Source organism: Colius striatus, chromosome 2 (genome assembly GCF_028858725.1).
Source record: "Colius striatus isolate bColStr4 chromosome 2, bColStr4.1.hap1, whole genome shotgun sequence".
Lineage (NCBI taxonomy): Eukaryota > Metazoa > Chordata > Aves > Coliiformes > Coliidae > Colius > Colius striatus.
In genome coordinates this window covers 86434096-86505178 of record NC_084760.1, presented here as the reverse complement: position 1 = coordinate 86505178, position 71083 = coordinate 86434096, and the positions used below count along the sequence as shown (strand labels likewise).

General features: G+C 40.3%; 3 protein-coding genes and 1 long non-coding RNA gene across 9 annotated transcripts in view; 1 reads left to right on the top strand and 3 right to left on the bottom strand.

Annotated features, from left to right (window-relative positions):
* PRPH2 (peripherin 2) overlaps positions 1 to 1233 on the bottom strand; it is a 10205-nt gene extending 8972 nt beyond the window's left edge. The window contains exon 1 of the mRNA XM_010202700.2: positions 653 to 1233. Within this exon, the coding sequence (XP_010201002.2) occupies positions 653 to 1233 (581 nt within the window). The remainder of the gene's footprint in view (positions 1 to 652) is intronic.
* A 10910-nt stretch (positions 1234 to 12143) lies between these two features.
* TBCC (tubulin folding cofactor C) lies at positions 12144 to 13564 on the bottom strand. Its single transcript, XM_010198399.2, has one exon. The coding sequence runs from the start codon at positions 13305 to 13307 to the stop codon at positions 12255 to 12257; it is 1053 nt and encodes a 350-aa protein (XP_010196701.2). The 5' UTR covers positions 13308 to 13564; the 3' UTR covers positions 12144 to 12254.
* BICRAL (BICRA like chromatin remodeling complex associated protein) lies at positions 13435 to 62954 on the top strand. Of its 5 annotated transcripts, none has more exons than XM_061991351.1 (12): positions 13435 to 13495; positions 42281 to 42329; positions 45151 to 45199; positions 45285 to 45353; positions 49467 to 51164; positions 52914 to 53013; positions 54270 to 54367; positions 56133 to 56194; positions 56318 to 56463; positions 56618 to 56712; positions 58212 to 58314; positions 59093 to 62954. In XM_061991351.1, exons 2-12 carry the CDS (start codon positions 42286 to 42288, stop codon positions 59890 to 59892), a joined length of 3264 nt encoding a protein of 1087 aa, XP_061847335.1. In that variant the 5' UTR covers positions 13435 to 13495; positions 42281 to 42285; the 3' UTR covers positions 59893 to 62954. The 5 variants fall into 5 exon arrangements, with proteins under 5 accessions (XP_061847335.1, XP_061847333.1, XP_061847337.1 ...); XM_061991349.1 differs by lacking the exon at positions 13435 to 13495 and adding an exon at positions 13516 to 14150; XM_061991353.1 differs by lacking the exon at positions 13435 to 13495 and adding an exon at positions 14160 to 14334.
* On the bottom strand, positions 18396 to 24067 carry LOC133625011 (uncharacterized). Of its 2 annotated transcripts, XR_009818306.1 has the most exons (3): positions 23765 to 24067; positions 19303 to 19378; positions 18396 to 18892 (listed from the first exon to the last, which is right to left on the bottom strand). It is a non-coding gene; the product is annotated as an uncharacterized LOC133625011 (long non-coding RNA). The 2 variants fall into 2 exon arrangements; XR_009818305.1 differs by having other exon boundaries at positions 18396 to 19378.
* Positions 62955 to 71083: the final 8129 nt, after the last annotated feature.

Here is a 71083-nt window from a genome sequence, read left to right as displayed (position 1 = left end):
ATGGAGGAGAAATCTTAACATGCATTTGGCTACATGAGGTGCTGTATAAAGCTAGAAAAGCCAACGGGTGTTGACGCTTAGTATTGTCACAGTGCTGAACCAATCTGCTGGATGAATAAAAAAGTAAAATTCTAACTCTTAATGACTTAAAACACACTCGTTATTGGTAAAACGTTACTGTTCCTATTCATTTCCATGAAGCTGATTAACTGCTGGTCTCTAAAGAGGAGTGTTACAATGATATATATCCAGGGAGAACTTTTTTTAGGCACTTAAGTCACATTGAAATCTGCTTTAGGAATAGTGAACTTCCAATACTTTCCTCCTCATTTTGGGAGTAGTTGTGTGTGGCTCAACTTCATGGGTTTACAAACAGGTAGAAGGCAGTAAAAACCATTATTTTAAGTCTGTTTTATTGCACTGAATAAGAATGAGAATTGTATTTTAGTGCTTTGTGTTTTATGTGCTGTGTAATTTGTCAGGGGAGGAAGCAATCTAGCTGATTGCTTGGGATGCTTATTAAGCAGGAGCAGAGAAAAAACGCGTTTTATTCAAAACCCCCTTCCGGTCAGTGCCTGCTGGAATGTACATTTCAACATAATGCTGATCAAGTAATGACACTATGAGATACAAACCCCACTAAGTTACTTACTCTTTCACTTCTTTGGAGCTGAAGTCCAGGTATCTGTTGCTGATCCACTGGATTTCAAACCAATCTTTGAAGCCGTTGTTCCCACAGCATTTGAACTCAATTTGAAGCATGTCGATGGTCTTCTTCATGAAGCATCTTCCAGGAGTGTCTGTGTCCCGGTAGAACTTCATGCCGTTCTTGAGCCCGTGGGCCAGTGTGCTGTCCAGAGAGCCCCGCATGAGAAAGCAAATCAGAGCAGTGAAGAAAATGAGTATGTTAAAGAAGAAGCATAGTGCCAGGTAAGGTTTCAGCAAAGGCTTCCACTTGGCAAATTTAGCGGGATCCAGAGAATCGTAACAGATTTTGCCAGCTAAACCATTGAAGGCGCAGGATAATATACCCATCAATATCAAAGAATTGGGCACAAAGTGGCTTTCAGAATTGTCCATCACTTCGCTTCGCTTCCGGAGTTCAATTTTGAGGAACAACCCCATGCTAAAAACAAGGATTCCAGCAAACACTGAAAACCAGTTCATGAGCCATAGTCCCTGCGCTAGCTTTACCCTTTTCTTCTGGTTGAATTTGACTTTCATCAGTGCCATCTTCGTAATGTGAGACGCTGGGCGATTTTACAGCCTGGACCCCTCTTCTCGGCGTAAGTGACTTGAGGAAGAACCATTCAGGCGTTGGAAGAGACCCCGAATGGCACAGCGGGAAGCGAGCCACTGTGTGGTCCTTCCATCTTGAGCTCCCCCAGGGAGGATTCAAGCAAGTAAAATATTCAAAGATCCCAATTAACAGTTTCACATTAGTGAGAATAATGGGCAATTAGCACCTACAACTATTTCTGGTGGTTCCTTCCAAGCAAAGGAGAAACAGTCTCAAGGTTCCAAATGGTTTGATCTGGATCTGCAAGACGTCATTCTAATACCTTTAATCATTTGATCCAATTTGGAGAAATGTCTGTCAACAGATGAGTGGAAATAATCCCTCATTTTACTATTTAGTAGATTTGTGCTTTCTTATGATAGGCTGCTGGGCAGAATATGAAAACCCAGAGATATAAAAAGATCTTTGTTGACAGAAGAATGTGGATCCTTTGAGGAAAAAGGAAGAAGGCTCTGAGACTAAAAAAAGCCTGCTTAAATAGAAAAATATACTTCCCCTACATGATCTTGATTTATTCATATCTACAGCCAAACCCACTTTTCTAGTCCTTATCCTTCTGTGTTGACCTGAGATGACGTCCCGTGGCTTATGAGTTCTGGAAGCAGATAAGTGTGTAGTTTACAGCAACCTAAAAACCCTAAGCTGGGAATTTTCTATTTAAGTCCAGGGCTTGTACCATCTCTGGGCCTTGGCAGGAAGAAAGGAGAAAGGAAAAGTTCAGAGAAACTCAATAAACAAACCTTGTGCTGAAATCTAGAGATGCTTTTATAAAAAGTAAGCTGACGTGAGCAGCTTACTGGATAATCACCAGGCCAGGGACAGGAGCAGGGCTACCCAAGGAGGCCTCAGAGATGACACCAGGGAGGAATTTGACCCAGCAGCTGAGGGGGATCTTCAAGCCGTTGTCACTCGGCAGTGCAAGGGAAGCACCCCTGGGGTCCTTGGGGTCTGTCCAGCTCCACTTTTGCACTGTAGCCGGCAGGAAAGGAGGGATGCAACCCCCTCCTTCAGCCGTGATCTTCCTCCTTAAGCCCACAGCCATTTCAGACAAGCATGGGTGCTCAGCTTTTGCTTTTTCCAGTGCTTTAGGAGTTGCGCTTGCTTTGAAATATCACCTCGTTTCCCTCCTCACCTTGCAGAGGTGAGGAGCTACTGGGAAAGTCCTGTGCTGGCTCACCACACACTGCAGCAATACAGAATTAGCCTCGGGTAACCTCAAGCAATGCAAAATTAACCTGCAGGTGTGTGAAGGCGTGGGTAATAACATTGCAAGTAAGAAAGGAGCAGCCCAAAGAGAGGGATTGGGAGGCTCTGCCCTGATCTGAGCTGCCTGCATGCCCTGGGGGCATCCTCTAGTGGCTGCCAGCAGTGTGGCTACCAGTCCTACCAGGAAGGTGAAGAGACCTGCCCAGGACTGAGGCAAGTGAGAATAATAATAATACATTAAAAAAAACCCCAGAAACAATAACAAGCAAAGAACTGAAAAATAGCATGTTGGTGGTCTGCTGCTGTGTGGTACTATGAACGCTACTCAGTAACTGAGTAGCATCCTGGAGTGCTGGAGGTCCCTTCAGTAATAACTGTCAAGATGCTGCTTTTTTGTGTGCTAATAGAAGGTTTTTGCCATGGACCTTTTCTGGCCCACCTGGGCACTCTGGCAGTGACCTGGCAATTGGGATTTTCCTAAAGCAGGCCTAGCCCTTCACATAGATGCTGCTGCCCTTGCAGGGGAAGGCTGAGCGTGTGAGAGGAAAGCAATCATCCATCAGGGGCTGTTGTCTCTGCTTGCCATGAAGTGGATGAAAAGTGACGCCTCTTGAAAGAGCCGGTTAAACACTTTTTGTGCAATAAGGCATAGCACTGAAATAAGTATCTGTCCTGGCTTCTTGGCAAGATCCTGTAACTATGCAGTGAACCTTACTATGTTCCACTGAGTCCTCCAGGGCTCAGCTAGGAGATACAAGATAGTTTAGAGGATGTATTTGTCTGACAGTCTGGAGTTAATTCTAAGTAAATGAACTTGAGGCTATTTCCTTTCTTGACAGTGATGACAGAGAGGAAACTCTAGTTAAAGTGAAGAACTTTCTATCAGGTCTGTAGATTATGAGGATATTAAGTGTCCACAATAAGTCTGATGCAGCAAAAGCATGTCTTTGTATAAACTAGGGTGTTTGCTGTTAATTGGGGGGGGGGGGGGGGGGGGCGGGGAAGTGAAACAGAACATGTAGCATATGCTTCAGGGCTCATTGGTCCCTCCAGATTTACTCTTCTCCTTAAACAGAGGTAAAAGGAGGGGTTGTAATAAATAACTTCTATAGTTCATTTTTTTTCTGGGAGATGCTCAGTCATTCACTGATGGTCAGGAAGGGACACTCAGGTACTAGTTAGACCTTTAAGGCTTCAGATGGTACCTTTAAAGTCATCACAGAGAGCATTCAGCACAACCAAAACCACACAGATTTTGAAATCTGCAGTTTATTTAAGTAGCTTCAACAGCTCAACACCAGCTGTGGACTTAAAATTGCAAAAACTACCGACCTATTCAGTTAATTCACCATGCTTGGAAACTTTAAAGGGGACTCCTGACAATAAATCATATGCTATACTCTGACATTTCCTTCAGAAGATGAAGTTAACAGTTTTAAAAGTGGGGAGTTAATGCTTCCTACTTATCCCAGACACAGAGCTGACGAGCCCTGTGCAACCTTTGGCGCAAACCCATCAATCAGCTGAGGGCTGTCTCAAGCAGAGCAACTTCAGGAAGATGAAGGTTTTGATGCAACACCAAGAAATATTTTGGGGTGTGAACAGTAAAAAAAGAAGAAAATTGGTTGTGCCTGGCATCAGCTTTGATTACAAATCTTTACCGTGACTGGGGTTTGCCTTTAATCGGGCAGACTTACTACTGCTTTCCACTTCAAGCAGGAAATACTGAAACTGCAGCACAGCAGACAAAAGCTAATTGCTGCAAGGATGTTTGAGTTAATGGTCTCCCCAGAGGCTGCCTATTAAACTCAAATGTATAATTCATATGTAATTTTGGAGGCAAAAAAAAAAGGTAGAATGAAATATTCAAAGGATTATTGATCTGCTAGAACTCAGCATGAAGGTGTTCAAAGTAGTGATAAAAAACCTTCTATGGATAACAGTACAATATTGATACCTTTCCCAAAAAATATGCCTGGTAACCTAAATATAAGCCACACTTGCCAGTTAATGCTATAAAGGAGAAAAAAGTTGATTTTAAGGCAAGGGATTCAATCTGGTGTTTGCTATAGTCTGCTGCCAGTGCTGAACCAACTGTGCACCTCCTTCCATCTTTAGGGGTACAAGATATGAAAGGCAAATTCCATGTATATAGGTATATTGTAGGTATCTAAACTATAGAAATGCTCTTAATTGGTAAAAATTATTAAAATTCCCGTCCCAATCTGTTTCTCACACTGCTCTGTGACACAAAATACGTGGCTTTCTTGGGTTCTTTTTTCTGTTCTTGCCTTAGAAGTGGTTAGATTTTGTTGCAAGGTTGAAGATGTCTGATTTTACCAATGCACGAAGTTGTCGTACAGAGGGGTTTGTTTATGCACTGTAATTTATGGTTTGGCTTACCTTTGTAACTGCGTGGTGTGCACAGGGACACTCCAGAGGAACAATGTGATGAAATGGCTGCACAATCTTGTTGTGTTAATAACAGGTAGAGAAAAGACTGGATTTATGACTTTTTTCCCCCCTCCTCCTCTGTACGTAAGTAACTCGGTAGGCTGCTGTTTTTGTGGCATGTGAGGTGACTGCAGATCCTAAGGCTGGAAACAGAGGCCAGTTGCTAAATTCATTGTTGGGGCCATTGCATGCCCTGGGAAGGGCAATTTGACCCACCGGGCCCTGTGGCTCCTGAAACCTCAGCAATAGTTTAGAGTGGTTTTGCTCTGGGTAGTTCCCAACATTTTGGTTATCCTTATCCATAGTTTGGTGTTCCTATGTTCAGAAAACACAGTTTTTCTTTGACCCCCAGGATGCTCTTTATCAATATTTACTTATATTATTGTGATACCTAGGGTATAGTGCTCACTGCTGAACAAATGAGAGTTCTAAATCAATGTTTGTACTTACAGAGAGGGGAAAGAAATATATTGAGAATTGAAAGAAGCTTGTAAAAGGCTCACAATAGTAATTATTGATGGAACACATCTCAGCAGAACAGATGGAACTTCAAGGAAGTTGGATAAATCAGATCACAACGTGAATGGAAATGCTGAAATTCCATCAGTTGCACAGATGTTGCTTATCTTGTTATTTGTATTTTTCCTTGTACGTGGTGAAATGGGCTTTTCAGTACAGCACTGGGTGAGCTCTCTTGTGCAATTCAGTGGCCGAGTATTAAAAAGGCCACAGTCAAGAGAAGTGGGGAGAGCCTGATAGAAAGTCGAAGTTAAGGGTGCAGAACTGGGGAGCTAAAGGATAATGCTTAAAGGAGGTAAAAAAATGTACCTGTCTGCATACAGTTTTCAAATCCAACAAGTGTGCCCTCAGATCTCACTCTTTTACGCTAGAAGAAATCCACTTGGAAAGTAAGAAGTAGAATGTAAATGAAGGGGAGAAGTAGGAGGATTCTATATATTCCCAAAAACTCTTCCACTAAAGAATTCCCAAATATTTAGCAACACTTGAAGCAATTTCAAGCAAAGCCACTGAGATTGACCCTTGTTTACATATAACTATTGCCTAAATAAGAAGAAACTTAAAAAAAAAATTAAAAAGAAAAGAAGAAATTAAAATCTAAGCCTTAAAAAATATAATGTATAAAAATGTGTAAGAAATTGTCTTACTCATTTCTTGCCTGTTTTTTTCACACAATAATTTTGCTAGAACACACAATGGAATCACTTTGAATGAAACAGAGCTGGGTAAAAAAGGGAAAGCAAATTACTTCATTTTTTTTTTTCTGGTATTCATAGAAACAGGTGTAGAGAGAGGGGAAATGCCTGGATGCCAGTGGGAACCAAGGGGATCAACCCCTCTTAGGATGGAACCTTCAGGTGAAATAGTGGCCCCACTGGAAGCAGAAGCAAAGCTTCCAGCTGCTTTGGTCCACGCTACCTCTCACAGTCTCAAACAAATGCCAACGTTCAAAGCTTTCTGTAGTGTTGAAGAATTGTCTAAGTTTTCTTCCACAGGCTTGTTATTGTGTATTCTTGCATAAAACACAAGACATATATGAGCTTTAAAAAGTTGAGTTGCAGTGCTGTGGTGAACTGGCTTTAAAGATGTAGGTGAGGCTGTCAGCTGGAAGAGGGCTGTCCAACCAGTCTGTCTTTCAAAAATGTTTAAACTGGGAATTGCACTGTTTTTATTAACTTTTTATTAACTTTCTGCCAGTTATCCCTCTAGTCAGGGCCAATTTGTACTTAGTTTGTGGTATTGATATCCTAATAATGCCCTCACAACTACGTCCCTGGCACATGTTTGTTTTTCAGCCCCTTCTGATGCCTACCATAATTAATTTCTTTAGGGTATGTGTCCTTAAAGAAGTTCCTTGATTATTCTGGTGGCAATGAATGCAAACCAGAGCTGGAGTTGCTGTGAAAATTTTGCTTCAGTCTAGTGTTAACGCAGGTTGTGTGAATCTAGCCATCTCCTGAGTCACGCTGGCAAACTGCTGCAGAGAGAGGCAAAGCAATGCTGGTGGTGTTCCCAACTGATTGGGGAATTGCCATCCTTGAACACACTCATTCAATGGGCTCCTTTGAACAGTTTTCTCCCTTGCATCGTAGTTTTAATCCTCCATCTTGCTACTAAGCAAGCTAGCTTGAAACCAGTTTGTTTTCACAGCAGTTCTGAGTGTAGCATGAATGTGAGTCTGATGTAACCTGTTACTAACCCAGCCATGAAACCTGCTCAGCACACAGGCTTGCAGAAAGCCTCCTGAACAAAGTATGTCTTCCTCCCTAGGTCTCCAGGAAGGGGATTTTTGCAAGCTCTCCCTAACAGGTTAGACAGAAAGCAATCCTGGCTGCTGGCCTGGGAGAAGCTGACAGGCATTTTCTTTGTGTCAGCATTGCTTATGTCTCTGAGGGAAGAAACCCAGAGCGTGTTGCCCTCCTTTCTGCAAGCTGCGATTAGCAGAGACAAGCGTCTCTGACGAGGCTGGCCTTGCAAGTCTCCTTGACCCAGGAGAACCGAGACAGCCTGGCACATCTCCCCAAACCAAATTGGCTGCTGCACAAACTCTGCTCAGCCTTCTCTCTGAATATTTCTTAGTTGCAAGCTTCAGAAGGGGAATTCAGGAACGTGGCCACTCGCTGCTGGCCGCTTACGCGTCATGACACAGTCCTTACTCTTTGAAGGACGCTTGCTTCAGTGTGATGTATGAGACACTCCATCATCAGTTCATTTAAGGACAAGATAGCACAAGATTCCTCACTTGTTGAAACCAGACAATCTCAGTAAAACTATTTCATCGTTTCCAGACTTATGTTTTTGACCTCTTACTCAAGACAACCCTATAGTCTCGACCTGCCAAAGTACCCACAACATCTGATTTCTGAAATACTCATGTGTCAATGTAAAAACATTTATTTTTCCATTTAAGAAAACAGATGCTGAGAAATGCTAAGAAATTAAAGAACTAGGTGATAAATACAGACTACATACATCTAACTACCCCGTAAAACATTTAGATAGGCTTACTCCTAACCATGCCTCGAATACTTCTGTAAAAATGTAATGAGTATATAATTCTCAATACTTCCAAGTTATGTCTTTCCACTAGATTTGACTGGAAAATGGATTCTCAAATGAGTAACTGTACTTCTGGGACATTGGCTCATATTCTCTCACTCTCATGGCATTTGACTTTTTTCCTGCCTACAAGTGCTTGCAGAATATTGGGAGTTACAGCACAGGTGAGTAACAGATGGGCTGCCTGCTCTGCTGGTGTCAGGAGAAAGTGGTTTGGGACACACGGATGACAGCCTACTAGTGTGTATACAAATGAGACATCCTTTTCCATATTTTTAAAAATTAAATAAATATTACAGTGTTGCTAAAACTACTAGTTAGGTAGGAATGCTTAGGTGTTTTTCTTTCTTCCAGACCTGAAAAAGTTGCATTTTCTCTACGGCTAGAGACTATGAATATACTAGCAAACCTTTTCTAGGTCATAACTTTGTATTGGTTTTGCCTTGGCCAGGTTTTGGCAATGGGGGGTCTACCGGGGGAGGCTTCTTTAAACAAAGAATTGCCAGAAGCTTCCCCTGTAGCTGATAGGGCTAATGCCAGTCAAATCTAAGATGGACACCACAGCTGACCAAGGCCTGGCCAATTAGGGACTGAGGTAATGCCTCTGTGATTCATGTATTTGAGAAAGGGAAGAACTTGCTGTGCAGTTGCTAAACTGCATCATCAACAGAGAGTGAGACTGTGAGAACAATATCTCTGCAGACACCAAGGCCAGTAGAGAAGGAGAGGGAGGAGGTACTTAGGCCCTGGAAGAAAGACTCCCCTGTGACCTGTGGTGGAGTCCCTGGTGAGACAGCTGTGCCCCTGCAGTCCATGGAGGCCATGGGGGAGCAGAGATCCACTCACAGCCTGTGGAGGACCCCACGCCACAGCGGGTGGATGCCTGAAGGAGGCTGTGACTCTGTGGGAAGCCCACCCTGGAGCAAGTTCCTGGCAGGACCTGGGAGTCTGTGGGGAGAGAAGCCTATGCTAGAGCAGGTTTGCTGTCAGGACTTGTGATCCTGTGAGGGACTCAGGCTGGAGCAGTCGGTACCTGAAGGACTGTTCTGCCAGTGGATGACCCATGTTGGGGCAGGGTGTGAGGAGCTGCTCCCCATGGGAGGCCCCATGCTGGAGCAGTTCGTGAGGAACTGCAGCCCATGGGAAGGACTCATGCTGGAGAAGTTCATGAAGGACTGTCTCCTGTGGGGAGGGATCCCACACTGTAGCAGTGGGAAGTGTCAGGAGACCTCTTCCTGGGAAGAAGCAGCAGCAAAGTCCATCTGTAACAAACTGACCTTAACTCCCATCCCCCATTCTGTGCTGCTGGGGAAGGAAGTAAGGAGAAGGAAGGAAGGAGGAGGAAGGGGAGGAGATGTTTTAAGATTCAGTTTTATTTCTCATTTCCCTGCTCTGTTCTGATTGTTCATTAATAAATCAAACTTTTTCTCCCCAAGTTGAATCTGTTTTGCCTGCAATGCCAGTTGCTGGGCGATCTCTCTGTCATTACCTCATCTCATGAACCTCTGGTTATATTTCTCTCTCCCCTGTTTAGGAGGGGGAGGTGATAGAATGACTTGGTGGTCACCTGGCACCCAGCCAGGGCTAAACCACCACAAACTCGTGCTATATTAACATAACATACTTCTGTTACAAAGTAGTTTTGTATTTCTCCTAGTACAATTCTACATTAGGAAACTAACCTTAAAAAAAGGTGCATGGAAACATGTGCAGCCCTGTGAGTGTATATACATGAAGGTACATATTTAGAACTGTAAATTTTTCAGACTGGCTATTCTCAAAACTGAATTTTCTTGTTGCATGTGAAGTTAGACACCAAGGTTGTTACCTGTCACTTACTACAAAGGTAATAGTAAATCTTTAAGGGAAAGTAACGGTCTGGAATGTGTTTAGAAGCCTCCTATGAAGCCATGTTCCTGGAGAGTATCACCTAATAATTTTGGTTTGACAAAAGTTTTTGGAGGAAAGAAAACATTAGGAATTGTGATACCAATAACTGACCTCTGAAAGATGTAACCAAGGAAGTATTTTCAGACTGAAACTGAGTCTAAATTGCCTTGTTTTGCTTCATCCTCTGCTTATCCAGGCAATACCGCAAGCTACAGACTGACAGCTAATACAGAAATGCACTTACAGGCCAGTGTGAAGTCAATCAAGTGTGCTCCAATCTAGCAGTAGTCTCATTTCCAGACTTGCGAGTGCCCACCAACACACTAAGTAAACGTGAATTTTTATAGTTTTTGGTTAGCTGAACAATGGCATTTCTGAAGTACTTATAGGCGGAAAATTCTGCAGTTCCAGCACCAGATGATGCCAAAGGGACTGATTTGTCACCACCAGGATATGTGGGGAAAAAAAGATTAACTACAAAATCAGGTTCTGTTCCAAGTTGGATGTGTTAAGATACTTGAGAGCCTCATCTATCACAGCCCTTTAAGAACAGGTATTAAAAATTATGTATATTAAAGCAAGACTAAGGTGTTTCCTTTAAATAATTTTATGACACTGTCAGTGCAAACAGAAATCCTTAGTAAAGGGAAAACTGAAACACAGTGCAAATTAACTGTATTTGAAATGCAAAATCCAATTCAAACTATACATTAGCAGAAATAAAAAACCCAAATTGGTGATGATTATATAAAAATTCCCTTTTCTCTCCTCTTCTAAAATAAATATACAGAAAACAACTTCGATGAAATGTTTCTCCTCTCAAAATCCATACTCTAGTACTTAAGTGAAGTTTCAAGTACTTCTCATTGCAAAGATGCAGTTTTTAATGGTTCAGCTTGCATTCATTTCTTGTTAGAGGTATGTCTATGATGGCAAGGCAGCATAAACATCTTACAGCTTTAAAATACAACTCTAAGCTCACTCTTAGGCAAAGTAAACAATGATTTCTTGCAGGCTGCCCAGGGAAGTGGTTGAGTCACAGTCCCTGGAGGTATACTACAAAAGATGCGTAGACATGGTGCTTAGGGACATGGTTTAGTGATAGACAGCAGTGTCGGGTTAACAGTCAGACCTGATATAAAAGGTCTTTTCCAGCCTTAACAGTTCAATGATTCTGTAAGTTACGGAGTGCTTTTGGAAATCTAAAACTTCACCACCAGTAATAGAGCATTGTAAAAACATGGTAATCCATAATGCTGCTACTTTAAATGCAGCAGGAACGAAGAAACGGGACTTTAATTACTGTAGACTTTAAACATGCAATTTAAGACAGCACCTCATCTTCCCCTTTTACAGCCTGCCTCTGTCAACACTGCACTGATGCAGAGGCAGTGTCCTGTAAATTAAGATCACTGCACCACAAAGCCTGGTGCCTGGTAGACAGATGAAACCAGCAGGACATACCTGTACGTCTCTCCCCTGAAGTTTCAGGCTGCAGAAGTGCAATTTACCTAGCTTCTGTACTGCTACTGTCAGCACTTAATGTATGCCCCCCAAAATACGCACACGAGTACACTCATTTTCTCCATCTCAGGCTTAACTGCTTAGAGAAGAAGCATCTTTTCAAACAGTACTTTCCAATTGTGAAGGTTTAGTATTCCTATAAGCTCTACAAGTTTAATTTCAAACAATCATTAATGTATTAGGAGAGCATTAAATAGTCACTAGGACACTTTTTTTCTCACTTGAAATAAAAGCTCATACAACCTGGCACAATGATATCATAGCCTAGGATTTGTCTCAGTCTGATCAGTTACAAACTCCTTTTCATCAACCTTTTGTCCTCATTGCCTTTCAAAAGTATTCTTCAATACTCCCCATGAGATATGGCATGCAGTGAGAACCACAAAAAAAGAGAAAAAATTTGGTTTCATCTTTCCATTCTAGTACAGCTGGTACTACTTCATTCTACTACTACACATTCTGCTTGAGTGAGTGAAAGCAGGACAACGGCTCTAGTAGAGGATCCTTGCTGTTTGTGTATCCGTGCCCCTTCCCACATCTCAATTAGAAAAGCTCAGTACTGAGGTACTGCAATAGTTGGCAACTTCCACAGTGAGACATAAAGATTATAGCAGTAACTTGTGTACAGAAAGTAAACTATATTTGACAGGTACTCTTTAATTACAAAAAAAAAAACCCCAGTCACTCCCACTTTAAGTACTGAATGGATTTATTTAATGCTAGACAAAGTTGAAGTCCAACGGTTTATCAATCAATGCATCTACATCGGTATCTCTGGCTCTGCACCGAGCTGCATCTGCGGTCAGTCCCAGACACCAATTCTTTCCTGCTCGGGGATCAGGCTCCAGTTGGGTGAAGGCTTGTCAGTCGCCAGCCAGTTAAAGTCATCCACCAGGTTCCAGTTGTTCCTGTTTCTGTCCAGTGCAGAAGACTCGAAATCTCTCTCGATACCAGGGTAGCTCCAGGTGTAAGGTGCGAAGGAGACATTGGTGCAGTCTTCGATAATGGCTCGGCTGGTTACCTGCACGTAGAAGCGGCTGTCACGGGTGCGATGGGTGCGGAGCTGCTGGCACGCCAGCGCCAGGAGGCAATCGCTGCAGCCGTCCACCATCACGGAGGCGGACACGGGCCCGCAGAGCACGGTGCAGCCCCGGCAATCTCGCACCCGCAGCGTGTTGGCGTTGCCGCGGAGCCGCACCTGGCAGCCCCGCAGGCCGCAGAGCACCACGTCGCGCTGCAGCAGCTCGGCGGGACCGAGCTCCAGCTCCTCGTCCTCGGCGCCGCTGAACCCGCACGGCGGCGGCCCGCCCGGCTCCACCTCGGCGAGGCCGCAGCCGGGGACGGGGTCGGCGGCTGCGGGCCGAGGGGGCTCGGCGGGGCGCACCTGGCCGCCCGGAGCCGCTTCTTTTTTAAGGGTCCGGAAGGTGAACTTCTTCTTGGGCTGCAGTTGCTGGCGCCGCGCCGCCAGGTCGCCCTGGAGCCGCGCCACGGCCTCCTGGCCCTGCCGCACCTCATAGGGCGCCAGGAACCGCACGCTCTCGGTCAGCATCTTCTGCAGCCCCTGCAGGCGGGCGGCCGCCTCCTCCAGCAGCCCCGCCGCCAGCAGCGCCGCCAGCGCCTCCCGCTCCCGGCCGAACGCGGCCGCGAAAAACTCGCTCTGCTCCTCCTTCACCACCTGTGCCTCTTTCTTCTGCCGCTGCCGCTCCACGCCCTGCTGCCGCTCCGCTTCCCGCCGCTGCAGCCGCTCCGGCAGCACCATGGCGGCGGCGGCGGCCATCTCGGGCTGCAGGGGAGCCACGAAAGCGGCCGGCAGCCGCTGCTCCTCAGCAGTTACCGCCTCTGCCGCTGCCTCCATCTTGCTTCCTCACCTCCCCTCCAGTCACTAAGCGGCGCAGCGATTGGCTGTGAGCGGCCCCGGCTGCGCCACCGCCGCGGATTGGTGGGCTGGCGGCGGCTGGTGGGGAGGGGAGGGCGCCGGGAGGAGGGCCGGAGGGAGGGGTCTCCTGCGGTTTTAAAGGGGCCGGCGCTAGGCTGCGGGATGGGGTGAGTGTTTGCGGCAGGTGTTGCGCTCCGCAGGGCGCGTTATCCCGCTTCCCAAATTAGCCGCTGGGCTATAAATAACCCCCTGCCCTCCCCCCGCCGCTTGCGCGTAACTGGTCGTTCTTCTTGCCCTTCCCCCATCCGCTCCCCGGCCTCGCCTCTGATGGGGGAGCACGGCGGCCGTTGGTGCAGGGGCGGCCCCGGCTGCCCGCCCCCTCCTGCCCGCGGCCCTTCCTACGGGCAGCAGAGTCAGAGCGGGATAGAGGGAGGTTTCTCTCCGCCATGGGGCTCAGGGTAGGGTGGCTCCGTGGTGAGGCCCGGGCGCAGCGGGAAGGAGGGCGACTGAAGGCCGCAGCCACGCCGCCCGCCTCAGGCGGCGGCAACAGCAGCTTCCAGAGAGTCGGGCCGCCTTGGCGGCTCGGCGCTTGTCGAAGCTGGTCGGTGTTGCTGGCTGGGGCTGCCCCGCGGCCGAGCGCAGTGCCCGGCGCTAGCGCGCTCCGGGCCCAGACGGGTGCGGAGCCACGGGCCTGCGGTCGGATGGCTGCTCGTAGGGCCGCAGTCTTCAGGAGTCCCTGTAAGCGCCGTGTTCCAGCAAACCTCCACCGTTTCCTCTTCTGCAGTGAAGTATTTAGGGAAAATAGAGTGTTAATACTCGCAGGTAACAGCAAAGCTGTTGCAGAATGGACTTGATTTTTCTTCTTAGCTGAATTCTTAAGCGTTTTGCCCTGGAAGAGAGTTCAGGTTTTGAGGCAAAATGTCAGAGCAGTGCCAGTAGATTACTGTGCCCTAGAAATAGGTCTGTATAAGAAATCCATGGAGGCCCATATGGAAAGATGTCAAGGGTGAGCTTCTTTCTATGTTTCAAGTTTTATAATTGGTAGATGTGTTTTCAGTAAACTTGCAGCAGGAACCTGAAATGAAACATTTGTGCACAGTGAAAAACAGCAAAAGCCTTTTTTATTTCAGGATAATCACATCACTGTTACCATCTGTGTTGCCTGCAATGGTGGGATCATAAAATAGAAAAGCCTGGTATGTAAAATGAAACTTAGATGTCTGTCTTATGAAACAAGATGGGAATATGGATTTCTACCTTGGCTACAAAGTAGAAAAGTAACCATAATTCTGAGATATTCCTTGAGAACTGCTCTTCTAGTTCATGGAACCTCAATTTTTGAAAAATGAAGTTAACACAAAACACTCTTGGAAACATACAGAAAGAAATGTAACCCTTGTCTGGTTCTACAAGTGTCATCTCATTTCTCTTGGCATTTCAAAGTTACCTGTAATAAACTAGGAGGTAAACCTGTCCATTGAAGTAAAAAGGTGGTAAGTGTAGATGGCCCTCTATTTGGTGAGTACAGTAAATGTTGCTGTTTGGATAAGCGTCTCATTTGAATGTAGATTTAGCTTGAAAAGTAATTGTCTTCTGTTTCCTGGTTCTATGTTAGACATGATACAACCTCATTAGAGGTCAGGGAGTACCTGAACCTTACATGTAATAATGTCATCTCAGTTAGGATGACAGAAGAAAGGTGGTGATAACGCCTGTAGTTCTTGCCACACATAAAGATCTAGCACTAAAAAAAAAAAAATGTTCTTTCCTTTTCGTTGTTGCAATATATAATCAGGGGATTTCAGGGAATTGCTGTATTACAGCAGTACTTTGGAGCAAGCTGTCTGGGGGGCAGCAGGATGGATAATGTTGTGGCTAATGCCATACAGTTCTTAAAATAGTGCAATATTAGTGTGACCAGAAATTTGTCGCTGACACATTAGATTTTGAGTCTTAAAAAACTTACATTGTAGAAAGGGAGAACGCTCATTCATGAAAAAGGAGGGGTATCTTGAAATAGTCTCACTTGATGGGGTTTTTCTTTCCCTACCAATGTGTTTAAATGATATGTTTTGTAAGTCTTAGGCATTTTTGCTAGTAGTTAAATACACTCCTACAGTAATGTTACAATTAGGTAGGAATATGGTGCAATGAATTCACTCTAAGGAAAAAAAAAGAAATCCTTATTTCAATCTGGTTTCATAAGAAAGATATTTCAGTTTCATTTTACATAGCAGGCTTTTTTGCTTTATGCTTCTACCAGTGTCGGTAACACAGATGGTAATACTGATGTAAGTGATTATCCCCTATGTGAGAATCTTGAAAGAAAAAGGGTTTTGCTGTTTTTCAGGGTGTGCTAATATAACTGGAGTATGACTTTGGTATTGTTACACAGATCTGACCTGGTAGATGAACTGCAGTGGGTAAACCAACTTTATATATGAAAAGATTACAGAAAATGCCGGTATACACAGCTCAAAGTAAACGTTAAGTATTTTATGCTATAGTGTAATGATTATCTTTTCATATATTTGGGCACTTAAAAAGCTCGGTTTTCGTATACTTGTGAATAGGAGCTTCTGGGAGAGATTGAAATCTTTTCACTTTGCAATGCACACAAATAGTTTTTGGATTGGAAGCAAAATAACCCCGGATACAAGAAGATGAAGTGTGTGACCATAATGAAAAATTAAAAAGGGAGCAGTAAAATTCTTCCAACTATCTCATCTTGATGTTGCAGAATGACTTTCCACGCTTACAATTTGAGGTTTCAGTATAATTGGTACTGTTTGTTTTTTTGTCTTATTTGGGTTTTTTTCTGTGGTAATATAAATTAGACTGACAATTTTCTTCCTGATAACTTCTATGTTTAAGGATGCTTAGTGTGCTACGTTTTAAGCCACAGAGAAGAGATTTGCAATTTCCTGATCAGTAACCACGTAAATAAAATATAAGCCTTCTAGCTTATTCTTGGACGTACTTTGGTGAGCTGCAACCAGCAGTTTAGCTGTCTGAGGATATTAGACAGAAGTACATAGTTCTATGTTACAATTTTTTCTTATTTTTCTTTTTTCCCCTCCTTCTTCGTTTGCCAGTAGGTAGCAGTCATTTCAGTGAGGCCTTCTGGTGTTGCTTGGACTATACAGTGTCATTTGTTTGACGTAAAATTGCCAAGTTGCACTCCCTTATTTAGATATATTTCTATGAAACCCTGAAAACGTAGGCTCCACTACACATCAACATTCGTCCAGGTTTAAATCTGTGTTCTATGGTTATTGCTCTTGAATGCTTATCTGCCTGAAAAATTTATGCAGAGTTAAATTAGCTCAACTCATGGCCTTTTGAGGTGAGATGTACTGCCTAGTCCAGGTGAAGGTTCAAGATCCTGCAACATTCCATCGTTTTAAAAAGAGTGGGTAGTAAAAGCAAGATCCACAGAGACAGCTGGGTGTCTGACCTTATAAGAATGGATTCTTAAACCTGAGGTTCCTGACCTTCTGAAAGTCAAAAACCTCATAGTTGTGGCATGGTCTTAAGATGTAGATTTGCACTCTCTCAAGCAAAGGAAGGAAGTAAATACAATCATTCCTTATCATCGATTTTTATTCACACCCTTTTTATTCCAAAGGGTGTAATGCATATCCCTTACATTACAGAACACACAAAAAAGCTCTTTTGTCTTTTAGCTCTGTTTTAAAGAAAAGCGGCAGCCCCTGAGTGTCTTGTACTGAGCTCTTATCTGATAGATGTGATCTCTGCCTGTTAGATTGAGTTTCTCCAGGAGAGATTAGCAGATGAACATAATTACTTCTGGCTACAAAGTAGGTACTCCAGTGGCTTGCGCAATCATCTTTTGCTGGTTTTAGTAAGGGCTCTTTCAACTTCTCTGGCTCTGTGATCAGGCATTAAAGATGTTTTGTTTAAGATACTGTAGACTGTAGGTTTTTCACGGTGGAATGAGGCATCTGTAAAAGTGACTCAAGTCACTGCATCTCTGTGTTCTTGGAAAAAAATTCCTTTAGCATCACGTTTGGCATACTGACTGTTTTTAAAAAAACCTTTTAACTAAAATGTTATGCTTTATATATTTGGCCATATGGAAAGGCTTAACAATGTGAAATATATGTGGTTTAAAATCACTTATTAGAGAGTTAGAGCTAAAACTATAAAACTTACTTGGTACATCTTAATTGTTGAGTAATGCAAAGCTTTGAAATGTAATCCTTAGAAATGCTTAAGATACTAATTATAAGCCAACCAGACAAGGTGTGCTTGTTTTGAAACGAGTCTGAGCTGATCCTTTCTGAGAACCTGGTATTGCCAACGCCAAAGTTGGAGAAAAAAACCTAATTTCTACAAAAACGAGTTATCCTCCAAAACCAGGGACAGACTTCAAAGACTGTCTTCAAAGTCTTATGAAAAAAGCACTTCAAGATTAACAAAGCAAGGCCCAAATACTCTAAACACAAAAGCTCAAGAGCAGAAGAGTGCTTAGGTTTGATCCAGGCCTACCTAGCTGCTAACTGGTATTTAGAATCCTAACTTGCTAATTGCCGTTAATTAAATTCTGGAGTCAGACTATGTAAGCTACAGGTGCTGTCCTAGGAACTTTTCCTTTGATGTAATTATTCTATGATTTCTGGAGTTCCTAAGAGATTTTTTTAGAGTGCCTTACTTTAGACTTCAGATGCCTTTACTTTTTAATTTTGAAAATATTTTAATTTTCAGATAACTGTGTTTGGTTATTGGACTGGCCAGTTCAACAGGCCACCTAGGCTCACCAGGCTGTCAAAGTTTTTCATTTCAGAAACATGAATCTTAATTGCAAACATATGCAATTTGTTTTTCTGAATAATTTACAAAGAATTAACTTGAAGTCATTGTATCCAAATGTAATGATTTTCTCTTAGATCTCCTGTAGTTCCTTAATTAACAAAACTAAACCTTCATTCCTTTTGCCTTTGATTCATCCTATGAAAAAAATCTCAGCTATCACTTTGAAGGAAGACTGCTGCCTCCTACTATTGGCACTTGTTCTTCAGTCTGAATAGGAAAGAATAAATTCAATACAGTGATTACATCAGCCTTTATTTGTATCCAAATCTTATCCAGTTGGTTTCTAGTAGGATCCCCAAAATACCCAGGTAAAAACTTTCTCAAATGTTGTGACTTAGGTGCTGCTTTATTCATAATGTCCCTTCTGTTCCTCCATTTTGTCTTATCCTTATACAAGTAAAGTTTAGCATGTTTGTGTTTCTTTCCTGAATGCAAAGGCTTTTGGTATAACTTCACAGAATCACAGAATGGCAGGAGTTGGAAGAGACTTCTAAAGATCACCTGCTAGATCAGGTCACACAGGAACGTATCCAGGCGGGGTTTGAAAACCTCTTGAGAAGGAGACTTCACAGACTCCCTGGGCAGCCTGTGGCAGGGTTTTCTCATCCTCCCAGGAAACAAGTTTTTCCTTAAGTGGAACGTTTTGTGTTCCAGCTTTTGTCCATTACCTCTAGTCCCATCACTGGATACCGCAGAAAAAATAGTCACCGCATCCTCTTGACAAGCACCTTTTAAATATTTGTAAGTATTAATGAGATCTCCCCTCAGTCTCCTCTAGACTAAACAGCCCCAGTTCCTGCAGCCTTTCCTCATAAGGAGGACGCTCCAGTCCCCTGATCATCTTGGTGGCCCTGTGCTGGACTCTCTCTCGAGTTCCCTGTCCCTCTTGAGCTAAGGAGCTCAGAACTGGACACAGGACTCCAGATGAGGCCTCACTAGGGGAGAGTAGAGGGGGAGCAGAACCTCCCTTGACCCACTGGCCACACTCTTCTTGATGCATCCCAGGATGCCATTGGCCTTTTTGGCCACGAGGGCACATTGCTGGCTTGTGCTGGCTGGAACTTATTGTTTCACTGTTTCTGTTTAGGCTTCCATTTTTTACTTAGATTCCTTCTATTAATATTTATTTTTTTCTTACATCATTCATGGCAGTGCAGCTGTATTAGTAATGGGTCCTTTTGTCAGCACCATTGCCTGGCTGCTGGTTTTAATTCCTTAAAAAAAAAAGTGTACATTTACTGGTTAGCAAACTCCTATATGTTTCTCTATCCTTATATGATTTTTTCCCCATTCAACTATGCTAACCAAACGATGAATATTATAGAGTCTTCTCCAAATTTCTGCTATCATTTTTAGTTTAAATGTCTTCTCTACATTTTTGCCAGCATTAGGCATTGAAGAGCATTTCTCTAGATCCCATAGTAAAGTTCTGTCTCTGTAGGTGTTTTTTTCCAATACATTTCAGTGGCTGAATATCTTAAGATTATTCTAAATTCGAAGTGTGAGCTATTAATCTTTCAAATGTAATTTTCATTTTTAAAGTACTCAAGATTCTATTCAAATAACCTAGAGTATGATATAGTTATTCTTGATCTGTTCCAATGATGATTTGCATTGTTATTTATTTCAATGGGACGACCATTCACCACATTCTCTGTTTTCATTGCCATACGTCAGATCCACATCTTGGAGAAGCACAGTTTTCCCAAATCTATTCCTTGGATTCACCACAGAAAGGCCCTGTTGGCCTTCATATGATCTCCAGTCATAGAAACCTGTCTGTCTTCAGATATTGGTGTAAATCTCTTGGTTCTGACGCTCACTCTTTGTTACCTCCTTACTATTGACATCCTAACCAATCACCCTTTAAAATACATACTGGGTAGGCAGTCCTGTGTTTGGTATGATGATTGGTACTGGAGTAATACAGATTTAGAAGTTACATTTTGCAATGATGACCCTGGTTTTGCAAGTACTATTTCATGTAAAAGGCATGGTATCAAGCTGAAATTTGTAATGTTTAGATGGGTCATTGGTGGCATTTGGTGGTTGATATGGATATTGGACCAATTTTCTCATGTGGTGTATGGCATTTATATTCAGAGTTATAGTCTTTGCCTCCCTTCATGCCACTGTATTTGGGTGCCCTACTTTTCAAGTGTGACCTCTACCTTTCTATTGCTTGTACCATTTAATGATGACCTATTTGTTTTGGTGCCTTCAAGCTTAGAGTTATTTATTCATGCCTAAATTAGTAATAAAGCAATATGCAGTTGGATAAATGGCGTTGTCTGGTGATGAGCAGACACACAATGTGTTAAGGGATGGAGCGATGAAGAAGCACAGGAGAAAGAACTGCCGTTAATAAGCACTCAGTCTGAGGAAGGGAGTGCTGTGGAGTAAATGGCATGCTTTTCTATCCAGTATACCTCAGGGAGGATGCAGTGAATTGAGGATACAAAACAACTTATTCACACAAGAATCTTGGAGTGACTGTGGAACCCATTCATTTAATGTAAATAGCTTAGTCCTGAAATTCTTTCTTATGAACCTGCTGCTGCTTGATCTTTTCTTGAGGTACTAATTTATGATTGCAGAAGAATTGGAATGCTTGTGATGCAGACCTGGAAAATGGTTTGAATAATAATACAGTGACTTTATCATTCCAAAAGCCTGGAGACAGAATGAATGGGGAGAGTGTTTTTTACCCTCTTATTTTCTTTTCTTCCCCTCAATTTCTAAGTCTAGTTTTCTCTTCTACACAATCTGTCATTCAGGGCTATGTATCTCTGCTCACTCCAAATGTCATTTGGTGTCTTTGCCCACCTATGAGAATGGTAGTTGTTAAAATATCATGGCCACGGTTTGACAGCTGATGTCAAAATATAGCCAAGCAGTGTGTTGTGTGATGGGTGCATGTGATATTCCCGGTAGCTGTACTTAAGATTTATTACGCCAATGTCTATCTTCTAAGGATTTCTCCTATTGCTTTTTGACACCAGACTTGTCTTTCTTCTCATGTTTTATTTCCCCTTACTGCTTCTTAAGCTGCTATGGGAAAATGAATGCGGAAATGAATGAATGTGATTGAGGAAGGTAAAGAGAGACAGCATCTCAAAGTGCATTGTACAAAACTTGGAGGACAGGCATTTTAGCTGGGGCAACAGCTCTGTTCAGGTGATCTTGGGCAGAAGAATTTTGACATATCAGGTTGTTTTGTGTTAATTCAGTGAAGCAGTGAGGAGAAGGGCAACTTCCTGGGACAAGGACAGTTCAGAAACACCATGTGATCTTAAAAAAGCATGAGTACCTCATGACAAAAAGCAGGATTTATTTGCAAATGTGGTCTGGAAAATTCTGTAATACACCAGAAAATGGTATCACTACAGCTGAAGACTGCATTAAAACTTCCTAGTATTGAAGGTAATACACTGAGTGCTTACTTCAATCTGACCTGTAAAGTCACATCCAATCCTTGATTTTTTAAGTAACTGTTTCTTCGTGAGCCAATTTTGTTTCTAATGGACATAGCAAGTCTAGAAATATATGCAAATGTACTTCTGCAGAGAAGGTACAGTGTGTTCTGGTTTGTTTTTGTCCACTCTGTGACAATGTAAAGGGTTTTCACTCTTAAACTTGCTATCTTGTGTACATCTGGGGAATCTAGTTGCTTCAGGGTGCTTCACTGTATAGATGTTAGCTCTCCTTCCCTTTTTGTACTATCCCTGCTTAGCAAGGGTTATTGTCAGTGCTGCTTGGAAGTGGCCTTCAGGGAAAGTAAGTTTAAGTTATGGCACAGTCAGGGAAAATTTATATGGGCTTTCTTGTGTTTCTCGTGATAAGGGAATCTATTCAAAATAATTTGTCCTCCTCCTTCCTCCTGTCCTTTCTGGGTATTGCCTAATTCCTATTTGTGGTTTCTGTAGGACTAGGAAAAGAATAATAATATGCTGATCAGATGTTCTGCCTTGGAACCTCTGAAGCAAAGTTCCTTCCTGTTAAAACAAATCAGAAGAATGCTTGTGGTGTCCCTCCAGCTCACAACTTCTTACTTAGGCGATGTTCTCCAAAGCCAATGATGCTGCATAGGCTTTAATTCAGGGTAGTTTGGGGTCTTGAAGCATTTGCTGAAGTTAGGGACTTTGAAGTTTCGCCTTTTTGTTTTTCTACTGCTAGTGTCAGGGGAATAGGCTGTTAGAGCAATAGGGACCCTGAGCTCCTTGTCACTTGGGATTTATGTCCATATTGTTGGCTATTCAGGTCCATACTGTATTTAAGAGAAGTGGATATATTGGCTGATGGACCAGGCAGTGCCATGCTGTGTTTGGTATGTCTGGCCTGCATAAAGGACGTCAGACTCATGCTAAAGCCTGTTTGCTAGGGACCAATCTTTCCACACAGGGAGTGATTTCACAATTAAATTTTCTACCGTGGGCATGTGAGTCTTGGCTTTAGCAAAGGTTTGGAATCAGGTTTAATCTTTGTTTCCCATATTATAATGTGAATTAGTTGATTACTTAATCAGACTGCAATTCTTTAGAGAGAGGGTTTAGCAGTGGATGTGGCGGTGCTGGGTTAATGGTTGGACTCAAATGATCTTAACAGTCTTTTCTAACCTAAATGATTCTGTGATTCTGTAATTGAAAACAATGTTGAGGTGCTGACTTTTTTTTAAACATAAAAAAATCTGTCCAGCTTCTTTGGGAAGGTCCACATAGTACACTGCCTGTAACCTTTTAAAGGTATTTAAAACCTAAAAACTTCTTTTGAGCTGGAATAAAGAAGAATGTGAAATAAGTCTTCAAATCTTTGTCATTAAGGAGTTTTAACCAAGTTACGTTTTCTTAGGGAAAACCAGAAAAAGTTACTGTGTGCAAGTCCTTGGGAATTACTAGCAGAAAAAGGATCTTGAAGAGGTTGCTTGTTTTAAGTGTCACCATACATACCTCTACATTCTAAGGATCTGTTTGAGTGACCATTGGATCGACAATTTTCAATCAAAATTTGTTTCAATCAAAATGTGTTTTGGTTTAGATCAAGTAGGTTTCTCTGAAATAATCTGAATAAAGAATTTTCTATTATAGTTTTAATGAACAGTGACCGGTTTAGGTTGAATGTGTATTATAACCTTTGAATAAAGTTATCATATTAATGGCCGTGGCTGAAATAAATGGTATAATTTTATCAATGAACTCCCGATGCTGTTAAGCTTTGACTCTAAATGAGCATTTTTAGGTTACCCAGAACTTTTATGCAGCTGAAATTTTTGTCATTAGTTTCCACCAAGAATGGTAAGAATGCACCTAGTAATACTGCAACCTGTAAGATCAAATATTATCTTTTTCAAGGTGACCTTGCATTTATTTTTCAGAGGACCCCAAGTCTGTAGTGTTCTCTGAAGGTAGTATGAAGGAAACCAACTAAGCTGCTAAAATTCTTCTTAGTGCTAAAAAAACCTCTTTTTTACCTTTCTGTAACCCAAAACACCACCCCAACTTTTAACCTGAAGTAAACAGCTCAGGCACGTATAGATTTCCAGATCCACGACTTTCTCAAAAAGAGGGGGGGGGGAGGAAGCCAAACTTTTTAAAGGGACTGACTGTAAAAAAGGCGAAGCGAGGATGGCGTTGGAGCGAGGGACCCATCATGTCAGGGCGGCGGTGCGTGTGCCCGGGCGCCGGTCTGCGGCATTGTCTGCCGGTGGAGCTGCGCGGCCGGGCCCCGCCGGCGCGGTGCTGCGTTGCTTAGCGCGACGCGGAGCACAGCCGATCCGCGCGGTGCGGTGCGGTTCCGCGCTGTGCCGTACCGTGCTGTGCCGCGCCGCGCCGTGCTCTCCTCTCTCACTCTTTCTCGCTCGCTCTCTCCCCCCTCCCTCCCTCGCTCTCTCGCTCTCCCTCTCTCTCTCTTACACTGCCAGCCCCTGATGTGATGGCGAAGAAACCCCGTTGACAAGGCACTGCTTTTTCATGACGGTGAGTTTCCCTTTGAGTGTATTATAATTTTGTGATAAAAATTTCAAGGAAAAAAAAACACACAACCTCCTTCCTCCCTTCCTTCGGGGAGGGAAAAGAGAGGGGGGAAATCTATCTCCAGACAGACAGAAAAGAAAGAGGAGCAAATTAACAACCAGGAGTTGCCAAAACCAGGATATTAGGTTTCAGCCCAGAGAGCTATTGGCTCTAGGGCTATGTATATAAATATATATCTAGAGAGAGAGCGAGCGACAGGGGAGACGAGGAGGAAGAAGAGGGATATTTTGTGGGTGGCTGTTGTTTGGGCAGATGTGGATTCACATGGAAATGAACTATATATATATATATTTTTTTTTTTTTCCGCGAGGCTGGTGGTGGTGGCTGCTGAGGGCACTTAAAAAAAAAAAAAAAAGTTGTTTCTTAAAATAAAGGCGGGGGGGAGAGGTAGAAGGGAGAGATAAGGTTTCAGGTCCAGGCTGATAGCTGCAGAGAGGGGAGAGGTTTGGGGTGGGTTTTTTTTTTTTTTCTTGCTGATGCCATGCAAATTCAGGAGAGGAGGGAAGAAAAATCTCTTTTAATGACTCATTGATTGAGCCGGTTTAAAATTAGTTGTTGTTGTTGTCTTTTTTTTTTTATTTTCCGCCCCCTTGATGGCCATCAAGAGAGGGATGGAAAGAGGAGAGGAGGGAGAGAGTGTGTGTATGTGTGAGTGTGAGAGAGAGAGTGAGAGAGGGGGATAGAGAGAGTGTGTGAGGGAGAAAGAAAAATAATCTTTTCAAATCTCCTCCCTCTTTTTTTTCCCCCCTCGTTTCTTTGCTTTTCTCTAAAGCTCTGTGGTCTGTGAAACACTCTTTCTTCTTCCTCCTCGGGAAAATGGAGACACTTCGTCTCTCTCCTGGCTGTGGAGCTGGGAAAGATTTTTCTGTTGTTTTTTCCTTTTTCACTCCTGGCTTGATTTTTCCATTTCCCCCGTCCACTCACCACCACCCTAACCTTGCCATTTCTTTGAGCTTGTGTCTCAGATTTGCGCCTTCTGGGGATTTATTTTTCACTTGTTTCCTCGTTTTCGGTGTCGCCATTAGATTTGATTTGATTTGTTTGGTGTTGTATTTGCAATTTCCTCTGAATTGCTCCTTGCCGCCTGCTTTTAACCAAGGAATGGAACGGTGCTGCTTTTTGTGGGTGCGCGAAATGCTGGGGCGGTAGGTTTGGGCTAATGCGTTTTTTTCTCGTTTTCGGGACCAAGTTTTCTGCTGTGGGTTGTTGGATTTTTTTTTTTTTTTTTTTGGTGTGTGATTTTTCTTTTTCTCTCTAATTTCCTCTGGAGAGAAGACTATTTTAACACTGATGTTTCTTTTTAAAATATAACAATAAACCATCTCTTTTTGGAGTACCCTGTTTCGCTTTGCTGTAGAGTGGGATGTGAATTTGATCCTTTGTGTGCTGCTGGAATCATTTTTCGTAAAGGAACCAATATTTTGTAAATCGTTTTTACTTGTGGCTTGAAACCGTAGTTGGTTGTGGAGAGATTTTTTTAAAATCCACACCTTTTTTTTTTTTGGGGGGGGGGGTATGTTCAGCAGTTGTTATAATTCATTCTTGATAGTGACTGCAAAATTCACTTAGATTATGGCAGAAAGCAGATGTAGTCACGTTAAAAACGTGGCTACATTAAACGATGTGCAAGCGGAGAAGTTTGTATTTATTTAGAATTGTTACTAAATAATCGTTGGGGGAATGAAAGAGGTATGGAGGCCTTTGCTTCTTCCCGATTCTGCGCTCCCCCCACTCCGCTACTTTCCTCCTCGGGGCTCGGCAGAACGGAGTAAAAGAGGCGGAAGGAGAGGGGAGAGATCCCCCGGCCGTGCCCGAGCTTGGCGGCTAGCGCTGCGGCGCGACTCCGGCTGCGAGGAGGAGTGGGAGAGCGCGGTGAAGATGGCGCTGTCTGGCTTCCTGCCAGCGTTTGTTGCGCAGTTTCACTCCGACTCTCCTCCCCCATGGACGCCATTTTAAGGCCCTTTCTGCTGTTGCCGCGCCGAGTGGGGCGTTGCCAGTGCGCCCCGCGCGGTCCGGTTCTCTTTCTGTCTTTGAAGCGTTGCTTTGTCGGGCCTCCTCTCCCCGAAATCGCGGAAGATGCTTGTGTCCCCTTCCCTTTAACAAATATCTATGAGGGGCTTATTCAGTGCGTGCTTTGGGGGGAGGGGTGAAAGGACTCTTGGCGCTGTGTGTGCAGTGAAGCAAAGAGCGTACATATTTGTGGGCATAAGGGTACATATTTTCTCTTTTTTGGGAAGAGCCCTGTCATTTTGTTTTCAGGTTTCCGTTGTGTCCTGAGTAGTCTGGGTCATGGCCCTATGAGATATTGAACTGCCTTGGTTTAGAGGCCTGTACTCACAGCTTAAAGCCTGTAAACATCGCTTCGGAGCTTGTTTTCATATCGCTAAAAGACACGTTTCTTGATGTGAGGTGCTTTCAGAGTGTTGGAATAAAAAAGATGTGAAAGAACATTGTCTTATGTTGAATGACGACAAAAAAACCCATAATTTAAAAATCCATTTCTAACAACTGCTGTAATATGGCATATCAAACAAAGTAATACTAATTCAAGAGCCTTCAGTACCTTTAAAAGTGCATGCAAAAATACAAGGGCAGGTAACTTTGTGCTGAGTGCGTAGATAACTCATTTTGTTGCTCTTGCTGCCTTGGTAATTTTTTTTCTGAGAGAGGGACTAGCATCTTTTCAAGTTTTTATTCCTCCTTTATGTTTCACAGGAAGCAGTGTTTTTTTTTTCCCGAATTACTCCACTTTGTCAGCTTCACTTCCATACTGTTAAAATTTTGTTCTGGTTCTGTTTTTTAGGGGGAGTGTTGAAAATTGGCTATTTTTAAATAAAAACCTTAAACGTTCTGTGTAACCTGATCAGTGCTCACGCGGCTTAAGTTTGATACCAACAATATCTGTATTCAGGAAGAGTAAGTAGGCTGCCAGACCAGCTCATGCTGTGCACATTAAGGAGTGTGGAATGCTTGTTTAGTTCCTCAGATTATGCTTTTTGACAGATCAGAGGAGGGCTTCCTTTTGACTCTTGTTCATTCCTGGAGGAAGTGGGAGATTTTTAAAAATTTGGGCTTAATTCTTTGCCTATTGGTGTTGAAGGGTGTTGAATGTCATTTTTTATGAAATAACATGCCGTTTTTTTGCTATATACTAAAGAAGTTGTCTGGATAGAAGTTATTGTTTCTGAAGGCTTTCATGGGGACGACTGTGTTAAAATTTTAGCTTTCTATACAATACACCTGCTAAAACTTAAATTGTTTAAGTATGCAGAGTGTAACATACACATACTTGGGAAATAGTATTACATGAAGTTGACTTTCTTGAGATGTTTGCTTTGCATATTAACAGTAATCTTGAGATCAAGATAATACATTTCTTTTAGTGGTAGTGAATTTTTAGTCAATAAAATTTCTCTTTTAAGCACTAAGATCTGTCAGGTTGTGGATTTTTTCATTAATTTTTCAAAATAATGAAGAATGGGATAAAAATTACCAGTTTGTATTCTCTCACGGCATCATACTTGTGAAATGACTGTCTATACTGTCTACTCTGTGAGCTGCTTTCATTAAAGCAAAATGTATTCACATCTTGAGTTGAGGTCTTTATTGGATAGTGTGTAAATACACATCTAAAAAGAAGAGATTCAGTATGTCTGTGACTGAGTCTGAACTTAATAGTAGTACTTCGTATTTCACATAACTTGGGTACGTTGAGGGAGGAGTGTGGAAGCTCTCATCCTGGTGTTACAGTAGCCCAGCTGTGTTTTCATTAATGCACCTTGGCTTATTCACTAGTATGATAAGCATGTATTTTAAATGTGTTCTTATATTGTTCATCCTTTGAGCACTTGACTTGTGTTATACCTGTAGTCTTGTGTTGATAATACTGTCAGTGTATGTGTTAGGTGAGGTTAGTGCTACGTAGTTGTGCCCTTGACAGAGACGAGTTTACTGCAGCTAAATATTTACATCACCTTACAGATCTGCAATTTTCCTGTCCTTCCATGTATCCATTTCCAGTAGAGTTTATGTATTTAGTTTAATTGTACTGAGACACCCCCCCCCCCCCCCCCCCTCCAAATTCCTACTGGGATAAATTGCATTTCCAGTTTCCTCCAAGCACTCTGTATCCGTGAAGTTTTGCAACAGTGATGTCTATAATCTGGAGTCGAAAAGCTTTGTGGGCATGACTGGGTTGGAATTAATTGCTCTCTAGCTATATTTTCAGAGTTTTGCTGGTATGCTTCCACATAATTTCCAGAAAAATTGCAACTGTGTAACTGCCGTTACATTTTATAATGTGGCTTTAATGGTGCAGGATCATGTCTTTTCATACTGCATTAGGCTTGTGATAAGTCTAATAGCTGGTGCTTTTTCAAAGCGCGGATGTAGCAATGAGAGAGCACTAGCGTGTCATCCCGATCTAAGTAACAGATACAGTCCAGATGCAAGATCCTCTTTGATAATGCAGTTCATTCTGTTCAAAGAGTTAGCAAAATTTCTTCCAGTAGCTCTACTGAAGTAAGGTACATCTGTGCTTCAAAGGTGTTTTGTGGTGACGTACCTGGTCCAGTGTAGACGTGAGGATTGTCGACAAAAGCGTATTTTGCTTTCTTACAGTAGAGCAAAAGTGGCAATGTTAATAAACCATTCTGATGTTCATTGGGACCTGCAACTGTTCTAGCTTGAAAGTTAGAATAAGCAGTATGGGTAAAGCCTTTGTTGCATCAATGTAAATGCATAAACACCAATGTGAAGTGATGGTTTTTCAAGATCATAATATTAAATGAATATGTGTAACTTTATTTTCAAATACTCATCTGCCTTTGCTTTCATTGTTGAAAACGTAACTACTGTATCTGTATTATTTTTGCTTTGAGAATTGCTGAGCTTTTAGACAAAATTAACATGATTAAATAACACAAATAGACTATCAAGTTCTGTTACTGCTTTAAATATTCGGTTTCTTACCTGTGTTTTAAATAAATACTCTAGAGCTACTTCCTTTGTTACTATGAGTAAGAGAACGCTTACCAAAAGGAAAAGAAAGAAAGTGGGTGAATCACTGTCAAAATTCAATACAACCACCTTTCTTTCATTGAGGGTATGAAGGGTGGTGAAGTGGAGGGAGGGGAGTCCATGGAAAAGTTTCGGCTTCATTGCAAGAGACTGATCATTTTTGTAAAGCCTGATCTTATGCATTGTCTCAAGTGGAACTTGAAGTAGTTTTACTGTGAACTTGATCTGGGCGTGGAATGTCAAGATCTGGTGTTGAAGCTTGAATTTACTGAGATATATCAAACTACAGAAAAGATCTTGTTCTCACTGAAACAGGTGACAAAATCTCCACTGGCTTCAGCAAGGCATTAACTTCAACAAGGACAGGATTGTCAGCATGGAAGATTTTCAGTCTTACTTTGGAGGCATCATTATGGACTACATTGATGAATTAGTGTGCTGGCTTTGACTAGGGTGGAATTAACTTTTTTTGCAGTATCTGGTACAGGTTATGTTTTTGATTTGTGCTGAAAGCAGTGTTGATAATACAGGGATGTTTTCGTTACTGTTGAGCACTGCTTACACAGTGTCAAGGCCTCTTCTGCTTCTCGCCCAGCTCTACCAGTGAGTGGGCTGGGGGTGCACAAGTTGTTGGGTGGGGACATAGCCAGGACAGCAGACTTCAGCTGGCCAAAGAGAGATCCCAGACCATACGGCATCACGCTCAGCATATAAAGCTGGGGGAAGAAGGAGGAAATAGGGGGACATTCAAAGTGATGTTGTTTGTCTTCCCAAGTAACCATTACACGTGATAGAGCCCTCCTGTTCTGGAGATGACTGAATACCTGCCAGCCCATAGGAAGTGCTCAATGAACTATTTTTACTTTGCTTGCATGTGTAGCTTTTGGTTTACCTATTAAATAGTCTTTATTTCAACCCATAAATTTTCTCACACTTTTCTGATTCTCTCCCCCATCCCACCTGTGGGGAGTGAGCAGCTGTGTGATGCTTAGTTGCCAGCTGGGGTTAAGTCAACAATTAGTTACACATCTGTCCATCGTATTCAAATTTCAGTTGATTTCCCAAACATGATAGCTGAATGGAGTGTAAATCTCTGTTCAGCTTTAATTATTGGCAGTTGTTAGCTGATACTAGCTTGCATGAATCATGCCTGTGGCAAGGAAACCAGTATATTATGTTTTGTTTTTTTCTTAAACTACTACGGATTAGAGTGGTAACCAAAAGCTACTAGTTGAGTGCTGGTTTATACATTCATTGAAAAATGATCAGTTCATAAGGAAGTGGTTTTTTGAGATCTTTTAAAATTATATGTACAGAATGAGAAGTACGATATGTGGATACTCTCTGGTAGAAACAAGGTCAAAACACATGAAGAATGTATTGCACAAGTAACATAAACTAATAGAATCATAGAATAGAATCATAGAATGGTAGGGGTTGGAAGGGAGATTTAGAGATCATCTAGTCCAACACCCCTGCAGAAGCAGGTTCACCTAGATCAGGTCACATAGGAACATTCCCAGGCACACGTTATTGCATACAGTAGTTTCCAGAAGTGCTTAAGACCATCTAACTTCTGCTGGGCAGCTAAATATCTCTATCCTAAGGAAATACTGAGATTACACTTCTGCCTTTCCCTCTTTTCGGATGAAACCCAGGACCTTTTGAAATCTTCTATGAATATTGAGATTCATGAAGACTTATGTATGGTTGGAGCAGCTTAGAAAACACAGTCCAAAACAAGCCATAGCATAGTGATGCTAGTCACTCTTGGGGAAATGGACAGATCTGAGTGTTGAACCTGGTGAATCCCATGGGGATGAGGTAGGTAAGCATTGTGTCCTCCAGGCTGCCAGTTACTCTGTATTTTCCATATGTGGTTTTAAAAATCCATTTCCAGATAAAAGTCTTGTCAAGATTTTGGTGTTGCCAAGAACAGGTCTGGATACAGTAGGAAAAAATTGTGTTGAATAAATTAGAATGCTGAACATGTGTCTGAGGGAAACCAGATTTTGAAACGGTTGTTCTGGGGGTTCACCCATGTACTGGATGTGCTTGACTAGCTGGATTAACTTTTACTGTCACACACACTGTTAACAGTTGAACTGCACATTCCCCCCCCCCTTTTTTTTTTCTAAATATGTTAAAATATCTCTGTGGTTTTGGAAGTTTGGTACGTTACCACATTTGCCAAACTCAGATCCCGAATATTTTTTTATTTTGATGGTATACTAAAGGGAAATAAAATTTAAGAGTTGGACAGCCCATTGCTGTTTATGCTTTAGTGTGTGGTTTTTATTTGGCCTCTGTTCGTGGAGCTCGTACTTCACAATTGTGTGAAGACTCTGCTTGTCCTTGTCAGTGTTCCTGTCCTGCCAGATCTTAGAAGCCATGAAAATGCATAATGTTGTGCCTAGCAAGTCATGACAGGTAGCACTTCTGTGTTTTTTTTCTTGTTGCTAGTTCTCTAACTCCCAAATAGTTCCTATTTTTTGAGTAGTTTTTTTGAGGGAGGATTTAAATCATTCTTCTGAGTATTTAAATTTTACAGATTTCGTATTCTTTTGCGTACAGATGGTTTTGAAATACTGGTGATTGAATTCAGTTTGACTGTTAATTTAAAACATTATAAGTTCATCTTAAAATTACTACTCAAATTTAGAATCTTGGAATGAAAACACACTTTCATATACAGAAAGTTTACACTTTTATATTTCATTACCTTATTAGGTATAAGAATACTAAATTTTTTACTTTATTAGCCCTTTTTCAGAACACAATTCCTAATTTGCACCAGCATAGTAGTTGCTTTTTGTTGATTACTCTGGAAGCGAAAATATTCGTAAGGAAGAGTTATTTATTGTGGAGTAGAAGCACAGTGTGGTTTACATGTAAGTAGTTAAATCCTCGTGTTTTACAAAGTACATTTTAAAAATTAATATTGCTTTGTTACTCCTGTTGTCCTGAATTGACAGCTATGATAATATGGGAAGAGTATAGGAACATTGCCAGAGCATGCAGAGGTGCAACTAGGAAGTCTAGAGCCCTTCTAGAATTACATTTAGCCAGGGAAGTTAAGGACAGTAATAAGGCATTTTTCAAGTACATCGGCAGCAGAAGGATGATGAGGGGGAATGTGGGCCCGCTGCTAAACACAGAGGGTGCCCTGGTGACTGAGGATGCAGAGAAGGCCAAAGTACTGAATGCCTTCTTTGCTTCAGTCTTTACAGCCAAGGCCGGCCCTCAGGGAGCTCAGTCCAGTAAGGATAGTAGGATGATGTGGACAGCAGAGGAGTTGCCCTGGGTGGAAGAGGAATAGGTTAAAGAATTGTTGACCAAGCTTAAGGCTGATAGGTCAATGGGTCCAGATGGGATGCATCCTAGCGTGCTGAGGGAGCCTCTCTCCATCATTTTTGAACAATCACGGAGGACGGGCAATGTGTCTGAGGACTGGAGAAAGGCCAGTGTCACTCCAGTCTTCAAAAAGGGCAAGAAGAATGACCCAGGAGGTCAGCCTTACCTCCATCCCTGGAAAGGTGATGGAACAACTCATCCTGAATGTTATCACTAAACATATGAAGGAAAGATGGTTATCAGGGGGAGTCAGCATGGATTCACCAAGGGGAAATCGTGTTTGACGAACCTGATAGCCTTCTGTGAGTGCATAACCGGCTGGTTAGATGAGGGGAGAGCAGTGGATGTCGTCTACCTTGACTTCAGCAAGGCTTTTGTCTCCCGTAACATCCTCATCAGAAGCTCAGGCAGTTTGGCTTGGATGTGTCAACAGTGACGTGGATCGAGAGCTTGCTGAATGACAGAGCCCAGAGGGTGGTGATCAATGGCTCAGAATCAAGTTGGAGGCCTGTGGTGAGTGGAGATCCACAGGGATTGATTTCAGTCCAGTCTTGTTCAACATCTTCATCAATGACCTGGATGAGGGGACAGAGTGTACCCTCAGCAAGTTGGCTGATGACACCAAACTGGGAGGACTGGCTGATTCCCCAGAAGAGGGAGTCCAGCAAGAGAGAGTCCAGCACAGGGCCACCAGGGGACTGGAGCATCTTCCTTATGAGGAAAGGCTGTGGGAACTGGGGCTGTTTAGTCTGGAGGAGACTGAGGGAGGATCTCATTAATACTTACAAATATATAAGTGGTGGGTGTCAGGAGGTTGAAGCATCTCTTTTTTCGATGGTATCTAGCAACAGGACAAGGGATAATGGGATGAAGCTGGAACACACAGAGTTCCATTTAAACATAAGGAAAAACTATTTTACTGTGAGAGTGAGAGAGCCCTGGCACAGGCTGCCCAGGGTGGACGTGAAGTCTCCTTCCTTGTTGGTCTTCAGGACCTGCCTGGACACATTCCTATGCGACCTGATCTAGGTGAACCTGCTTCTGCAGGGGGGTCAGACTAGATGACCTCTAAAGTTCTCTTCTAACCCCTAACATTATATGATTCTATGATAATTACACCTTCTGTCTTTTTGCCTGAGTAAAATTGAGAGTCAGATTTTAATTTTTAATATATTTTTTTCAATATTTACTTCTTTCCCATTGAATAATCTGTCGTTATTCTGATGCTTTTTTTTAAACAGTAATGGGAAGGAGGAAGTGTAAATACCTCTTAATATTGGTTGTTTTGTGTTCCATCTGTGTTAAAATCAGTTTCACGAAAATAAAGGACTTGATGTGGTGAGCAGCTCTTTAAGTGGATCGTAAAACATGTACTTGGTTAGTTAAAAGAATCCAAAATTCTCCAGTTTGCAGGATACTTGATTGTTTAAAAGTACAACTCACTTGGTATTGAAGAATAAAATAGTTACAAGAATTTGAGTTTTTACACTCATGTGCAGGTGAGGTCTGGTGGTTCCTGTGGGTAAGTTTCCCTTAGTGAATCCACTGCTGCCTGTTTTGAACCTGGGAGAACTGGCACTGTAAGACAGATAGTAGTTACTGCACCTTAGCAACCTGAAGTGCGTGCTGTTGAAGCGATGTGTGTTACTTTGTAGTAAAACGGCTTTGTCTTTTAATCTTTTTTTCCTAGTTTAGAAGCACACTGAGCAAAATATTGGCATGATGAAAGTTAACAGGAGTGATGGTGGAAATTTGTGTGAGGGATGATGGACTTAAACTCTGGGCATTTTGCCTCTGCAGTCAGCTATCTTGTATTCACAAAAAGGATATGAGGGATAAAAATGCCCTAAGTTTGATGGAGCATGCTCAGTTCACTCTAGTGCTGTTCTTCATCTGTTTCCATTGTGATGATTGTTGTTTAGTGACTGTATTTCTTCAGTACTGTTCAATCCATTAATGACCTTGATGAGGGAACAGAGGGCACTGTGAGCAAGTTTGCTGATGATACTGAACTGGGGGGAGGGGCTGACACACCAGAAGGCTGTGCTGCTGCTCAATGAGACCTGGACAGGCTGGAGGATTGGATGGGGAGAAATCTAATGAAATTCAACAAGGACAAGTGTAGAGTCTTGCATCTGGGAATGAATCACCCCATGTACCAGTACAGGCTGGGGAATGAACTGTTAGAGAGTAGTGTAGGAGAAAGGGACCTGGTGGGCAGCAGGATGACCATGAACCAGCAATGTGTCCTCATGGCCAAGCAGGCCAGGGGCATTCTGGGGTGTATTATAGGGACTGTGGTTAGCAGGTCAGGAGAGAGTCTCCTCTCCTTCTACTCTGCTCTCATGAGACCACATCTGGAATATTGTGTTCAGTTTTGAGTCTCCCAGTTCAAGAAGGACAGGGAGTTGCTGAAGAGAGTTCAGTGCAGGGCCACAAAGATGATGGAGAGGAGCATCTCCCTTATGAAAGGCTGAGGGGGCTGAGGCTCTTCAACTTGGAGGAGACTGAGGGGTGATCTCATTAATGCTTACAAATACATAAAGGACGGGTGTCAGAAGGCTGTAGTCAGGCTGTTCTCAGTGATGTGCAATGACAGGACAAGAGGCAAGGGGTACAAACTGGAACATAAGAGGTTCTAAAGAAATACAGGGAAGAATTTCTTTGATGTGAGAGTGATTGAGCACTGGAACAGGCTGCCCAGGTGGGTTGTGGAGTCTCCTTCTCTGGAGACATTCAAAACCCACCTGGATGAGTTGCTGTGTGACCTACTCTAGGTGGTCCTGCTCTGGCAGGGGGGTTGGACTAGATGATCTTTTGAGGTCACTTCCAGACCTTGAGATTCTATGATGCCATAGTGAAGTTACTATTTATGTTGGGATTGTAGTTTAAAATTTTGGAGAGTGCCTTAGAGCAACAGAATAATACAGAAGATTTGATGGCTCAGATCCACTGTAAATCATGTCAGAGGTGTTGTCAGAGTTCCTGCTGCCTGGATGTGTACAGTGTTGCCGAGCCTGTGGGAGTAGCTCATAAGTTGAACAATCATTGCCTCAGGTGCTACATAAGTTACTGTAAGCAGGTTTTGTTATCTCCCACTATAAACTAACTATAGCAGTAATTTCCTTGCTTTAAAGTATTGATCTCCAAGGGTCAGTGTTCACTTCCAGAAGTCATGAGCCAGCATGCTGCTTGTCAAGAACTGATTGCATATAGTTACGTGGAAGTTAGGCATCTGTAGAATTTTATAAGGGTTTTGCAAATAAATTTATTTACTTGTGGCTTACCATGTTTTGTTGTGGATTGTATCACACCTCTGCTGCTCCAAATGTTGCTTTTCTAAACTAGGCACTGACTATCTTAGGCTTTTTACAAAATGTGAAAGCAATATTCTGCTGCTTTGTATGTGAAGTTATATATTAAGGTTGAATGAAATTACAAATGACTTTGGGAAAGGAAAAGAATTATTTAGTGGCAAGCTGGAATATAATTGGAGGGAATCTAAACCCCAGGATTTACAGTGGTTTTGAATACTTCTTAAGTTACAAAAATAATTTACAGTATATGAAACGTGTATGAATAATGGGACTGTTCTGGAAAAGTCCAGTTTTAATGACTCTGGAAGTTGTAGGCCCCTGCTATGTGTTGCATGATACTATGGATTGTGTAACATGGTGGTTAAAAATTCAGAGTGGTAAGGACTGCTGGATGTTACCTAGTCCTGCTCCCTCCTGTGAACAGAACTATCTCCAAAGTTAGGATGGGCTGGTCAGGGCTGGTTTTAAAGATTTCCAAAGAGAGTGATTCCACCATCTTGTCTGAGCATTGTTGCTTTGGAACTTCTTTTTTTCCTCCTTATATCCAGTTGGGATTTTCTGTGTTGCATGTTTTGGCTGTTGCCTCATGTCTTGCTGCACACTGATGAGAAGGCACTGGTCCAGCAGTCTTGGTACACTTTTTAACTGGTGTAAGACTGCACGCAGCACCCTGATTAGCCTTCTCTTGTCCAGGCTGAAGAATTGTAGTTCCCTCAGACTTTCTTAGTGTCACATGACTGCATGGTTTTGTTGGCAGTCTGCTGGACTCTTTCAAGTTTTCCTCTATTTGATGTGGGGTGAGAGTTGGAGTGTATGAGCATGGGAGTGTGTGGCAAAACCAGATACTATTTCAGGTGGAAGCTCTCAAGTGCTGAGTAGAGTGGAGTAACGGCTTCCATCGACCTGCTGCCTGCACTGCAGCTAATGTGAATGGCAGCTGTGTTAGCTGTACATGTGCACCTACAGTCAGTTGCTTTAAGCTGGCTGCAGCATTGTTGCCTTCCCTTGTACTTAACTGTCCAGCTTGTTCATTATTACTCCCTCTTTTGTGCTGGCAGTAAGCACTCTTGTAGCCCTGTGGCAAGTGAGAACCAAATCAAGAAGCTAATCTAAGTTGAAACAGATCAATGTATTTTGTCAGGTCCATTTTCTGTTCTAGGTGACTGTTCACATGAGCTTTTGATGAGAGGGATGAAGCAGGCAAGTGTTGAAAGGGTTGCAGAGGCTTTAGAGCCAAATTTCCTGATTTTGCCTGGAGTAGAGTTGGTTTTCATCTTAGTAGCTGGTACAGTGCTGTGTTTTGGATTTAAGGAGAGAATAAAGTCAATAACACACTGATGTTTTAGTTGCTACTACGTAGTTTGTATCCTGTGAAGGAGTTTTGAGTTTCAGCGAGGAGGTGCACAAGAAGGCACACAAGCAATAACAGTCCCCCAGAGGATTGGCCTGCATTGCTCGGATTTCCTTGTCAGTTTTATTGCTTTCACCTTTTCTTGTATTGATTGAGAGTGTGTGATAAAGGGCACCATGGTTATTTCCCAAAAGGGATAGATTGTGCTGCTTTCACAAGTACACGTGACCCAATTTTAAGTATGTACTGAGTTCACCAGTACTGTAGCAGCGGTATGAAATAAAACAGTGGAGGCTTTGCTAATAATAAGTTACAGGGAACATTTGTACTAGGTTGTGACTAATTAGTAAGGGTTGCCCTTTGTAAATTAGTTGAATGCACCAGCAGGGCTGAGTTTGGCCTACTTACACTAAACAGATTTTAAAAAAGTATTTTTTATATGGCTATGTGCCAGGTGCCCAGCAAAGCTGTTCTATCACTCTGCCTCCTAAAGTGTACAGGGAGAAGAGAAGTACAACAAAGGGCTCGTGAGTCGAGATAAGGACAGGGAGATTACTCTCCAATTACTGTCACGGGCAAAACAGACTCAACTTGGGGAGAATTGGTTTGATTTATTAATGAACAATCAAATCAGAGTGGGGAAATAAAAAATAAAACCTGAATCTTAAAACACACCTGCACTCCTCACTTCTTCCCAAGTTTCTACCTCCTCCCCCTGCATGGTACAGAGGGATGGGGAATGGAGGTTATGGTTCATCACAGATGGCCTTTGCTGCTGCTCAGGGGGAGGCCTTGTCACACTTCCCCTAATACAGTGTGGGGTCCCTCCTATGGGTCATAGTCATCCATGAACTTTCCCAGTGTGCATCATTCCCATGGGCTACAGTTCTTCACAAACTGCCCCAGTGTGGGTCTCATCCACAGGGCAGACAGTCCTTCAGGAACGAACTGTGCCAGCATGGGTCCCAGATGGGGTCAAGCGCTGCCAGCAAACCTGGTCTGTTGTGTTATCCTTTCTCCATGGGTTCCCAGGTTCTGCCAGGAACATGCTCTAGTGCAGGCTTCCCACAGAGTCACAGCCTCCTTTGGGCATCCACCCACTAGAGTGTGGAGTCCTCCACAGGCTGTGAGTGGATCTCTGCTCCACTGTGGCCTCCATGGCTGCAAGGGCAGGGCCTCACTATGCTCTTCACCACAGGTCAGAGAGGAATCTCTCCTCCAGTACCTGGCCACCTCCTCTCCCTCTTTCTCCACTGACCTTGTGTCTGTGGAGATGCTTTTCTCACAGTTTCACTCCCTTCTGCTGTTACAGTTTAGCAACTGTTCATTAACTTCTTCCCTTTCTCTAATACATAATTCATAGAGGTGTTAACTCCCATCAAATTCCATAGCTAATTCACTCAGCCTTGTTTGGTGTTGGGTCCATCTCAGAGCCAACTGGCCTTGGCCCTGTCAGCTACAGGGGAAGCTTCTAGCAGCTCTTTTTTGAAGAAGCCACCCCTGTAACCCTGTGCTACTAAAACCTGGACACACAGACCCACACATTTATACCCTTTGTACATCAATCATTGATTTGGCCCACTGTGTTAACGGTTAGTGAGACAGAATTTGTATAACTCAGGAAACCTGAAAAGATAATTGTCAAGAAAAGCAGCAAGCTTCTGTACCATTTGTGTTGCAGAAAGTATGTATTAGAGAGTCCTGCTTTTATTAATGTACTTCTGTGAAGGTCACATATGTGTCAAAGTCGTGTGTTGCTAAAGTTGCTCTCTTTTCTAAATAGATAGTAGTTGCTTTTGAGTGTGCAAGAACTTGGGCTGATGGTGTACCTCCTCTCTTGCTATCCTGAAGATAAGAGGACACTAACCCTCATGGAAGTCTGCATCACTTAAGATTTAAACCTGCAATTGCATGGTTGTGGAAATCCTGGGTATGTGTGTCAAAACAGGACTAGAATTTAGTTTAAATAGGTATGTTTGTAGCTTGGTTGTGATCTTGATTGTGATCTTCTTCCACAGACCACATACTCCTATATGTACTGTTCAAATTGCATGCTGGTCCTGGGATACTTCACAAAAGCACTTCCATACAGCATTGTGGGTTAGTGTAATGTTACCCATTAACTGTGGGGATAGCAAAGTGATAGCGATCTGCCTGTGCTTTATTTACAGTTTTCAAGATATGGGAGCATGTAGCCCTTTAGCCTGAGAATGCTCATCGAAACAACTTCTGAATGTAGTAAGAGCTGTGTATGATAGGGATGCATGTGGGTCTGTGATGGTGCATTGATTATCTGTGTAAGAACTTAATAATGGTTTTATGCAGATTAGTTCTTCGGTAACATTAAAAAAAAGTGACAGTATTTCTTTTCCATGTGTGTCTAGAATTCTGCTAGTGATGACAAGAATGTGGTTAAAGCTTGTTAGGAAGGTGCACTTCTGGAGGGGACTGGTTGTGATTCTTGGTGTTTTATCAAAACTGTAGCTTTTTGGGGGACTTCATTCTCTGTTGTAAACTGACAGGACTTCACAGTATGTTGTGTAGATTTTTTGTTTGTTTCATGTTTGTGAAATAAGGAAAACCAACAAATCTGTTTTTTTCTGATAAAATCAACTTCATGATCAGTTAAAGTGATGAATAATATGTATTGCCCTTAAGATCCTTTTTTCTCATTGGTATTTTGATAAAATTTATATTCCTTCTGATGATAATATGCAGATTTTCAGGGATTTAGTGGTCTTATAAAATTTACCTAATTTGAGTTACTTTTAATACCCACGGGAGTACTAATTGAACCAAGTTCTGTGTGGTCCCTTTAGGTAACATTGAGCCCTTATCGTAGTATAACCACAGAAAAGATTTGGTTTGGTAAAGCCAAGTGACTTATTTTATAAAAACAATTTTGTTAAAATTTTGTAACATCATAAAATGCAGTTTCATGCTAAGCTGGTGGCTGTATGCAGCAACGAGCAGGTGTAATGCTGCATCATGGGAGAAATTACTTTTCTTAAGATGTGTAGTGACCTCATGAATGCTAATTTCATTGACATTTAAAGTAGTTCACTGTATCTGTGCTTTTCTTTCCTCTTCTCCCAGAGAGGTGATACTGAGGGATCTTACAGTGATGTATGCTCTAGTTCTACTTTGCCTATGTTGTAAGCTAACGTACAGGAGTTTTGAAGAAAGAAATCTGAAGGAGGCTATGAAGTATAGAGGACAGGGTACCCTCTGCTAGTCTAAAGTATAAAGCAGTTTTAGAATCAGCAAAGTACAGAGAAGTTTCAGGAAAGAGGCTCAGAATCACAGGATAGCTGAAGTGGGAAGGGAAGTCTGGAGATCACCTCATCTGCTGTCCAGCTCACCGCAGGTTCAGCCAGAGCAGGCTGCTCAGGGCTGTGTCCAGCTGAGTTCTGGGTATATCGGAGGATAGAAATTCCATAACCTTGCTGGAAAACCTGTGCTGGTATTTGACTACTCTTAGAGTTTAAGCAAAACTCCACCAACCTTTTTTTTTCTTAATGTGTAAGTAAGATTTGTTTGTGTCAATTTCTGATTCTTGTTCATTCACTGAATACTATTCAGTGAATAGTATTGAGAAGGGTTTGCCTCAGTCTTCTTTACACCCTCCCACCAGGTATTTATACATGTGGTTACGGTTATGCCACACCTTCTGTTCCCCAGGTGGAACAATCTGGGGGCTCTCAGCCTCTGGTATAACAGATGCTCCAGTCTCTTAATTGTCTTAATCATTATGAATATCTGTATGAGGGAGACCCTAAGGTATGTTTAATGTGGATCTGGTCAGGGAGATGAAGTTTCTATTTGGCAAGAAGTAAGAGAGCAAAATGAATCAAAGCCAAAACTATGTTGATAAATTTGAGTGATAAATATGGTAGACTTTTTCAGGGAAGTTGAGAAAAAAACAAGCAGGGAACACAGTCATCAGTTTTATGTAATTACAAAGTGCTGTGAAGATGACTAAATGGAAACCAGGGTACTAAGAGGTTTAGGAAACGTTAGCATCAGTTGCTAATTGGACTGGTGTATTAGCTGGGATCTTTACAAGATAGAGAATAAGGGAGGATAAAGTGGTCATGAGAGTTACTGACAGGGAAAAAAGGAAGAACGTATAGTCTCAGGTGGCATTTTGAGACTTAGGATGAACAGGAGAACCAGGATATGTAAAGAGAAGCTTTGAAAGAGTAGCGATTGGAGGAAAGAGTGATGGAATGTGTTTGGTAGAGACAACATCCGACTGAGTAGGTAGTGTGTAAGAGCGTCGGTGGTCATGGTATTGTGAAGCTAAAAATGCTCTGCTCCGGTGAATGGATGCTAACATTCAACTGGCTAATGCAAATGAATTCCCCTCTTGTTGCTAAAACGATTGTCAGAACTCTGTACTATTATTTGCAAGTTTATTTAAGTACACTTGTGGGTATTATTGAGGAGAAACTAGAAGTGGCTGTATTGTCACTATCCAGCTAAGAACGGTTTGCTAGAAAATACTGTGCTTTTTAATGCATTGTAACATCGAGGTTAGAGTTCAGGTGCCTGTAACAGCACCATCATGATACTGCCCTACGTTTTACCTTTTTGAGTGGCTAATATTACAGCCAGTAATTTGTAGCAGTCTTTGTAGCTTCTGTAGTGATCAATTATTCTTTCACTGGGGTTAAATTCCTATAGAAACAATTGACGTTTTGAGATTGCATTCAGCTTTATGACTTAAAAAAGTCATAGAAGTTCTGTTTAATCAATTTGGTTAATCATTTGTTTTTCTCCAACTTAAAAAAAACCCCTAAATGATAAAACATTGCATGGGATTTTAAATGTCATTACATGTGACTGAATTTGATGTTGATGTGAATCAATGGGCCTCTGTAGGATGTGCAGGTTTATTCAAGAACTTTGCCAATAGTAGGTATCTGTCAACTTCTTAAATTGCTTGATTAAAAGTACTGAGATATCCTGAACTGATTTTGTTGTTGGAAGAAATCTTTTGTCTGATATGTATCAAATATCCATCTTCTCTCTTTTTTTTTCTAGTTGTCATGGATGATGATGATGATGAATCCTGCCTCCTTGATCTTATTGGGTAAGTTTTCCTTATGCAAGTCTCTCAGAAAAGTTGGGAAAAATAATTTTTTAAAGTCACCTTCTAGAAGGTGATTCTGTCTCAGTATTGTCTCAAGACTAGGTGACTTGCAAATGAATGAGTAGCTATGCTTCTCTTTCTCTATGTGGAGATGTGTGTATCACAAAGCCTTCAATCCCAGAGTGTCCTAGCTGACAACTCTCTTGCTGGCATCTCCTCAAGAGAGGCTGAGGAATGAGTGTGTATGGAGGCTGGATTCTCTTCTCAGCTAGTGGTAATATCAGCTCAGTGTTGGAAGTACGTAACTAGGACTAGGGAAGTACGTAACTTTGCTGTTACAAACTTTACTGCAAAAAACTATTTGATTAAAAAAACTAAGATTTTGGGTTTTTTTGAGTGTAGTTAACTTGATGCTTTGTTCACACTATGCCTGTCTTTTAAAGGGATAAGCAAAATTATTATTAATGATAAATAGTTGATTTCTACTAATAATATGTATTTGCATAAAAACTTTAGAAAGCTAGAACTGCTACCCACTACTGTGAAGTATTCACAACAAACAAGAGTTTTTTAGCATTTTGCTCAAAGGTATCTGATTTTAATAAAATTGTGGACTTGAAGTGGTCCTGTTTTTTGTTTGGATTTTTTCCTGTTCATTATTTCCATAACAGATTTATTTGAAGGTTTATAATTTCATACTGGAATCTCAAAAAGTAATTGGGATAGCTGGAGCAGAAGCAAGTTTTTTGTGGATTGTGTATGTGACAAGTTACCTTCCTTTCTCTAACATTCATGTCAGTGTTCAAGGAGCAATGATATGCTGTAATGCATTTAAAATGCAAAAAGAAAATAGAACATTTTATGTATAATAATTTGTCCAGGCTCTACCAGAAATTAGCAGGACATCAGTCTTTTAACAGCTCGTAGAAGATGGTCTTGGCTTTATACAAGAATTATTTGCAGTCTTAAATGTAGTAAATAAGTGGGCCTTTTACCTTTTTCATGCACTCCAAGCTTCTGATGAGGCTGGTGAGAGCTTTAACTTCAGAAAACCACAGTACCACCACAGTGGTTGCTGTAATTTGGGGACTACTCTGAGGATACTATAGCAGAAACATTGCCAGTGATGGCTCACTGATTATTCTGTCAAGTATACTATGCAAGATTACTGATTGTAGCCATGTGAAAACACATCCTGCTTGAAACATAAAGATGATAATTGGCTGCATGGGACAATTAAGTACTCTGTCATGGGCATGAATCATGAGGATCCTGGTACAAGTTCACAGTTGGTCCAGAAAATTAAGTGCTCTCTCTACAGATGAGTGTGAAAAATTACAGTGTTCTTCCCGCCACTGGCAGTAATTAACTGTCTTAAGCATCTAAAAGAATGGAAAACAGCATTTTTTTTTCCATCTGATCTTTAATTTGGTAAGTACCTTCTAAAATTCCTTCCTTACAAAGACAGTATTTAAGATTATGAAGTGTTCTTCATTTTTAGTTTCATTTTTTATGATATAAAGCTAATGAGTGTAATTACTGTTAAACGAATTCTTTATTGATAAAACTCACAAGCATGAAAGTCCTCTGTATGAGATCATGAGTTCAGGTCTCCTTAATTTTTTAAATATGGTGTAAACTACTCAGAATGGCACTTTGATTTGAAAATACATTTAACTACTTCTATGTAGTAAGCATAATTGTACCATAAAGTCCCTGCCAAGTATTAACACATCTTCTGTAAACACATGAATGCAGTTTGCTTTTTAAATGAAAAAAGGAGCAATAGAGATGTATTTGTTATTTTTGAAGTTGTAAACCTTAAAGATCTTTAACTTCTTCCCTCTTTATTTTCTAGGATGGTCAAGAGAGAAGGAGAGACGTTTTGAATTAGTAATTTTACATTAAAGTCCCCTGCTTATCAAAAATGTCTTATTATTACTTGTTAATCAATAAAGATGATTTAAAATAAAATATCCCCTTTATGTCATTTTACTCCTTGTGCTAATGGACATGCTGGGAAATGCTGTGTAATCGTTGTATTAAAATAATCCTGTGTAGCACAACCTTTTAATGTTTTTGTTTGGTCTATATATGCAGTTACATTAGTGTATTTTTTATTTGTTTGAATTTCCAATACTCATCAGACCACATTTTAAACCTGAATTTTATTCAGTGAAGTGCTGAGTTAATGAGGTACACTGAAATAGAATTTAATAATATAAGTTATTTCAGTGGTTGATTTCACTTGCAAAAGGTGTTATTTCTTTGGCCAAATGAAGGGACTATTGTTCTGACAAGGATAAGTTTTTGTTAACTTTAGGGTGGCAAAAAATATGTAAAAGATTCAGGTTTGCAAATACCCTGTTGACTTAAATACTAGCTGAACAGGTGTTGCAGTTCAGCTTTGTAAAAGAGATGGTACGGTTTAGTTCATGTTATTCGATGGTAATGCTCTCCTCAGGTTTTGTAGTGTGCGATGTCATAAAATGCTGTGTGTTTTAAGAGAGTATGAGTAATACCCTCATAAAGGGAGATAAAGTAGAATGTAGCTAAAATTTTGTGGTGAACATAGTTTGTTACTTGAAATGCCTTGGTACAACAACAGGAAGTATGATTAACATCTGAAAATTGTGCTGATAAAGCAACACAAGATCCTCAAATGGTATAAACTTTCAGCTTTGTGTTCGAGGCAGTGAAAGAAGCGTGTTTTTACTATAAACCTGATTTATATTAATACAGTATCTAGCTTAGTAAAATTAGCCTCATTAGTAGAAAGAGCTTCGTAAAAGTGGTAACTCTTTTTTTTTCCTCCCTTAAGGGACCCACAGGCACTGAATTATTTTCTACATGGACCTAGTAGTAAATCTGTAAGTAGCATTTTTGTATATTAGACATACATAATAAGCTTCATTGAGTGTATTATTTCTAAACATGACTTTTATCTTTCACCAGAGCACTGAAGACTTGAGTAATGCAGAATATTCTGTAGCCAACTCAAATTCAATTTTCGCCAACTCCAATGTAAGTGTTCAGGAGAGAAATTATATTTGTGTTAAGACTGCATGCTTCTGTTTTGGCTTTTGTAAAACTGAATAAAGTATGTGTGGGTTTTCACCTTTTTCATGTGAAAATACTGACATAGAACCAGCTCATGCTGTAATATTTTGTGGTTTTATTTGGGTTTTCAGTGGGGAGTGAAAAGGTACTGCACTGTTAAGCTGTGCTTGTAAATATGTAAACCAGCTTTCTGAGCAGTGAAAATATTCTCCAGTTTAACACTCTCCAGCAAACTGGATGTGTCATTTTGATGATTGTAGAGGTAGACCTTAAAAGTTAGTCATTGATGCATTTCTGATGTGTGTTAGGATGGTTTTGTTTCTTATTTCTAAGTAGATTCTGAGATAGCAGTTTTAATTTAAAAGCAGTGAGTGAGGTTAGTTTGTTCTTCAGACTGAATAGCTAGCTTGAGACATTTCCTTCCTGCAACTTCAGTGTTAGGGAAGTCACTTTAAATTCATTAGGTGTTGCACGTAGTTTTCAGTGTTCTTTTATAGCCAGGAGTGTATTGCAGCCATGGACCAAATTTTACCCTGCGAGGTTATGGAATCTCCATCCTTGGAGATAAAGCCAAGGTTGGTCTGCTTCATTGCTGGCAATAGTCTTGCTTTGAGTTGGACTAGATGGCTTCCAGATATCTCTTCTGAGCCACATTTCTTTGATTTCATTGGTGTGGTTTGTGGTGGTTTTTTGTTTAAATGCATTCTTCATTCCGCAGCTCAGTTATTTGAATACGTAGAGTAGGATTTCCTTGGTAATTCTTCTTTCTATTGTACTGTTATCTTGACTCTGTTTGTCCCATGGTCCTAAGAGATGCATGGACATACTTAGAGGTGTGCAGGGACCTTAAATAATTTGCATAAATAAACCACAAAAACTATTTATGTCAGCATAGAGAGCTGGTAACTTCTCTGTAGCCACCTTAGTGTGATGTGTTTACTCTGTCTTCCTTTCAGTATCATTACTAAATATTGTAGAGGAAGCCTATGTTGAATTATAGTTTTTTTTTCTCTCCAGATAAACTGTTTGAGAGGATGTTGGGGGAGTAGGGTACTAGCCCAGTTTTCAGCTAATCAGGAACAGTGGCTTGAAATTGGTACCAGGGTAGCCATTATCAGGCAGCAGCTTCCTCTTCAGAGAGGTGGATTTTGAAGACTCATCCTAAGAAAAAGGAGGTTATGGGTAAAAAAGAGTGATGTATGACATGCGTTTGTCATACCCTAGGCTTCCCAAGTGTTCTTTGTAGAGATTCTTCTGCATAGCACAAGTAGATGAGGAGGAGTGAGGGGTATATTTTTGGTGTGTTTTCAGAAAGTGAGTTTTTAGGAATAACTGTGAGTGGGAGATTCTGGTCAAGGTGGAATTATTGCATAGTGAGTATGAGTTGAAAGAAACAAAATATTCAGTGAAAGATAAAATAGCTCTCTGGTATATGAGATTGAGGGGGTAGGTAGTCTAGAAGGCAAGTGATCAGAGAAGTGGGCATTTCTGGTGGTGTATTCTTGGGATGACTTACTGCATTTTCATGTTCCAGTACTTGTTCATCTCATGCTCTGTTGTCATCCTTTTGTCTCTTCATAATAAATAGCAGTGCCATCTTCCCTCCCTCCCTCCCATGACAGCCCTGTGCTGACCTAAGTAAGAATGACTTGATTAAAGAGATAATTCTTCCAGTACATTGTGAAGGAACAAAGTGTATCTGAATTACAAACAGATGGTTTCACAGTCCTTGCTTATAATGTAAGATACCTGAAGAGTTAAAAGCTTCTGAGTTTTTAGTCATTAAAGTTTTTGCAGCTACTGAAAGTTCTGTCTTTGTATGTATTCAGAATTGCTACCATGAAGTAGGATTGACTGTCTTGATGACCGTTTCTTACCTTTCAGTGGCAGACTTTACAAATTCAGTGTTGAGGGTTCAGTGCCTCAGCTGTTAAGCATGCTTAGCCAACACCTAACACAAACAAGATTAGGTTCCTGTTGACTGAAGGATGAGAAAGCAGTGTCCACTCCCCACCCTTTGCCCTGAATTGATGGATTGCATACCACCTTTACTGATTGCAGGTTGGTTTCCTTGGGCGGTCATCCATCTGTTACAGCCCTCATGAGAGGATTCCTTAGCCATTGCCCTGTTACCTGGGTTATATTCAGTGACTGCTTCCACCTTCCTTTTATAGTACAGTAGAACTGCTTGAGAGCAAACTATTCATGGAGTCAGCAAGAGTAAGACTTACTGGTAAGCAGATTTGTGAACTTGCAGAGGCACCAATTTCTTGTTGACATTAGTATGGTGTTCTGCATGACTGTTCTGAATCTGCGCAGCAGGGACTCAAATGTTAACTTGGAAGTCCCCTGGTTGCAGTTTATGCACATAAAATTAGTTTTGCATGTTAAACAGTCCTGGGAGCAGGGAATGAAACTTGAGATTCTTTATTCCAGTGGGAGAGTTTCAAAGCTATTCATCTTGATTGTATGTAATATTATTACTATTGCTAATAGTGGTAGTTGTAATAATGTTGTTAGTACTGACCGGACTAACATTAACTGGAGCCCTCTAAATTACACAGTCACGAAAGATTTCAGATTGATTGATCATTGTCACTGGAGACAAGTTACAGATGCAATAGGGAGTTCTCCACAAGAACTTGAGTGTTGTGAGTCCCAATAATATCCTAGTAAGTGACTCCTTTTTTCTTTGCCTAACAGTAGCTAGGTACAGTTGTGAAGCTGATTTTAGGTGTTCATGAGGGGTAGACTTTTAAGACATATAAATACTAGTTTTAATTCCTTCTGTTAATGTAAATAGCAAAAACTATATTGTAATTTTATAATTGTATTCTGAAAATAACTGTGCTGAATTTTAGGAACAATCTCTTTATTTTAAAACATGACTGAAGTTTCGTGAAATAGGCTGATTAAAAAAGCTGATTGATATAAAATTCTGAATAAATATGCTTGGGGAGTTGATGTTAGGGTGGGGACATTATTGCATGTGGTAATTATGGCTTGCACACTGTTTCTATGAGGTGAAAACAAGAATCTATGACCTTGAAGGAGTTCTGGCTTAGAGTATGAATATGACTGTTAATTTCACACCCACATTTTGCATTTATCCTGACCTAAAAAGAAACTGGATGTTGTTTTTAAAAAAATGGAGATAGGATTTTGCAATTTAGAAAGGTGGATGTACTCTGTCTAACTTGGAATGACTACAAGTATTACTATGCATTTAAATTCATCATTCTACCTGTAAACACCTGATGGTTGTTTAGGGTTATATACATATATAATTTTGGTTTTGGGAAAATCTTACTGACAGTAGACTAGATTAAAGTAGGTTCTGATTTTCCTTATCATAGTATTTATGGATATAGATTTGAAGGATTTTACCTTTACAGAGGCCACTTAATATTTGCTGTAGTTTCAGCATTTATGATTTTCCGTAATCTTTTTACTATGATAAACCACAAAGTGTGTAGCATTCTCTTACTGCTTTGTTTCTAAAATTTTTCTAGATAAAGAATGAGCCTAATTCCTTAATTTTGCACCTAAAACGGTCACTAGTTTGCACTGTGTGATCATAGAAATATTGGTAGGATTTTGGGGATGGATCTTGTTGGACAGAGGAAGTCAGGTGAAAGAGCAGCTTTATCCAGCCTTTTGCCTGCTACTACTGTTGTTGGTGAAACCTCGCTGCAGACTGAGTTACAGTGGAAGTCTTTTCACTCCTCCTTTCTTCTATCCTTTTGTCCATACAGTGCTCAGCTTGAGGAAAGGAAAGTGGTACTTCAAGAGCATATCACATCCTCTTGAAACAGTGCAGCTGCAGAGCTGAGTGGTGTGGAATTGGGAGATTTGAGAAGTGAGAGTATTGACTTCAGCAGTCTGTTGTCAGGGCATGAGTGGGATGTAAGTGATGCACACGGCCCCACTCTTTGGGTGAATGTCACCTAATATACATATTATGCAAAGAATATATTTTTGTAAAGACAGTTTGATTACATGAAGAAGAAGCTTAAAGGGGAACAAGGTAGAGCTTGGAATTTCTGATAATAATGTATTTCTTGTGTTGCTTTTCAGAACACCGATCCCAAGTCGTCTGTAAAAGGTGTAAGCGGTCAGCTTGGAGAGGGGCCTAGTGATGGACTGCAGTTGTCCAGTAGCCTTCAGTTTCTTGAAGATGAACTTGTGTCTTCTCCTTTACCTGATCTTACTGAGGATCAGCCTTTTGATATTCTTCAGAAGTCCTTGCAGGAGGCCAATATTACTGAACAGACTTTGGCAGAAGAGGCATATTTGGATGCCAGTGTAGGTTCTAGCCAACAGTTTGCACAAGCCCAGCTTCATCCTTCTTCATCAGCATCCTTTACTCAGGCTTCTAATGTTTCTAATTACTCAGGTCAGACGTTGCAACCTATAGGAGTTACTCAAGTGGTACAGCAACCTGTTGGAGCATCTTTTGCAAGCAATACAGTCGGTGTGCAACATGGCTTTATGCAACATGTCGGAATTAGTGTTCCCAGCCAGCATTTGTCTAATAGCAGCCAGATTAGTGGTTCTGGGCAGATACAGCTAATTGGTTCATTTAGTAATCAGCCTTCCATGATGACCATTAATAACCTTGATGGGTCTCAGATAATACTGAAAGGCAACGGTCAACAAACGCCTGCAAACATGAGTAGCGGCCTCTTGGTTCATAGACAAACTCCAAATGGTAACTCGCTATTTGGTAACTCAAATTCAAGTCCAGTAGCACAACCTGTAACCGTCCCATTTAACAGCACAAATTTTCAGACATCATTGCCTGTCCACAACATCATCATTCAAAGGGGTTTGACACCAAACTCCAACAAAGTTCCCGTTAATATCCAACCAAAGCCTATCCAGATGGGTCAGCAGACTGCTTACAATGTCAATAATTTGGGAATACAGCAACATCATGTACAACAAGGGATTCCCTTCGCTTCTGCAAACTCGCCTCAGAGTTCAGTAGTTGGTCCTCATATGTCTGTTAATATTGTTAACCAACAAAACACAAGAAAGTCAGTTACACCTCAGACAGTTAGCAATGCTGGAGGTAGTATTGTTATCCAGTCTCCTATGGGACAGCCTCATGCACCTCAAAATCAGTTTCTCATACCTACAAGTCTGTCTGTTAATTCTAATTCAGTTCATCATGTCCAGACCATAAATGGACAACTTCTTCAGACGCAACCTTCCCAGCTGGTTCCTAGCCAAGTATCTGCTGAACATGTAATGCTCAACAGGAACTCTACAAACATGCTAAGAGCCAACCAGTCGTATTCAGGACAGATGCTGAATAATCAGAACACAGCTGTTCAGCTTGTGTCTGGCCAGACATTCACAGCTCCAGGAAACCAAGTTATAGTAAATCATGGAACTTCACAAATTGTTGGTGGACAGGTGCCATTGCAGCAGGCGTCACCAACGGTGTTACATTTGTCACCCAGTCAAGCTAATGTTTCGCAAGGTAGATCAAATTTTACTACAATGTCACCTGGGCAGTCGACAGTCTCGAATATGTCAACTTCTAATCGATTTGCTGTTGCAAGTTCTTCTGGTTCAGTACATCCTGGCTTGGGACCATCGGTTCAGTCTGTTGCATCAGGAGGAAACTTCAATGGAGATCAGCTCACACAGAACAGAAATCAAGTTCCCATCAGTGCATCACATCGTCTTCCAGCATCCTCTTCCAAATCTGTTAGCACCTTCAGTCACCCGTCCGTTGGAGTTACACAGCAGTTTGCCTTTGGTCAGGTATGAAAGCTGCTTGAGAATGTAGCCAAAGAGTTTCTTCTAAGCTGTGCTAAAATTTCATTAAGAAAGTATTAAAGTTGGTGTTGCTTACAGAGAACATTTTTTCCTAGTTGGTATTGTTACAAATACTACTGAAAATTATTGTAACCCAGAGACATAATTTCACTCGCTATTTTCTGAAATCTATCACTGAGTGAATAAATCTGTCACTTTCATTAATTTAGAAGAATTTGTTGGTGATTTGTAGTAATATTGTCAGAATTACTTAACACTGATCTGTTTCTGCTCTGATGTAAAGGATTGGTCATTGTTAGATTATACAACTCTGAGCTCTCCTGAAAAATCTTAGCACAGAGCTAGATGTAAAGGCTCAGGTACATTATTAGCACTTAGTGAAGTCTTTTGACCTAAATAAAAGCTATGCATCTGTTTTAAAGATTTGACCTATCCAAATAAGAGATAAAAAAGTTTCTTGGGTCTCTCTTTGTTCTTTACCATACTGGCATTTTGCCCACTGTAGTTTTGTGTAGTCTGTAGCATTTCAAGTTTGAAGTGAAGACAAGATGAGACGTTTCTTAGACTCCTTAAAAGGAAATACCTTTCAAAGCAGTTTGTAAAAGCATTTTAAGAATATTTTCTTTAAGAAGAGTTCTACATAGTAATAATTAAAAAAAAAAGAATTTATTTTTAAGTTGAGAACTGTGGGAGGTTTTTTGTTGCTTTGATGCAGCTGCAGTATATATTCAAGTCAAATTTGTTTATTTTTATTAATGAACTTTCAAACCCTGCCAATATTTAACTCAGTGACTTGTTACATGATTATCAAAAAACTATTGTTCCCCTTCTGTCCTTTTTCTTTTCTTTTTTTTTTCTTTTTTTTTCCTCTTGGTCATTGTAAAATACTGTTAACAACTGTCTCAGAATGTGCTTGTTGAAATTATCTTAGATCTTTCTTTTTTCCCAGATATCTAATGGATTTTTTTAATTAAGACCAAAATGGGCAATGAAATAATGTGTTTTAGAGAATGTTTATTTTCTAAATAAGAGTAAGTGTATTGTAGAACCACATTTTTAGTCTTTACCAAAACTGGGAGCACAGGCTGTAACATTTTGTTTGCAGGTGAGTAAATTGGAACCTGCCTGAATTCCTCTTCATGAGTCTACATCTTGCTGATTTTAGGATATGTGCTGGGTCAGTGAGTTTCAGCAGTTCTAAAAGTATAATATTTCTTACTGCTGTAAAAGGTAGTTCTGGTTTTGTGCCGAAATTTCAGAGAGAACAAATTCTATTGTTCACCAGTCTTTTTGGTTCGTTTGTACTTCCATTTTAAATATTGTACTGTGTCATAAACCATTTATTCTTTAGTTGCTAAACACTGGACAGTTTGTTCCACTGTGTATTTTTTTGTTGTTGATGTGGAGACAGCTTATTTAGTCATCTTGCAGTTTCGAGACTCTCAAAAGCTGAGCTTTCTGAGGGCCACTTGTAGTGCTAAATTGTGTCTTCCAGAATGGAACTGCTGCGTATCTGTACTGTTAGTGTAGTTTCTGTTCCTCTCTGATTACTTTACACAATTGAACTTAGAAGGAATTGAGATGTTTGAAATTTCACCACTTACGAGTTAGAGTTTGAGATGCACAGAACTGAATTTTAGTTGCTGCTTTTGCTTTTTTCCTCTGTTGCTTAAAGCTTTCAGCAAATATTTGACTATGGGCTTTTTTTTTTTTTTTTTACTGTATGTGGCACAGAAAAAAGCAATGAACCAGACATCACCAGTTTCTGCGTCGAAGACACAGGATAATTTGAGACAGCCTCAACTAACGAGTCTTCTGAGCAACACTCTATCAGGTCAACTAAGGTCTTTTTAAAATCATCATCTTAATTTTCTCCCGCAACAGAAATTGGTGATTCTTCAGTATATCAGACTTACATTGATGGCTCATGCTCATAGGTTATTTGAATTTTACTTTTAGAACATTGCAAACTAAATTTTTCAGTATGAAATGTGTGCTTTTATTTTTCCCAACCACAGCACTTCATTTTGTGGAGTCAAAAGTTGGATCTCCATGTTAAGCAGTTATTTCTCCCTTCTATACAGTCCAAAATTGTACCTTCTTTTCTTTTCTTTTTTCTTTTTTTTTAGTTTAGGAAAATAGAAGTAAGTAATTTTCAACATATGGACACCTGATAAAAATTGTATGAAGCTTCCAGACCATGTCTTGTGATGGCTGCTTCAGATAGAGAGGATAAGAAAAATAAGAATTACAAGGTTATGTGCAGGCTGACATCACTCGATTTGTTTTTGAATGTGTCACTTCCACTTAGAATAGTTAATACATTGTTCATGGCAGAATACCGAGCTTTTCAAGCAGCATTTTACTACTAAAAGAACAAAGCCTATATATTCAAAGAAAAATGCAGTAACCTTGAAGTTCTTTTTGTAAATAAGTAATCTTTTTGTAAAAGGTCCTACTATCTACCTGCTGGTTTTTTTCTGTTGTGTACAGTTCTGTGCAAACTGTTCAGGCAGTTCTCTACAGTCAGCACTGTACAGAGCTTTTTTCTTTTGGGGAAAAAAAAGAAACAATTCTTACTGGTGTTGGTTGTAATGTAGCATGGCTGATAAGGTGCTATTTGAATTCCTGAGCAGAGCAACTGGAGGAAGTCTGCCCATCTAGAAAATCTGGGGGGGAAAGAAAACGATGATGCCTGCTGTCTGAATACTTTCAGTAGCTCTAGAGCAATTGTGTTTACGTGCTTGAGGGAGGATTCCTATTGAGAAGCCTGGTAAAATGTATTGAATGATTTTCAATAAATAGTTGGGACACTAAATGGTACTTGAATTTCTTCTTACATTGTAGTGCTATGGTAGGAGATGCTTTTTTTTCTGAGGATTTTTGTGGTTTGTAACACAAAATTATCAGTCTTGTTGCCTTTTTATGAAGCAGTTTTTTCACAAGGCAGTTGCACTAATGCTTTTGAGCATATGAGAGGTGTGTCTTTCTCCTAAAAGCTAAAAACTCAAGTAAAACTATCAGAATAGGTACATGAAATTATTCCCACCTTGCTTAGGATGACAGAGTCTTTTTAACATATTTTTATAGGACAGGACTCTGGAGGAAAAATCATACAGCAATCTCTAGGAACAGCACAGCCACAAGATAAAGTAATAGGATCATCATCAGTTCAACAGAGTATACAGGTACAGAATACTTTCATTTATGTTTCTTTCTCCCTCAAAATTTTCTTGACATTTAGGGATGTTTCAACCTTGCAGGTTTTTGTAGAACATACGAAGTCACTCAAACTTGTCAGATTGTACACTGACATAATAAATATTAAGTATTTTTCAAATTGATACTCTGAATGCTGCTTTGAGATTTAATTAAGTGAAGTCTGACTATACTGTTTGTTGAAAATTTCATATGGCATAGCAATTCTTCAGTGAGTTAGACATAAGTTAGACCTGTTCTTCTCATTACATCTTACTATTCTGTAGCTGATTGGGAGGGGATGGTGTGTGAAAAGTTGAAGAAAGTTTTGTCAGGTCTTTGTTTTACTCTTTACTGCACTGTCTTCTTTCTTTCTTTTACATTATTTTATTTCCTACCAAAAACTCTATTTGTGGCAACTATGTAAAAAAAGGAACTTTCCGTAGGGTTTGGAGCTGGAAGGAGTGGCTGGCTTTTTTAGATAGGGAATACAAGAACTAATGGAGGGAGAAGACCAGTGTTATATTTACAGACTGAGTAGCTGAGTTCAGGAAGCCAGGAGTTCACAGGCTTGAAAGTGTGTGCTTTGTTGTAGGTGCACCCGAACTACAAAATCATACAATCAGAGAATGGTAGGAGTTGGAAGAGACCTTTAGAGATCATCTAGTCCAACCCCCCTGCAGAAGCAGGTTCACCTAGATCAGGTTGCATAGGAACATGTCCAGAAGAAAGCAAGGGAGGATATGAATCAGAGTTTTTGTTCCTTGCTGTAAATGTATTGTCAGTGTAGTATGACGTGAACGTTTTTCTCTGTCTACTGGTTTACAAGTAGAGCAGAAGTAGTAGTTCTCAATTGTGAATTCAGAGTGGTTTTTCAGTTGTGGGTTAGACATTCATTCTCCCATAGTCATGAATACTTCTTATGCTCTGAAGCTAGAGGCTTTTTGGTCAGCAAGTACCATTGCAGCATGCCTGCTTTGTGCTGCTTCTGCTTTGCTAAGGAGGATGCTTTGTAAGACTAGTTGACTGAAAAATCTCAACAACTTCATATTAAAAAAAGACGCTCAAAAAGACACTCTGATCAAGACACTCTGATCCAGAATGGCTTCTTTGGGAGAATACTTGGATTGCAGTTGCCTCTCATGCAGTTGGAGCATGAGCCTCTATCACCTCAGAGTGCCTTACATCTTAGGAGAGTGTTCCTTTGAAAAACCTTGGCTTCATAAATGTCTAAGGGAAGGAGATGATGATGTAGATCTACCTGATCAGTGTATCTAACAACGACACTAAAACAGAATTCCTAGAACCACTTTCGTCCCTGACCCAGCCACCAAGGCTTTTGAGAATTGAAGTATGCAGATAGTCTAATCCATCAAAATCGGGCAAGATGTCATCAACAGAGAAATGCAGAGACAGTTCTTGAGGGCGGATGTTTTGGACAAGTTTTCAGTTAACCTTTTTTTTTTTTAACCTGCTGAATTTGATACCCTTTTTCCTATTAAAGCATATATATCCACTACAGTGGAATTTTCCTGCAAAAACCATTTCAGACTCTCGATCTATGTAAGAGAAATTACTTCACTGTTTCATTGATACAGTGCCCTGTGAAAATAGATGGTTGACAGTGTTTTTTACTTAACGTGGTGGTTACACTTACTATTGGGGATGTACTTTTAGTTGGCAGAAATGAATGCTGAAATTTAGGCTTTGCAAAGGAAGTGATATATTGTAATGTGTCTTTCATTTTGAATTCAGGTGGATGGTCACTTAGTTGGACAGAAAAGGCCCGCTGCTAAACAGCTAACTAAAGGAGCTTTGTAAGTTGCCATTTTTTTGTAATTTTATTGCAGTTGTTTCCTCTAATTCCTTTTTAGTTCTTAGCAACCTATAAACTTCAATTAGAGTATGTGTTGATTTTATATCATGAATTTTCTTTCTAGTATTCTACAACAATTACAGAAGGATCAGGTGCATGCTGTGACACCAGATAAAAGTCGATTCAGATCGTTAAACGATGCAGTTCAGAGACTCCTTTCATACCATGTGTGCCAGGGATCACTGCCAACAGAGGAAGACTTAAGAAAAGGTAGTTTTTTTTTTTTTTTAAATGGGCACTGAGTTTTTAATCAATGTATTGAGAGAAGTGTTTGTGTAAGGTAAAGCCATAAGAAAGGGGATACTTAAAAATTTGTGCAGGTTATTGAAAAACACTATTTGAAAGTATATTCTTGTCTTTCTAGTGGACAGTGAATTTGAGTCTGTAGCTACACAGCTTCTGAAGAGGACACAGGCTATGCTGAACAAATACAGATGTTTGCTTATAGAAGATGCAATGGTAAGGTGTATAACCCAGGTGCATTTGATGTTTATAAGATGTGGTTCAGTTTGTTAAAAATAGGTCTACAGGAAGATGGGAGCTAGCATTACAGCTTGTTTTGTGGATACTATTTATCACCTTAAAAGATGCTAAGTATGTAACTGAAGGTTTTAGAGATACTTGTTATAAAGCCAGTATACTTGTTACTGTAGCAGCAATCTTGATGGGAAGCCTGCACTTTCAAGTGTATGTGCACATCTTAAAATCAGTGAAATGGCTTGAGTTTTGTATTTCACATACTGCTTGTGTAAGGATGCTCTTCTGTAAATTGTTCATATACATAAACTTCTGCATACTGTTTATACTTTGCTCTTGCACTGAACAGGCTTTGGTAGTCAGGCAAGTGATTTCTGTGTATTTCAATGGATGATAAAGCCTGAAAGAATGTTGAAAGTCTCCATTCAGAGGCCTCCAGCCATATGACAGTTTAGGAAAAATCATTACTTCTCCTTAGAAGCCAGGTGGAGCTTCACATTTTCATCAGAAATGCTTCTGATTTAAGTGCTTTCACAATCCTGAGCATGAGGTAAAAAGAAAACTGTCAAAGTTACTTAAGAATGTGTTTAACAAGGGTCAGGAAACATCACTGTGGTTTCAGACATTCTGGTTTTCAAGCCTGGAAAAGTCTAATAGAAGTATAATAGACATTTAAGTCATTCTGCTTTAAAGACAGGAACATGTAATGCAAGTGTTAGAATTAATATGGTTTTGGGATCTAGTAGTCTTACTCAAAAGATACCAACCATCAAATATTTGCAAGTAACTGGGGGTGCAAAGGGAAGGATGGAGGTTAAAATCTATTCTTCTAGCATTTGGTGTGTTGTATGGTATATCTCATAAGGGCACTTTGAAGGGATTGTTTCACATAATGTTTGGCTTTGGAACTGGTTCCCTGTGTTGTGATGTAGTGTGCAGTGAACTTTATTCTGTGATGGATGGATTCACCTGCCTTGAAAGCATTGTCAGCAAAATATAACTCTGTATCAACTTGTTAGAAGTGCAGAGAAGAAACAAGATTATAGGATGGCCTTATTGCAAGATTTTTGCTGTTTTTCTCTCTAAAAGAGAAAGATACTGTATGATGTAAAAAGTTGTGGTGTATAATGGTGAAGGTACTTGGTCCTGAAAAGGTGCAGTCTGTACAACTGGAGAGTAATTCCGTGTTTTAAAAGGTGAACATGCTTTGGCAGAGGGGTTGGACTGGATGATCTCTAAAGGTCCCTTCCAACCCCTACCATGCCATGATTCTATGAAAACCATAAAATGCAAATAGGAGAGTTTCAGTAGTTGTTGAGGTCACAGTCAAGATCATTGGAGATGATGTGAAATTGTGACCGTTCTCCACAGATACATAATTAAAGACATTCTCTGAAGAGTAACTAAGCTACAAATGTTTTGATTTGGTATGAACATGCAAGTGACTACAGAGATGGTTGGTTTCTTTCCTTTTCCTGCAGCGGATAAATCCCTCTGCAGAAATGGTGATGATTGATAGGATGTTTAACCAGGAAGAAAGGGCATCTCTGACCCGGGATAAGCGTCTTGCACTTGTGGATCCTGGTAAGTTAACAGTTAACTTCTGAATCTTACAAAAGCAGCTAAGTATGGAGCGTTTAAAAATAGTTGTGGCCACAGTGAGGCACATATTGCTAGGGATTCCAGTCTTCATAATACTGAATAAACTGTTGCAATTTCTCTGGTAATAACTCCCAGATTCAATGATCTGAAGGTGCTGTAAAGTTGAAGGCAGTTATTTGGGAGGGAAAAAAAAACCTATTTGGCCTGTTAAGCAGAGAAGTATTTCTGAGGTTTTTTTTTAACAAAAAACCTGCATGGTCTTAGTTCTTGTAGGGAAGGATCTGTGAGTTTGCTGGCAGTCAGAACACCACTGTATGAAACACAAATACTTTTTTTGATCCTAACAAAGTGTTAATTTCAGAATGTCGTGACCACTAATGGCAGCTTTTTTAACCAGCATGTTGTTGTAGGTAGCAAATGGAAACACATTATTTGTGTGAGATAACAGTTACTGTTTGTTTAATACTCAGAAGATGTGTTGAAGAAGATATGAGCTGTCTAGGTACCATATTTGCATATTTATAATGCTGGGAAGTCTTAGTCTGATTTTACAGTGCATGTGCATGCCTGTTAAATAGCTCGGTGATAATCTCCTGTAGTGGATGCAGCAGAACACTCTTCTGTGTACGTTCGTGTCTTATAGACACAAATCTCTAGGTTTTGGCTGTTACTTGGATTTTAATACTGAGAAACTACATTGGAGTATCCGTTACTTTGATGTGTAGGTAATTTAAATAAAATGTTGCTAATTCATTTTCAGATGGTTATCAGGCCGATTTTTGTTGTTCTGCCAAACAATTTGATAAAACAGCTGAAGAAGCACAGTCCAGCAAAAATGACCATCAGTCTAGCAAAACATTACCTTCTCGAAGTCAGACTACCAAAACCCAAGCCAGAGACCGACCAAAATCCAACTCAGCAGAGTCCACAAATCACAGTAAACTTCCTCTAGTGCCTAACAACATTCTGACACCACAAGAAGGAATAGCTTCTACTAAAAAATCGGAGAGCCTCGCTAAAGCTTTAAAATTTGAGAAAGCTAATTGTTCTGGGAGCCAATACGTGGCCCTTTCTGAAGAGAAGAAGACTGGGAAAGATCTTGCCAAGTCCACTGAGAATTCTTCGAGTTCTGAAGACTTGTCAAAACCTGTGTCAAGAGGCGGTCATGGAACACAGAATAAAATACCAAGGAACACAATTCAGTCTTTCTCAAAAGTAACGTGTAACAATTCCCTCCAAGACAAAACTCTGAGGAGCTCTCCAAAGAATGAGAGTTTACATCCTGATAATAGGAAAGACTCTGGTGAACCCCAGCAAGACTTACTGCTCAGTAAGAGTTTAGAAACGACATTTAAAAACATCTTGGAACTTAAAAAAGCTGGGAGGCAGCCACAAAATGAGGCAACGAGTAGCGACTCGGTTGAATTAGAATTTCCTAATTTTTCACCTATTGCTTCACAGGAAAACTGCCTGGAAAAATTTATTCCAGACCACAGTGAAGGTGGGGTAGAAACTGACTCTATTTTAGAAGCCGCTGTAAATAGTATCTTGGAGTGTTAATAGTTTCAGTACCATGGACAAGTTATGTTTCTCTTAGCAGAAGCAAATGTGAATGACACCACAAGTACAGCCTGACATGCATTTAAGGTTAACCTTTCTAAACTAGATTCTGTTCTGTGTTTGAGAGCAATACTCATTGTGGTTACAGTGAGATATCCAAGTAAAGTTAATCCTTGTTAGAATGCAGTCTGTTAGGGCCTTACTATTTCAAGTATTACTATGATAGTGCTTTTGAGAATTGTGCTGTCCTGCAGCATAACAAGGTTGCAGGCGTTAGGCCCTATGTAATACGGTAATATACTGACAATCACAGTCATTTGAAAGGATATATTTATTAAGAAAATGTTTTTAAAAAGTGATGGAAGCAACAACTCTCCCCTACCCTTCTCTTCCACAAATCATCAGATTTTTAGTTTTTCTGGAAAACCCACTGTACCTCTATTCAGAAGTGATTATTTGCTTTGTTAATGAATCTGTGTTCTAGGATTCCTGAGTTGGAAGGATGTCATCAGTGTGTTTACAAGGCTTCGTAATTTAAACTTAAAAGTGCTTTTCTATTGCTTTCTGAGCAGAAACTAGTACTTGATGATATATTTGTAGTTGGTAACTTTAGTCTGTGGGACGGTATTATATGATCTTAGTCACAGTGGCATGATATGAAGTAATAAATGCTTGACTAAGGCAGGTAGAATGGAAGCCGGTAAATGGCAAAGTGTACAGGATGAGGCCAAGATAGAGCCATGAATTTATATATATAATACATATATATGTTAACTCTTGAAAAAAAGATTTTGCATTTTATAATTGGATGTAGTCAGCCTTGAGTCTTTCTGAAGTGGTATATATGGTTTTTTTTAATTTGTTTGGTTTTTTTTTTTTAGACCAAGTGTCAAAAGCACTTTTATTTGAAAACTGTTATGGTATTTGTAGCTTATATTTTAAGATGACATTAGCCTTACTCTGATTTGAATTTAAAGGCCAGTGTTTATTTTTGGAATTTTATTTTTTTGGAATTTTATTTTTTCTTTGCATTTTGCTGTCAGAGAATGTTAAATCATCCACCGTAGCAGTCATCATTATTGAGACATGTACAGACCAAAGTCAATCGGCAATCCCATTGTTTAAACATATCAAAAAGTGTGTAATTATTAATTCACATTGTAGAGCCAAGCGAAACCATTGCATGGTTTGTATTTGGCTTGCTGTCATGTTGTTAAGATAGAATTTTATTATTTTATTTATTTATTTTAACCTATGACCTTTTTTTTTTTTGTTTGTTATTTTGCTGCCCATGCTGCTTTTTCCTAGTTTACTTTGGTCATGAGTGCTTTTGTGCACACAAGTGCGCTGACGTTCGTCATGTGCGTGTAGTACATACGTCTGCTCAGGAGGATATAGCTTTTGTGCTTTCTAAGGTGTGTGCTCATGTTTTACCCCCCCAAAACCTTCTCCGCAGTTTCTTAGGAAAGTTAACCAGCTTTTCTCCTAACTTGACTGGTTACAGTTTTCACAATACAGAGGCTCATTGTGACAAGCTGCGGTTGTCAGTCAGATTGCCAGGAAAAAAAGACCGAAAGGTTTTGCTGTCATGTAATTCAGTCCATCTGAGTAGCGCAAAAGAGAGCAGAATTAGATCCTCGTGATGGTAGAAGATTACAGTGCAATTCAGTGTTGGACTACAGTCCACTGTCTGACCACTAAGGGAAACCAAATCTAGAAAGCAATGTGAGAAAGATGAACTTCCTTAAAATTCATTTCCCCTTCAACGTGAGTGGAAGTACTGGTTTTGTATGTTACTAATTGCCATTTAAAAAAACAGTTGTGCCAATTTTAAAGTTCATGTTTGTAAAAACCCAACATTCCCAAGTGTTGTGTAAAATATTCAAGGTAATAATAAGTATTGCCAGTTTTAAATTTCTAGTTAGGTGTCCATAGACTAGACTCTAAGACAGTTTTCTTATTGGCAAAACTGACAATATGGTCTTCACCTATTGCCTTTTTAGATTTAATAATACGCTCATGGCTGTGTATCCTTGATGCCTATTTTATTTTACCATTTTGGAAATTTAACCATTCTAAACTATCTAGGAAGGAAGACAGTAAGCTACACAGCTGTATGCTAACTAGTTATTTTTTTCTTTTATAGAGAAAAACAGTCAAGTTGCACATTCATTGATCCACTTGCTTTTTGTATCACCTCAAAATGAGTATGAGGTTTCCAGCCTCTCTACCACAAATTCGTAATTGAAGTATCGGGCTATGTGTCTTCTGTTGGATCCCACTTAGGGATGGGGAAGAATGGCATATAAAAAATGACAACTGTCAGAAAATGAACATGATCAGTTTGGTCAGACACATTTCTCTGAAATACTTGAGAGGAACCCATTGAACAATCCTAGCAAGATTAATCTTTGATTGTTGGTTTTCTGTTGTTCACTCCTTTGAATTCAATTCTAAAGGAATTTCGGTACGTGGTGAAGCAGTAAATGAAAGAATTGTATTTTTGTTGTGCTTAAAAAAAAGTATGAATTTATTAATCATATGGGCTCAAGTCCAGCAAAGTATTGTGAATGTGCATGACTTGAAACATGTTTTCATTATTTTGCTGGATCAGCATTGTGATTTCAATGTTATTTAATACTGCCTAATATTAAAACAAATTTTAAACTGGCAATTAAGAAAACTATGTTAATTTTGAAGATTTTAGTATAATTTATCTGTTAGATTAGGGAGGCCTTACAGACTGACTTCACTTAAAGAGGATGTGTCACTTATTGTCAGTGTGGTATGGACTTTATTTGCTTAAATACCTTCATTTGTAAAGTATGTCTCACTTGAAATTGCTTTGTATACATTTTGTAAAAATATTTATAAAATGTTTTGTAAAAAAAAAAAGTATAACAAATTGCAGTTTATTTTGTTATGTTGGATAAATACTGTTAAAGGACACAAGTGAGTAAATATATTGTTAATCCATGGATAGGAAATGTTTAGTTGGAGATTACAAATTGAAACAACCATTGCAATACAGCCAAAGATTTGGGAAAAAATGTCTATCTGTGGTTGTCTTGATTTAACCAAGTTCAATATTTACATTTCCAAAAGAGGATTGTTCTTAGTTGTCAGTAATATGGTTGCAAATATTTTTACTCTTCCACTTTTTGTAGTGCAGCCTGTTATAAAATATTGAACAGGCCAACTTTCCATACTCTTTTTAAGAGAATCCCTCTGAACATACGCCGTTAGGATTTGTTTCATGTGCCATTGTTAACTGCGTACGCTAGTGTAGATCTCTGAATAACAAGATTGCCAGTGGTCCTGCTCTGCTGTCGTTTAAAATCTTGCCATGGTGAGGATGCCGAGACACGCTCTCCTTCTCTCGCATATTTTCACATGGTAGAGGCATCATCTTCCTCATACCCTGGGGAGGCAGAAGAGAGAGGTTTTGTTATTCAGCTGACCTCCTCGTCCATGCTACAGGTTTCAGTGTTACACCAAATGTATTTCATTATAGAATCCTGTATTTGTGTTATTTTCCATCCTGTCCTTTTGGTTGTGAGAAGATATTATGACTGCTGGTGATACAGCGCTTCTTCGTGCTTTTAGAAGGGTGATGAACTTTTTCTTACTGTGACTGAATTTTTCAGAAAGTATGGTGAGTTTCTGATCTAGTAAAGCTCTTGTGCTTGGAGCTTCACTTTAGTTTTGGAGGCTGTCAAAATGAAGGATTGCTGAAGTTTGCACTCAACTTGGAGTAGGGCCTGCGGTGTCGAAAGGTAGAAATCTTTATGATTTGTATTCAATATTTTGGCAGAGGTAGAAATCTTCATGGTAAGTCTTGAGCATTTTGTCAGACAAAGTAAACATGCCTTTTGAATGCTTTCCACATGGACTCGAACAGTAGCAAAATGAACAAAATCAGTTAGATGTTATTTTAATCACTGGCTCAGGTTGACTAAGCGTCTTGGGATTTTTTTCTCTTTGTTTTCTTTTTATTGTATCCTTGTAAAAATCACCAAAGCAAATTTTCTGGGTTTGGAAACATCTGATGTACAGTTTACTGTGCATCGGTACAGTACTGTATCTGTACAAGAAACATTTGTTTTCACTTTAGACTATCTTTTTTGTGAGAAGAACATGGTGTATTTTAAAATTGCTTTTCAGTAGCATTTTTATGGTGGGTTTTTTATGTTTATTCCAGCACTCAGGGTAGGGTTTCTGAAGATTTGGGCATGCATGTTAATGCATAGCTTATTTAACAAACTTAGAACATGTTTCATTTTGAGGAGCCATACAAAGAAAAAAAAAATTGACGGGGAAAGTTTGGCACAAGGAAAGGTATGTAAGTAATTTTAAACCCTTAGAGAAATTCCTCTCTCCTTCAGGAAGTGTTGTCTTTATAGGCCTTTGAATTTTTCCTTTAGAATTGCACACACTTTCTTGGAGTTTTCTAAGTGATGTGTTTGTCAGCTTCAAGAAATGCAAGAAATTGTCTTCGTGACTTGGGGATCGGCTGTTACTTTGGTTAAAGAAAGCCATTGCAGCAAATACGCAAGTTCTGGTAAAGATCTGAACTGCAGCAGCTCTGATGCACAGATACAGTGCGCTGTACACAGATTTCAGATTGCAGTAGTGGTGATTATACTGAATAATTTGTTTATCATTTATGGATCATCATTTGCCTGTGTGCTTCTAGTCTTGCAGCTGGTCATTGTACTGGAAATTCCAAAAAATGCATGAGTTGAAGTAGGAAAACATGAAGCAAGCTTGCAGTGGCTAGGGAAGAAAAAAGTACACAGTGTCCAGCTGAACCATTATTTTTGGTGTAAAAGCAAAAACCTCTAAAGTTGCCTTGTGTGCTGAGCATAAAACCCTGCCTTTTTTTTCTAGACTTGATATCATACAGTTTCATGGGGAAAAATATTTTGCAAATGGAGAAACAAGTGAAATCAGAATTTAATACTCTGCACCTTGGTGAGGCCTCATGTGGAATCCTGTGTCAAGTTCTGGGTTCCCCAGCTCAAGAGAGGGAACTTCTAGAGAGGGTCCACTGCAGGGCCAACCAAGATCATCAGGGAACTGGAGAATCTTCCTTATGAGTAAAGGCTGTGGGAACTGGGACTGTTCAGCCTGGAGAAGAGGAGACTGAAGGAGGGCCTCATTAACACAAGTATTAGGGTGGATATCAAGAGGACAGGGTGACACTTTATTCTGTGGTGTCCAGTGACAGAACTAGGGATAATGGACATCAGCTGGAACATTAAAGGTTCCAATTAAACACAAGGAGAAACTTCTTTCGTGTTCAGGTGAGGGAGCCCTGGCACAGGCTGCGCAGGGAGAGTGTGGAGTCTCCTTCTCTGGAGGTTTTCAGAATCTACCTGGGCTTGTTCCTGTGTGACCTGATGTAGGTGGACCTGCTTGAGCAGGGGAGATGGACTAGATGATCTCTAAAGATCCCTTTCCAACCCCTACCTTTCTGTGATTCTATGATACTTAATAGATAAAATAACCTTGGGTGAAATGTGATGCAGTGACTCTCAGATTCTACGGGAATGACCTTCTCAGCACTTAGGTAGCATTATATAATTAATGGTTTTATTCAGGGTGATGAGTGAATAAAGTGTTTTTGTGTAAGCAGACTGCTGTTTACTAAACGTTACACACTTTAATAGCTCCTGCATAGTTCTGAAAATAAATAGCTTTACTCTCTACTGTGAACTTTGACTCCAAATGTTTGTACTGAGATGTGACATCATGCTCAAGTAGATAAAATGTTACTAAGTGGTATAGTGGCTGGAGTGAGCTGAAATTTATTTGAGGCTAAATTCCTGTCTGGATCAAAGTTAAAGTTCAGCAGCTGGAACTGAATTTGGAAATTATGAACTGTAAAGTTTAATTGGAGAAGTACAGGGTTAAAATCATCAAAATAATTCACGTCATTCCTGAAGCTGGATCATGTCAGTTAGATTCTCCTCTGACTTTAAGCTTTGGGAATTACTTCAGAGATACTCAAAATTGACAGCTTTTTGAAATTATAAATCACACTGGAAAAGCTACTTGTTTTTTGAACTTTCCACCTAATTTTCAAAGCTGTTATTGGAAATTACCCTCTTGTTTTTGTGAGTGAATTCCATTTGCTGACAAGAAGGGAACTGATAGGCTTCAAGAGAGCTGCATGCAGCATCTACTTGTTTGCACACAGAAAAGCAGTTAAAGAAAATTTGGCCTGATTTGGCTTCAGTGAGTATTGTTGGAAGTCAGGGGGCTAATATTATAAATACGGATATTTCAGTGCTTTTCTTATGTTCATCCACTGGGACCAGCAGTGACAAAATACACCTAGAAATGTCCCATTTCTTTCTAGAGTACTTTTAAATGATGGAAATGGTATTATTTTTATACTATAGCTGAATTTGAATATTTAAAAAAAAAAGTCAATTCCTTTTGAAGCTGATTTCATCTCAAATTGCAACTTCTTCCAAAGTCTCATGCCAAAATGCACTAAGACACAGAAATTCTACCTTTGTTTTTCAATTTCCTAGTAGATCTTTTCGGCTCTTTTTGCAGCCATACTGTGGATAATGTTTGTGTGGTGCATATCCTTTGAGTGAGCAACAGCAGAGAATAACACTGCTGGAAACCTGCTGTAGTTCATTTCACAGCTTGATACTGCTCTGTGTACCCGAGTCTGATGTAACAGCAAACGGTAAAAGTGGATGTGGATAACGTTACTGCGGTTGGACAATTCAATTTCACTTTGCTTTCATGGTAAAATTAATCATGGATTTGGTAGGCCCTTATTAACAGGGGTAAATAACTGACTAGTCTGTTGTGCCTGTGAAGGATTGGGTACCAAGTGCTCAGGAACAGGAACTCAGAAACATTTCTATATGAAGAAGGAAATTGAGGTGAAGCAGGAGGTGGTGAAGCTCCAGAGTTTGGAAGAGATGAACAGGAGGGTAGGTAGGCATGTGTGAGATGGATTTTATGGGGACCTTTGAGATTTGACTGGCCAAACCTGATTTTAAAAGCGGTGGATATATCATACAGAGGAAACTTTGTACAGAATTGTATCTTTTTCTGTGTTAGATCACATAATTATTGTATTTTTTAAAAAAGCTAAACGTAGAATCATAGAATGGCAGGGGTTGAAAGGGACCTTTAGAGATCATCTAGTCCAATCTCACTGCAGATACAGGTCACATAGTGACTTTTTCCCCTTGCACCTCTGAAAATACCTGGAACGTACTGGGTGAGGAATGAATTTTAACACAGTGAATAATACACTCAGATGTAGATTTGTATGTGTTTCTGTTGCAAGGGTGGACTCAACACACAGTTTGAAAACTGACTGTGAAGGAACATACCTTACGTGCAAGGTCTGTTTTTAAATTGAGCAAAAACATTACTAAAAACTCTGAATAAACTCTAAAATACTATGGAGTTGGGGAGATAGTTTCATGGTACTGAATGAGCAGCATTGGAATCTGTTTGCTGCTACACTGTTTTTTTTTTTCTGAGATTAAATTTTCCCTGTTGATAGCAAAAAGCAGATTTTGATTTTTTTAGTGAGAACATACACAACATTATGAGACTTGTTATAATTTTTATTCAGTTCATGAAAGTGCATTGTGTTACTCCTGTATTAAGGGCATTTTTAATTCGGACAGCCAATATGAGAGTTAAAACTTACTTCCCAAGGAGCTGAAGACTTGCAGTTTTTTGAAGTTGAATTACACTGTGTTTGCTGTCAAAGCCAAAAGAGAGGTGCTACCCCACTCTGATTTTGTTGTTGTTTGTTCTTCTGTCCATTGGCAGTCAAACTTGAAGCCCCTAAGTAAATAAGCATTCTCAGCTACTTCTAGCCTTGTGTCACTGTGACCTGTTTCTTTAGTAGTGTTCTGTCAGAGACTACCTGGTTTCTTTCAGAGCTGGGATCCTACAAACAATCTTAACTGTTTGTGCTCCCATTTTCCTCAAGTGAGATGAAATAATGTTTGTGGGAATTAAGATTTACATCTTTAATTTGTGCACTCTTGAGAAATCCTTTGCTATTTATGTGCAGATATGTTTAGCATCTACCCCAAGCAGAGTGAAGGTCTTTTCTTTCTTACCTGGCTAGCTTGGTAGAAAGAAATACTAAGTGAAAACTGGAATTGCTTTTTTTTTCCATCTTCCATACTCTTTCAGACCTGAAGATGCTAATAACAGTTTTATGGCTAAAATATTGATACCAGGGCCCAAGCACTGAAACAATGCGAGACTGGAATTAACTGTGCCATGAATGATTAATAAGATACTATTAATGGTTAATAGTGATAAGCCAATATGTCAGTTGAAGTCCAGTTTTTTTGTGTATATGGAGAGGAAGGGGAGAAGGAGCTGACATAAATTGTTAAAGGTTTGGTTTTTTTTTTTATAGTGGCCAAAAAATGAGGATTTTTGCTTGCTACTTGCTTCTCCTCTTTTGCTTAACAAAGCTGCATGAGCCTTTGGCAAAGGTGGGTTGATATAGTTGTCTGTGAAAGGTTTAAAAAAGGAAAAGGAAGGGTGGAAAGCAGAATACTCAGCTTTATGTGTGTGTCCATTCCAGAGGTAGCTCAGTAACATTGAGTTCTGTGCAAATAAACAGTAGGTTTTGGTTGGCTGCTGCTAATTGTCACCTAAATCTAATTTGCACGCTCTTCAAAGGGACTCATATCTCTCCATTTAGTTATTTGTTTCAATGCAATGAATCTTTAATTCAAACCAAACCTGGGTCAATTTCCAAATGGAAAAAAAAACGCTTGGAATGTGTTTATCCGTGGTCATATCAGCGTGCCTCTCTTCAGTTTTGTGTATGTGGTGGTTCTTGGCCTCAGTGGGGAGGTGAGTTTGTGTCAGTCTGTGAATTGGCTTTGCCTGTTTGGTGAGTTTGTAAAGGGTTGGTCAGTTGTAGCAGGGCTTAAATAATTGCACCTAATGGGATGGTTCTGGTGGGCTTTGAGAACAAAGGAGTGTTTTAAAATTAGGTGTAACCAAATATTCTTGTGAGTATGTTTTATTCTCCAGATGTTATTTCCCCTATGCAAAATCAGGTCAATTGGTCTTTTGGAAGCCTTTTTTTTCCTACTTCAGTAATTCTTAATCTTCATAGACAGACTGTTTACAGTTTCTGAGGGTGTTGAAATAATGTTTGCATTATTTCCTCCACCCAAAGCATCAACTACAGACTCTAGGCCTATAAGGAGAAAACAAGGCAACTTAAGGGATGTCTGATGGAGTGATTGACTAAGTAGATGTTGAACACTGCCTTAGAAATCCTGTAGTGCTGTGTCATGTGGACATTGTCTTGGGCAGCCAGATCCAGGTGACCCTGCTTGAGCAGGAGCACTGGTCAAGGTGATGCCCAGTGTTCCCACCTCAACCACTTTTTGATTCTGTGCCAATAGTATTCACCAAAAATTGTGAAGAAAGGATATTTAAGTGTGCAATAGTAAATGTAACTTTGATTCTCCTGACTGCACTTCTAAAGTGAACTTTTTGTGTCACACAAGAGATGAGTGTATTGAAAAATATATTGGTTTCAGTTCTTAGTGAGCTAGAAAGAGAATACACATTGTCAGAAAAATGTTAAAAGGTTGTTACCAGTAAATGCTTAGCATTTTAGAAAAAAACCCCAGAATTTCAGGTGCCTGTAAGACTGTTTATCCTGCTGAAAGGAGCATATTTTAAAGTCTTAAGAGATGAAGTACTGGGTATTCCCAGCATGGGTCTTTGTGAAGCCAAAATAGCAAGTGACAGTAAAGTAGATGTCATCTTTAGCAGAGCTGGCTTTTGAGTATCTGCTTAACATCACAGCTACTGATCTGTTGGGAAGCCTGCTATATAGCTCGTAACTCCAGGCAGTCAGTCGAAAAGTGTTGGCTGGATGAAGGGGAACCTTCTCAATTTTAACAGGCTTTGCCTGTTTTCACCGTTAGAAGTCCTGATGTCCATCCTTATCCACAGCCTCTGTTACCAAGTCTGTTATCCACTGCTGCAGTAGCTGCCAGCTTCCCCCTTGAGAACAGTCTTGATCTCTTCTTTCAGCTCATGGTGAAAGCAGCACTGGCAACTGATCTCTGAGCACAGATGGCAGACTTAGAAGGTCCTTGTTCAGACATTTGAGCCTCTGCTTTTTCTGCACCTTGAAATCAGTCACTGTGATAAAAATGTATTATTTATTTAGTGCCTTTGTGCTGTAATGGATCCAGCCAAAGAGCAATCTGCCATCCATCTGGCTGGGCACTTAACAGCCGCAGCAGGGAAAACGGTAAATCCAATCAGTGAACTGCTGCCTATGGAGGTGGTAGAGAAGTCATTAGCTCGCTTTGATGACTGGGAACAGATACTTACACTTGCATGTAGTTTTGGTACAGATTCTTGCCAAAAAAAAAAAAGATTGTATTCAAGACTCTGCACTCCTCTGTCCTCCTCTGCACATAGGAACATGTAAACACACCCAGGGGATGTTAGAGCCTGCCTTAGTTGCTGGGATGTCCAACTGTACTGCACCTGGTGCAGGGGTCTGGCCTCCTTTGCCTCCACGTGAGTGGGTTTAGGCTCAAGTTGATTGTACCTCTGAATATTGAGTTTTTAAAGTGTGTGGGGTTTTAATTTTACCAGGAGAAGGAAGAAGTTGTTGGAGGGGCAGGTAAAGACTAGAAGTTGTTTAAAAGCTAGGATTTGCTCTGTAGACCTATTTTTCCACATTTTGACTGCTTTTCAGAAAGAGCGAGCATGTATAGATTCTGTTAGTGGATGGCCACAGTAGTACTGTGGAGTGTGAATTTCTCCCAGCTCTCTGAATGGAATGTTCATTTTAAAACCTAATTTCACTGCTGCTTGCTATGGAATTAACACCCAGTTAATACATTTAGTTAATTCATCTGTGTGGTACCATTCTTTGTGTTGGGGTGGGTGTCAATACAGACACTTCAGTCAAAACATCCATTTAAGGAAAGTGAATGGTGAAAGAGTGAACAAAATGTGAGGCAATGGAAGCCAGGAAAAGCTGGTAGTATGGTAATTATCTTAAAATTAATTCTAATAAAGTGTTAATTTCTATTATGCTGAAAATGGCAAAAAGAAGGAGGAGAATTGAGACAGAGAACTATTAAAAATGTTTTTGTGGGTTTGCAAAGGTATCACAGAAAAGGGAACCTGACAA

Coding starts and splice junctions, on each gene's coding strand:
- BICRAL (XM_061991349.1), top strand. CDS start 13,775: ATGGGGCTCAGGGTAGGGTGGCTCCGTGGTGAGGCCCGGGCGCAGCGG. Junction 14,151..42,280: donor TAGAGTGTTAATACTCGCAG/GTAACAGCAAAG, acceptor TTTTTTTTCTAG/TTGTCATGGATGATGATGAT. Junction 56,195..56,317: donor CAGCTAACTAAAGGAGCTTT/GTAAGTTGCCAT, acceptor TTTTCTTTCTAG/TATTCTACAACAATTACAGA.
- TBCC (XM_010198399.2), bottom strand. CDS start 13,307: ATGGAGGCAGCGGCAGAGGCGGTAACTGCTGAGGAGCAGCGGCTGCCG.